This window comes from Mustela erminea, chromosome X (genome assembly GCF_009829155.1).
Source record: "Mustela erminea isolate mMusErm1 chromosome X, mMusErm1.Pri, whole genome shotgun sequence".
In the NCBI taxonomy this organism is placed as follows: Eukaryota; Metazoa; Chordata; class Mammalia; order Carnivora; family Mustelidae; genus Mustela; species Mustela erminea.
In genome coordinates, this window is record NC_045635.1 from 41,424,263 (window position 1) to 41,490,836 (window position 66,574).

Here is a 66,574-nt window from a genome sequence, read left to right on the forward strand (position 1 = left end):
TGGGATCATGACTTGAGCCCAAGGCAGACACTTAACTGACTGAGCCACCCAGGCGCCCTGTGATATTTGCACTTTTAAAGCATGATTAGATGATAAAATATGAGACAAAGGAGTAATTCACATTTCAGAGCTCAGTAATTTCCTCAAAAGGGTTTTTTTTTTTTTTAAATGATAGTCCTCATTCTCCAATGCCACAGGGTGCCTTCTTTGTCAGAAGTTAGCATTTTCCAGAGGTCTCCACCATGCCATCTTACACTATGTCTAGTTAGAAGGGTGCTCCTAATTCCCATTCCTGGCTTTGACCTCATTTTCTTTTTTTTTAAAGATTATTTATTTATTTATTTATTTGACACAGAGAGAGATCACAAGTAGGCAGAGATGCAGGCGGGGGGGGGGGGGGGAAGCAGGCTTCCCGCTGAGCAGAGAGCCCAATGAGAGGCTCGATCCCAGGACCCTGAGATCATGACCTGAGCCGAAGGCAGAGGCTTAACCCACTGAGCCACCCAGGCGCCCCAACCTCGTTTTCTACATCTGTAAACACTATACATTGGATGGTGCTCGGAACACAGAGCTCTCACTGCTCTGAGTTTTCATAGTTCCAAGAGCACAGATGAAAGAACAGTGTAACCTAAATTTTGGAGGAATGCGTCATTTGACTGTGCTCTGCGTCTGTGTGTGCGTGTGTGCACATATGCACGGGTGTGCGTGCATGCGTGTGTGTGTGTGTGTGTGTGTGTGTGTGTGTGTGTGTATTCTAGGAAGAATATGGTTATGGTGGATGCATTTCCGAGCAGCGATAAACAATAAAACTGGGAACGATATAGCTGACTGTCTCTATGGTAACCTCCACTGGCCATGTGCATGCATATTTTACTCATTTTGTAGTTCACATTTTAAAACATAAACGATTTTATGTTCATGATCATGCAATTGTAATAATCTGTTATTTGTGTTTTTTTTAAATTATTGTATTTATTTATTTGACAGGGAGACACGGTGAGAGAGGGAACACAAGCAGGGGAAGTGGGAGAGGGAGAAGCAGGCTCCCCTGCTGAGCAAGGAACCCAATGCGGGGCTCGATCCCAGGACCCCAGGATCATGACCTGAGCCGAAGGCAGACGCTTAATAGACTGAGCCACCCAGATGTCCCTGGGGCTACTTTTCAAGTGCTGCCTAGACTTGAGAACACTTTGCATTTAACTGAGTCTGGGGGAATCTTCAGCAGAGATGCTCAGTTGTCTTATGTGTGTTGGGGACAATTCTTTGAGGTCTTCACTCAGTAAAGTCTTCTCGGGAGAATTTAAGAACTGCTACAGGCCATATTCATCACCCTCATTAAACCAGATGGCTGAACAAACTGTCACATTGAGAAGCTGAGCTCATAAGTAAGACGGCCAGCTATGTATTAAGGCCACAACTTAATCAAGACACATGTAGTTGGTAAGCCATTTCTCTCAATGGCATTCCAGTAGCTTTCACGGTGCTCTTAGAAACAGAGCAAGGGTTCCTGATGAATTTACCAGTTTCATTGTCATCCCCCACGTAAGCTGTGAAAATACATACCATCAGAAGGACCCACAGAAAGCAGGAGTCCCTCTGCCATCCGGGTTGGCCTGAGGAAGCACGCTTTTATTTTGTTTGTGCATTGCTACGGACCAAGAGTTGAACTGACAGTTGAGCGGCCTGAATTGTCACAGAAGGTGGTGATTTCTGAAGCTTCTTTATTTATTTATTTATTTATTTTTTTAAAAGATTTTATTTATTTATTTGACAGAGAGAAATCACAAGTAGACGGAGAGGCAGGCAGAGAGAGAGAGAGAGGGAAGCAGGCTCCCTGCCGAGCAGAGAGCCCGATGCGGGACTCGATCCCAGGACCCTGAGATCATGACCTGAGCTGAAGGCAGTGGCTTAACCCACTGAGCCACCCAGGCGCCCCAGAAGCTTCTTTATTTTTAAGATTTTATTTATTTATTTGAGACAGAGAGAGAGAGCATGAGTTGGGGGGGAGGAGCAGAGGGAGAGAGAGAGACACAAAGCAGAATCCCTGCTGAACACAGAGCCTGATGATGCGGGGCTCAATCCCAGGACCCTGAGATCACAGCCTGGGTGGAACCAAGAGTCTGTTGCTCAACCAAGGGCACCACCGAGGCACCCCTGAAGCCTTTTTTCTTATAACACCTAAACAACCATGCAGAAATGCCAAGTAGCTTCTCTCTAAATATACTGTGGGGAAAAACATAATGCTTGGGACTTGAATGCCCCAGCACAAATTTCTTCTCATCCAGAAACCCTAAGCTTTTTGATTTTAAACCTCTCATGTTTCCCACCGCACGACAAGTCTTCATCAGTCTCAAAGGCTAGCAGACCTTTTCCTCGCAGAGAGCTATGGCTGCAAAAGCATTCTAAAGCAGTAACACATTCAGAACTCTTGCTTATGGCACAAAGTTCCCAGCAAATCCCTCTGCCATCTGCCTGCCTGCTTTTCCTGTCCCTCCTGATACTCCGATCTCACGCCCATGGTCAAAGCCACTCACTCCTATGGCCATTTACACTTGCTTCCTGCTTTTCTCATCCCTTTTCTAGCTTTCATGCTGCTGTCAGATTCAGTTTCTTGTTCACAGAAATTCTCTTTAGGAAAAAAAGCTTTCGCGACCCTGAGATCGTGACAGGAGCCAAAACCAAGAGTCCGGGGCTTAACTGACTGAGCCAGCCTGGCGCCCCTCACAGTAATTCTCTTAGTGAGAATCATAAGAGGTTTCGATTCTCAAGACATAGAACCCGATTTTGCTGCTTGTTCTGACATTTTTTCCTTGTCCTTGTTACTGTACTTAGACCCAGAGAAGCCTGCATTGGTAAAATTCTGCTTTTCCTCCCAAAGATCTTTCAGCAATGTTGGCTTCTTGCACCACGCGTTTCTTTCCTTAGCCCTTGAAAATAATTTTCCCGGTTTTGTTCTGCTATATTGTTATTCCCCATGACTTTTTTGGAAGGCCAGTTGCTACTCTTGTAAAGGCCACAGTGATTAAAAACCAAACAAGCCAAGCACTCATTTTATTACCCCCAAAGTCCTAATGCATCCAATAAAGACTGTGGAATAGCCAGGGTCTTATTCCTGCTACAGAAAAGATACTTTGTTTCTTTTTTTTTTTAAATTTTTTTAAAGATTTATTTATTGGACAGAGAGAGACCACAAATAGGCGGAGAGGCAGGCAGAGAGAGAGAGGGAAGCAGGCTCCCTGCCGAGCAGAGAGCCCGATGCGGGGCTCAATCATGACCTGAGCTGAAGGCAGAGGCTTAACCCACTGAGCCACCCAGGCGCCCCAAGATATCTTTGTTTCTTAGCAGAGGGGTAAAACGCAAGCACCAACAGCCCAACGGTATTATGACCCACGTTCTCCCTTATGGAATGAAGTTGAAATTATCTTCAGATTTAGTGGCAAATTTTTCGCATTCCAAGTCCTGGAAAAATTAATAATCCAAGCGTGGTATGGAGGGTAGCATTTCATTAATCAGATTAGCGAGCTGCTGAATCCCAGTAGTCTCTACTTTACCAAATAGAAGGGTTCTCTGTAGAATTCTGCTGGACCCAAGTGGGCTTTTCCTCTTGAGTCCTCGTGATAAAGCAGTCTTAATATGTGGATTGCAGAGTTCTTGTTTCCTTCTGGAAAAAAAAGGTGAAAGATGAGTTGGAGGATTTTGCGAACATACTATGTGTTTCTTTTGTTTTTCATTTTTTTTTTAAAGATTTTATTTATTTATTTTGAGAGAGAGAGAGAGAGAGAGAGAGAGCACGCGCAGGGGGAGGGGCAGAAGGAGAGGGAGAGGAAGACTCCCCACTGAGCAGAGAGCCCGACGGAGTGCTCCGTCCCAGGACCCCGAGATCATGACCTGAGCCCAGTGCAGACACTTAACCAACTGAGCCATCCAGGTGCCCCCTTATACTTCTTGTTCCTTCATGATTGTTTTGCCTTTTAGATGGACTAACTCACTTGTTGTGAGAGGTGGCCAGAGAAAGGAGGCAGAGGGTCAGCTGTTGGGTTACAGGCAATGAGCAAACAGTCAGTGAATATAATTTGTGGAATGGGTGTTAAGGAATAGTAGCATGCTTTTTATAAATTTAAGGATTGGCCCTTTGAACGTTTGGATCTCAGAGAGTACATTAAAATGGTTTGCTTTATAGGATTGATTTATTTTAAACTCTGTGGAATAAAGATTCACCCGATCCCCCCCCCCCCCACCACCCAATTTTTGACACTGCAGAGTAATGTTTTGAACTGGAAGTTCCCATAAGGCTGCCACCTCCTTTATTTGAGACAGAACAGGAGCGTGGAGGCAGGGGCAGAGGGATAGCGAGAGCCGGGAGCTCGCCTCAGGGCTGGAGGTCTCATGACTCTGAGATCACGAGCTGAGCTGAAACCAAGAGTCAGATGCTTAACAGACTGAGCCACCCAGGTGACCCTAATGCCCCTCGTTTTTTTGAAAAAAACAACAACAAAAAAAAAAAACCTCACCCATAACTGCATAATTATGCTCTAATGGAAATGTGTTCCCCATAAATCTTTCCTTTGACACATTTATGTTGTGTGAACACTGGAATATAACAATTTCCGTTCTCATTACCATATGTTTTTTCTATCATTTATGGTTTTTCCAGTTACCACGCACCTAGCATAGTAGAAACCACTTAAGCACTGGAGTCAAGAGAACTGGTTTGAGTCCAGCTTACTAATTAAGTCCATTCTCTGAAGTTGGCATATGATATACTAATTTATTGCCTAATTTTCCCAGTGACTTCTCCTCAGTCCACTCTGTTTTTTTTATTTTTTAAAGATTTTATTTATTTATTTGACAGACAGGGATCACAAGTAGGCAGAGAGGCAGGCAGAGAGAGAGGAAGGGAAGCAGGCTCCCCGATAAGCAGAGAGCCCGATGCGGGACTTGATCCCAGGACCCTGGGATCATGACCTGAGCCAAAGGCAGCGGCTTAACACACTGAGCCACCCAGGCGCCCCCACTCTGTTTTTTTTTTTTTAAACGATTTTATTTTTTCAAATAATTTCTATACCCAATGTAGGGCTCGAACTTATAACACTGAGATCAAGAGTCACACTCTCCACCAACTGAACCAGCCAGGTGCCCCTCCGTCCTAAAGATTTTAGCTGCAAATGGAAGAAAAAAAGAAATCCAGAGACTCGTAAGTTCTTCACAATGTCCAGAGCTTTAACATGTACAGTATATATACAAACTAGATATTTGGATTTCATATTCTATCTGTTATGTATGATACCAGTGACATACATCTGTGACACACATACATATAAAACATACACATATAAGACAGCACAGTGCCGATTTTAGTAATTCATGTGCAAACATCACAACTTTTGCTATATCCATATACTGCATGAACGTTATTTACTTCCCATGTTTCTTTAAACTGATGCACATTTTAGGGGGTACCTGGATGGCTCAGTCGGTTAAGCCTCTGTCTTCAGCTCAGGTCATGATCCCAGGGTCCTGGGACCGAGCCCCGCATTGGGCTCCCTGCTCAGTGGGCAGAGTCTGCTGCTCCCTCTGCCTCAGCCCCCCAGCTCATGCTCTCTCTCTCACACTCCCTAGCTCAAATAAATAAATAAAACCCTTTTTAGAAAAATCTGATGCACATTTTTAACATACTGTATATTTTTTCTTTAAGTAAGCTCTATGCCCAACGGGGAGCCTGAACTCATGTCTCCCCTCCCCCCAGATCAAGAGTCACATGTGTCACCAACTGAGCCAGCCAGATGTCCCTAAATTGATGCATATTTTGAAGGTTAAATAAAATGACACTCAGCACTAACTGCAGGGTGCTTTTATCCGTGGTGGTAACTACGGACATAGCACTGAGTATCAGTGAATCACAGGTGAGAGAGAGGCTTTCTTCCCCAGGCTCCATCAGTATCTGTGGCTATGGCAGGTAGAAAGTCTCATTTGGGGGGCGCCTGGGTGGCTCAGTGGGTTAAAGACCCTGCCTTCAGCTCAGGTCATGATCCCGGGGTCCTGGGATCGAGCCCCGCATCGGGCTCTCTGCTCAGTGGGGAGCCTGCTTCCCTTCCTCTCTCTCTGCCTGCCTCTCTGCCTACTTGCGGTCTCTGTCTGTCAAATAAATAATAAATAAAATCTTAAAAAAAAAAAAAAAGAAAGAAAGTCTCATTTGGGAGCTTGTGACAATGGAAGAGCACACCTTGGGCCCAGAGCCTCCACCAAATAGTAGGATTTAGCTACAATTCATTAAGACTATTTTGTTTTTAGGTTCTGACCCCCCCCCCCGCCCAGTGTATGAAGGGGTAAAAAGAAATAACTTAGAAACAAAAGTTTTGTGATCACATACACATTCTCCTCTAAGATCATAGACTGTCAAGGGGTGCCTGGGTGGCTCAGTCGGTTAAGCGTCTGCCTTCAGCTCAGGTCATGATCCTGGAGTCTTGGGATCAAGTCCCACATCCGGCTCCCTGCTCAGCGGGAAGCCTGCTTCTCCCTCTCTCACTGCCCCTGCTTGTGTTCCCTCTCCCGCTGTCTCTCTCTCTCTCTGTGTCAAATAAATAAATAAAATCTTAGAAAGAAAAAAGATCACAGATTGTCAAATAAAGTTCATCTTATTTAGGAAGATGTCAGTGAACATGTTAGAAGGGACGCGTTACTGCTATTTCATTGAATCAAAGCAATCCACAGTTATTGCAGAGGTTTCTCAAATAGCCACATGGAAACTCAGAAAAGAAAGAGGAATGCCAGAGGAAGAAACCAGATCTTTCTAGTATTTTGATTCTTTCTCAAATATTTGAACTATGTTCTATAACGAACTGTGAGTTGCTATGCAGATGACCTTGAACAACAGGGATATGAACCATGCAGGCCCACAATATACACAAATTTGTTTTTATAAATGCAGTACGGTGCTGGAAATGTATTTTTGCTTCCTTTTAACTTTTTTTTTTTCCTTATAACTTTCCAAATAAAGAATAACCTTTCTTTTCTCTAGCTTACTGGATCGTAATAATGTGGCATATCCAGGCGCCTGGGTGGCTCAGTCGGTTAAGCATCTGCCTTCGGCTCAGGTCATGATCCCAGGGTCCTGATATGGAGTCTGCCATCCGCCATCAGGCTCCTTGCTCAGCGGGGAGCCTGCCTCTCCCTCCCCCTGCCGCTTACCCTGCTTGTGTTCTCTGTCTCTGTCAAATAAATAAATAAAATCTTTTAAAAAAGAATGCACCATACAATTGATTGAACATAAAAAATATGTGTTCATTGACTGTTTTCAGTAAGACATCTGGTCAATAGTGGGCTATTTGTAGTTGAGTTTCTAGGGACCTGAAAGTTATATGCTGATTTTTGACTGCTCCAGGTGGGGGTCAGCTCCTCTAACGCCCGCTTTCTTCAAGGATCAACTGTATAGCTACCGTGCGATGCTAAGTTTGATTAGTGCATTTGATCGAAAACTGCAAATAAAGGAAGCTTTTGGTGCTGTTGCTAGTCACCCTCCCCCAAGCCCAAATATATACATGTCCAAATGCAACAGGCTGGGGTGAGGGTGGGGTGACAGCCTCAGAGCCGAGACTGGGAGCCAGAGGGCAGCCAGGCACAAAGAAGTCATTCAAACACAGGAATGCCAGCGCGCAGGCAACCGACCGGCGCCCTTCATGCGTGTGCACTGTGCAAAGACTGGCTTGCACACCAGACGTTGCACGATTTAGTGTTGATGATGTCACCAGAGCACGCCAAGTAGTCTCATTGGTAGGACAGGCATTTTCCTTAAGAGTGAAAGTGTTCGTCTCTGTGCCTGCTTTGCCTAATGTAACGCTATAACTTTTTTCTTTTTTAAGATTTTATGTATTTATTTGTCAGAGACAGAGACAGAGAGAGAGAGACAGAGAACACAAGCAGGGAGAGCAGCAGGCAGAGGGAGAGGAAGAAGCAGGCTCCCCGCTGAGCACGGAGCCTGAGGTGGGGCTCGATCCTAGGATCCTGGGATCATGACCTGAGCCCAAGGCAGATGCTTAAGCAACTGAGCCACCCACCCCACTTTAACTTTTCCAAAGAGGGGAAAGGAATCACAGACAGAAGAATGAACACATCCTGCTTGTTGTCATGGCTGCTGTTCGCTCCAGCAACCACAGCTTGTGCAAGCAGCCTGACCGTAGCTGCAAGAAAGGGACAGGGTCTATCCCAACTCTGCGCCCGGAGTTTCCGGACATGAGGCACCTTACAGGTCGGTGGCCCGGTTTCTGACCTGTAAGACGGGTACAGAAATCCGTGCCCGTGTGAGTAGGGCTGTTGTTACCCTAACTAATGTCCAAATCCCATTTTCACTGTCAATGCGTCTGTGATCGGTGTGTTCTTATATTTTATGGATGAACTAATTTCTTTCCATTGGGGTTTCCTTCTAGAAAAATGGCAGTTAGGGTTTCCTGTCTTGTGTTTGAGCATCTCTTAAGCAACATCGAAGCTTCCAGAGGGCTTGCAGTGGCTAACGTGCGGCTGAGTTGTCAGGGGGCACTGTGACTCCGGACACCGATGTGGGCAATTGTAAGTTAAGCTGACGCTGGGAAGATGTTCCATCAAAATGCCAAAGTGAGAGGAAGTGTATCCTCCCCTGTGTTTCAGCACAGTTGTGTCACTCAGGAAAAAAAAACAGTTCTTCAGCGACAGTGCGGTGGCAGCTGCTAGGCGAGCTTGTCACGTGTCCACAGATTCAGCCAAGAAAGAGACAACGAGCCTACATCCATTCGCTTTATTATGTACAGGGACAGTGAAATCAGACGAGTGTGGAGACAGCTGCCATGTTCTTAGTCCCACAGGATGACGCTGAACCACGCAGCCAGATGACAGGCAGCACAGGTGGTGAGTCTCTCTGTTAGTGAAGAGCCAACTCTAAACAGAAGGAGACTTACACAGAAGCCCGTGGCTGGACCCTCCACGTGGTCAAGGGGGGACATTCCGGCAGTGTCAGAGCCAGGGATGTGAGGGACAGTCCTCACCAGGCTCCTCACCAGGCTACCTGTCTTGCCATGTCCCAGAATAGATCACGGGACCTGCTGCCAAGGCTCCTGTCGGACTTCCATCAAGCCGTGTCCTTGTGGCCCATGTGCCAAGTCACCCTGGCGCCATGACAGCTGGAGCTCTCCCTTGCAACTGCCCCATACCACCTTTTGTGTGTTCATTTAATAATTTTTTTTAGAAGCACAAGCCACCCCATCAGATGGCCCCAAGGAATTGTACTGAGAGGGACTTGGAAGAAAGCCATTCTATTTGCCTTGAGTACAATTGGATGGGAGTGACCATGGCCATGACTCCCAGTAGAACGACCAGAGCTGGTCTGATCCCAGACAGACCCCAGCCTTGCTCCTGGTCCACAGCCAAGACCCCTAAGTATATCCCGACTCCAGGAGCAGCAAGAGGTGTTGGCAACCTCACATAGCCTGCCTTGCAATGGCCTGAAGGAAATCCGAGGCCATGGGCTCATTCGTCCCCAGTCACGCCAGAGAGTTGAGACTGTTTTGTGTGTGGCAGGGAAGTACAGGCCTGATGTCCCAGTTAGAAGTGATAACTTAGGGGCGCCTGGGTGCCTCAGGTGGTTAAGCATCTGCCTTTGGCTCAGGTCATAATCTCCAGGTGTTGGGATGGAGCCCCACATCGGGCTCTGGCTCAGTGGGGAGTCTGCTTCTCCCTCTCCCTCTGCCTCTCTCTCCACTCACCCCTGCTCGTGCTCTCTCTCTTGCTCTTGCAAATGAATAAATAAAAATCTTAAAAAAAAAAAGAAGAAGAAGTGGTACCCAATTGGGGCAGAGATTGTAGGAGGATGGAATTATTTATTACTCTTACGATAACTGGAATAAAGCAATTTTGTGTCCCATACACAGACCAACCCTTTGAGTGGGCTCGTTCTGAGGTGATGGGATGAGTCAGGTGTCCTGCAGACCAGAGCCAAGCAAGGGCTAATGGTTCCCGCCCCAAACCCTCGCTTCACCAAACCCTCTGGGCCTGATGGGTTCCTTCCCCACCAGCCCAAGAGGTCGCTGTCCTTTAGTGGCCACGTGACAGGTATGCTGGGTCTCTGAAGCACCTGGGCCTTGTCATGTCCCCGGTATCTGCCCCACCCATGTGTGTGGTTGCTCCAGGACCAACTTAGGAGTCTTCCCCTCACACCTACTGCCATTGTCATCAGTCTCTGACTTCCGGGATGGGAAGAGAAACATCAGGTTAACATCCCATCCCCGACCCCTCCCCCAATCTCCATTTGCCCATTCAAGACCTCCACTTGCGGGATCCCTGGGTGGCTCAGTGGGTTAAAGCCTCTGCCTTCAGCTCAGGTCATGATCCCAGGGTCCTGGGATCGAGTCCCGCATCGGGCTCTCTGCTCAGCAGGGAGACTGCTGTCTCCTCTCTCTCTCTGCCTGCCTCTCTGCCTACTTATAATCTCTGTCTGTCAAATAAATAAATAAAATCTTAAAAAAAAAAAAAAAGACCTCCACTTGTCTGGCTTCCGGCTGGTAGGTGTGGGAGAGGAAGAGATAAGGTGAAAAGGACTGCTTGAGTGATGAGAGTCTCTTACAGCCAGTCTGGGCCTCCTCCTCTTGCCCCCAACTTTATAATTAAACATTTTATTCAAATGGGAGGTTCTCTGGGGATGCCTGTGTGGCTCAGTCAGTTAAGAAACTTCCTTTGGCTCAGGTCATGATCTCAGGGTCCTGGGATCGAGCCCTGCGTTGGGCTCCCTGCTCAGAGGGGCGTGTGTTGGAGGATTGTCTCTCCCTCTCTCCCTCTGCCCCTACCCCTGCTCATGCTTTCTCTCTCTCTCTCTCTCTCTCAAATAAATAAATAAATATTTTTTTTAAAAAAGAGGAAATTGACATTGGTGCAACCCACCAACTTTATTTAGATTCCACCAGCTTTATGTGCACTTGTGTGTGTTTATGTGTGTTTATGTGTGTGTGTGTGTGTGTGTGTGTGTGGTGTTGTGCAAATCTATCAAACGTGTAGGTTCATAAAACAGCCACTGCAGTAAAGGCAGAGAACTGTTCCCTTAGCACAAAGAGCCCTGTGCTATGCCTTTACGGGCCCCCTCCCCCATCCCGGTCCCCTTGGCAACCACTAATCCTTTCTCCATCTCTATAACTGTGTTATTTCAAGAATGTTACATAAATGGAACCACACACTATGAAACCTTTGGAGATTGGCTTTTCCACTCAGCACGATTCCTTTGAGATCGGACTAAGTTGTTGCATGTTTTAATAGACCGTTGCTTTTTTATCCCTGAGAATATTCTGTCCATGGATGGGTCCCCTGCTTGTTAACCAATCACCCACTGAAGGACATCTGGACTAATTCCAGTTTTCGCCTCTTATGAACAAAGCTGCTAGGACCATTCATGCACATGTTTTTGTGTGAATGTAAGTTTTCATTTCTCCAGGATAAATGCCCAGGAATGCAATGTCGGACCATATGGTTGTTGCATGTTTGGTTGGATAAGAAAGTGCCAAACCATTTTCCAGAGTAACGGTATCATTTTGCATTCTCTCTAGCAGAGAACAGTTAACCCTTGAACAACACAGATTTCAACTGCATCAGTTTGCTTATAGGTGGATTTTTCCATAAATACGATACAGTGGTATAAATATATTTTCTCTTCTTTATGATTTTTTTAAAAGATTTTATTTATTTATTTATTTGCCAGAGAGAGAGAGGGAGAGAGAGAGAGCGCACAAGCAGACAGAGGCAGAGAGAGAAGCAGGCTCCCTGCCAAGCAAAGAGCTTGATGCAGGACTCAATCCCAGGACCCTGGGATCATGACCTGAGCCGAAGGCAGTGGCTTAACCGATTGAGCCACCCACGCGCCCCTCTTTATGATTTTCTTTCTTTTTTTTAAAGATTCCCCAACCTTTTTAAAAGATTTAATTTATTTATTTGACAGACAGGGATCACAAGTAGGCAGAGAGGCAGGCAGAGAGAGAGGGGGAAGCAGGCTCCCCGCTGAGCAGGGAGCCCGATGCGGGCCTCGATCCCAGGATCCTGAGATCATGACCTGAGCTGAAGGCAGAGGCTTAACCCACTGAGCCACCCAGGCGCCCCTCTTTATGATTTTCTTAATAACATTTCCCTTTCTCGGGAAATGAGATTTCCTGAGAAATATATTGCTTTCTTAGCTTACTTGATTGTTTTTTTCTTAAAGATTTTATTTGTTTGAGAGAGAGAGAGAGGGAAGCAGTGCTTCCCTCTCTCTCTCTCTCTGACTGCCTCTCCGTCTGCTTGTGATTTCTCTCTGTCAAATTAATAAATAAAAAAAAAATCTTTAAAAAAAAAAAAGATTTTATTTGTTTATTTGACAGAGAAAGAGAGAGCACAAGCAGGGGGAGTGGTAGGCAGAGAGAGAGGGAGAAGCAGACTCCCCACTGAGCAGAGAGCCCAATGTGGGGCTCGATCCCAGGACCCTGGGATCATGACCTGAGCTGAAGGCAGATGCTTACCCAACTGAGTCACCCAGACGCCCTAGCTAACTTGATTGTAAGAAAACAGCACTAGATACAGAATATGTGTTCCTCGATTGTTTATGTTATCAGGAAAACTTTGGGTCAACAGTAGGCTATTAGTAGTTAAGTTTTTGGAGAGTCACAAGTTATACATGATCGGGGGTGGGGGGTCATCACCCCTGACCTCTGCATTGTTCAAGAGTCAACTGTACAGGTGATCTAGTTTCTTTACATCCTCTCCAGCATTTAGTATTGTCACTATTTTTTATTTTAGCTATTTTGGTAGGTGTGTAGGGATATCTCATCGTGGTTTTCATTTGCATTTCCTTGGTGGCTAGTGATAGTGATATCATTATTTGCCATCTGTACATACTCAGGGGTGAAATGTTTCTTCCTGTCTTTTGCACCATTTGCTAATGACATTGTTTGGTTTTCTAATTGGGTTGTTTGGTTGAGTCTTGAGAATTTTTTAAAATATATTTAATATATTTAGATAGAAGTCCTTTGTTGGACATATGTTTTGCAACTTTTTTTTTTTTTAACAGTCTGTAGCTCATCTTTTCATCTCTTCCAGGGCAAAAATTTTTGGTTTGGATGAAGCCCGATTTGTCACACTTCCCTTTTATGGACTGTGCTTTTGTGTCATGTATAAGAACTCTTTGGCCTGATGTACTGAAGATTATCTCCTGTTTTCTTTTTAGAAGTTTTACATGTTATATATAAGTTTATGATCCATTTTGAATTAATTTTATATAAGCTGCAAGGTTTGGTCCAGGTTCAGACTTTTTCCCATTGATGCGCATTTGGCTCTAACACCTTTGTTGAATAGGCTGTCCTTCCCTTGACTTGTTTTTGCTCCCTTGATCAAAATCAGCTGGGCCTGTTTGTGTGGGTCTGTCTGGGTTCTATATTCTGTTCCATTCACCTATGGGTCTATCCCTCTGCCCAGTATCTACTCTCTTGATTCCTGGAGCTGTACAAGAAGCCTTAATGTCAGGTATACTGATTTCTTTTACTTTTTTTCTTCCTTTCTCAAAATTGTTTTAGTCATTGCTATTTTACTCTTTGCTTTTCCACATAAGTATTAGAAAAAGCGTGTTTCTCTCTATGGAAAATTTTACTGATATTTTCATTGTAATTGCATTAACTTTATAGATCAGTTTGGGGATAACTGACATTATTTTTTTTCTTTTTACTATGTTGACTCTTCCAATTCGTAACACAATATATCTCTCCATTTATTTAGATCTCCTCTTACTTTCTTCATCAGTGTTTTATAATTTTTAACATACAGATCCTGTACGTTTTTTGGTTAACTGTATACCTAAGTAGTTTATGTTCTTCTTTTTTTTCAAAGATTTTATTTATTTATTTGACAGAGAGACACAGCAAGAGAGGTAACATAAGCAGGCAGAGTGGGAGAGGGAGAAGAAGGCCTCCTGCTGAGTGGGGAGCCTGATGTGGGGCTTGATCCCAGGACCCTGGGATCATGAACTGAGCCAAAGGCAGACACTTAACCACTGAGCCACCCAGGTGCCCAGTATTTTATGTTCTTTGGAGCAATTATATTTGGTATTGTGTTTTCACCTTTCATTGTTAGTATATAAAAATGCTATTGTTTGTGTGTGTGTGTGTGTGTGTGTGTGTGTTTGTGGGTGCTGCAACAAAACTTTACTTACAAAAACAGATAGAGTCCATATTTGGTCCTGGGTCATGGTTTGCTGGTCCTTCTTCTAAAAGAACACAAAAATAAAGCAGAAAATATTCCAAGTTCCCTCTCAAAGCCAGATTTCCATTATTACTAAATAAACAACAAAAAAGACAATCGACTGTCTTATCCAGTTCAAAAATTTCTAAGGTATAATTCCCAGGAGTAATAATATAGTTACTTTAGGCCACAGGCGCATAACCTAATCACATATCTCCATGCCTAAGTCATATAAATTCCGAATCCCTTTCATAGTTCTCCTAATCAAATAAAAATAATCTCTTTGGGGTGCCTGGGTGGCTCAGATGGTTAAGCAACTGCCTTCGGCTCAGGTCATGATCCTAGAGTCCCAGGATCTAGTCCCACATGGGGCTTCCTGCTCAGTGGGGGGTCTGCTTCTCCCCTCTCATGCTCTCTCCTCTCATTCTATTTCTCAAATAAATAGATAAATATCTTTTAAAAAATCTCTTTGATGCTTTTTTCCTCTGGATGAAATATTTAGACAGAAGATCATGCATGGCTAAGAATATAAGTAGCTTGTCTCTCTGCGTTACTATGGTATTGTGAATTATAATAAGAAATACTATTTATTTGATCATTGCTCCAGGTTCCCTAATTAGTGCTAGAAACAGGGAGAGGTGTGTGCCTTCCGTCTTCTCCAGGAACCAAAAGTCTGGCCATTGGAGTTTGTTAAATGCTGAGAGAGAGAGAGAGTGTGTGTGTGTGTGTGTGTTTGCATCAATTGATATGACCATACGATTAGTCTTTTTTTGATATGGTCGATTACATTGACTGATTTTTGAATATTGAACCAGTCTTTCATACCTAGACTAAATCCCACTTGGTTGTGGTACACGGTATAATTCTTTTCTTTTTTTTTTTTGAGATTTTATTTATTTAATTGGCAGACAAAGATCACAAGCAGGCAGAGAGGCAGGCAAAGAGAGAGATGAGGAAGCAGGCTCACCAGCTGAGCAGACAGCCTGATGCGGGGCTCGATTCCAGGACCCCAGGATCGTGACCTGAGCCGAAGGCAGATGCTTTAACCCCCTGAGCCACCCAGGTGTCCCATGTATAATTATTTTTAAACACTGCCAGATTTGATTTGCTACTGTTTTGTTGAATTTCTCTGGCTGAGTTCATGAGATCTCTCAGTCTGTAGTTTTCCTTTTCTTTGTGTGATTTTTTCCCCCTGGTTTTGGGGGCAAAGTGAAACTGGCCCCATAAAATGAGGTGGAAAATGTTTTCTTATCTGGAAGAGGTCCTACAAAGCTAGTGCTAATTTCTCTTTCGGTGTTTGGTAGAATTCTCCACTAAAAACATCTGGATCTCGGGGGCCCTGGGTGGCTCAGTGGGTTAAAGCCTCTGTCTTCGGCTCAGGTCATGATCTCAGGGTCCTGGGATCGAGCTCCGCATTGGGATCTCTGCTCAGCGGGGAGCCTGCTTCCTCCTCTCTCTCTCTGCCTGCCTCTCTGCTTACTTGTAATCTCTGTCAAATAAAATAAATAAATTCTTAAAAAAAATAAAATCTTAAACAACAACAAAAAACACATCTGGATCTGAAGAGTCCTTTCTGGAGGGCAAATCTCTTCAATGGTTCTGAGACTATTTGGATGAGTTTGCTACTTTGTAGTCTTGGAGCACTTGGTCAATTTCTTCTCTAAGTTGTTGAATTTATGAGCATGGGGTTACCTTAATATCTTTTTTATTTTTTCAAAGATTTTTAAAAAGATTTTTTTTATGTATTTGACAGAGAGAGAGATCACAAGTAGGCAGAAAGGCAGGCAGAGAGAGAGGGGAGGAAGCAGGCACAGAGAGCCTGATGCAGGGCTCGATCCCAGGACCCTGGGATCATGACCTGAGGCAAAGGCAGAGGCTTTAACCCACTGAGCCTCCCAGGTGCCCCACCTTATTATCTTTTGAATAGCTGTGGGATCTGCAGAGACAGCCCGGGTTTCATTCCTGATGTTGGTGATTTGTATTTTCTCTTCTTATCTTTCTTGGTCTTGCCAGAGGTTTTTCATTTTATTGATCTTTTCAACGATCTAGTCTTTTGTTTCACTGATTTTATCTATTACTTTCTACCTTCCCTTTTTCTAGGTTTTGCTCTTATCTTTACAACTGCCCTCCTTCTGCTTGCTTTGAGTCTGTTTCACTCTTCTTTTTCTAGTTTCTTGGGGAGTAGGAGCCAGATAATTGGTTTGAGAACTTTCCTCCTTTATTTATTTTTCTTTTTAGTTATTTTTTTTAAATTGGAGTACAGTTGACACAATTTTACATTGGTTTCTTTTTTTATTAAGATTGGTCAAATTATTTTTTTTTTAAGATTTATTTATCTGGGGCACCTGTGTGGCTCAGTCAGTTAAGCATCTGCCTTCAGCCCAGATCATGATCCTGGGGTCCTTGGATCGAGTCCCACAGGGAGCCTGCTTCTCCCTCTCCCTCTGCCTGCTGCTCCTCCTGCTTGTGCTTTCTCTCTCTGTGTCAAATGAATAAATACAATCTTTATTTTTAGTATTCTATTTATTAATTTGTCAGAGAGAGAGAGCACAAGTAGGGGAACCAGCAGGCATAGGGGGAAGCAGGGTCCCTGCTGAGCAAGGAGCCAATGAGGGACTCGATCCCAGGACCCTGGGATCATGACCTGAGCTGAAGGTAGAAGCTTAGCCAACTGAGCCACCCGGCAGTCCCAATAAATAAAAATAAAATCTTTAAACAAAGATTTGAGAGAGAGAGGACGAGTGGGAGGGACAAAAGGAGAGGGAGAGAGAATTCCAAGCAGACTTCACACTGAGCGCAGAGCCCACATGGGGCTGGATTCCAAAACTCCGAGATCACAACCTGAGCAGAAACTGGGAGCCGGACGCTTAACTGACTGCACCACATGGGCAACACCGGGGCAGTATAGACATTTTAACCATATTTGCTCTTCCAATACATGAGCATAGAATGTTCTCCCACTTCTTTGTGTCATCTTCAATTTCTTTTGTAAATGTTATGTAGTTTTTAGAGTACACATCTTTTACCTCTTCAGTTAGGTTTATTCCTACGTATCTTAGGGTATTAGGTGCAATTGTAAGTGGGATTGATTCTTTGATTTGTTTTTCTGCTGCTTCATTATTAGTGTATAGAAATGCAACAGCTCTCTGTACATTGATTTTGCCTCCTGTGACCTTACGGAATTTCTGTATCAGTTTCATCAATTTTTTGGTGGAGTCTTTCAGGTTTTTTACTAAGAGTATCATGTCTTTGAAAGTATGACTTCTTCTTCCTTTCTGATTTGGTTGCCTTTTATTTCTTTTTGTTGTCTATTGCTGAGGCTAGGACTTCTAGTTCTATGTTAAATAACACCAGTGAGAGTGGACATCCCTGTCTTGTTCTTGACTGTAGAGGAAAAGCTGTCAGTGTTTCCCCATTGAGGATGATACTAGCTGTGGGTCTTCCTTTATGATGTTGAGGTATGTCCTCTCTATTCCTGCTTTATTGAGGGTTTTATCAGGAATGGATGCTGGGGCACCTGGGTGGCTCAGTCCTTAAGCATCTGCCTTAGGCTCAGGTCATGATCCCAGGGTCCTGGGATCGAGCCCCACATTGGGCTTCCTGCTCAGCAGGAAGCCTGCTTCTCCCTCTCCCTCTCCCACTCCCCCTGCTTGTGTTCCCTTTCTCTCTATGTCTTTCTCTGTCAAATAAATAATAACATTTTTTTTAGAAAAGATTTTATTTATTTATTTGTCAGAGAGTGAGAGTGTGAGCACAAGCAGAGGGAGAAGCAGGCTCCCCAATAAGCAAGGAGTCTGATGTGGGACTTGATCCCAGGACTCTGGGATCATGACCTCAGCCGAAGGCAGATGCTTAACTGACTGAGCCACTCAGGCGTCCCCAAGCATCCAACTCCTGATTTTGGCTCAGGTCTTAATCTTGAGGTTGTGAGATCAAGCCCCGAATCGGGCAGGCTCCATGCTCAGTGCGGAGTCTGTTTGTCCCTATCTCTCTTCTTCCTCTGCTTGGGCTCATTCAAGTGCACATGCTCTCTCTCTCTCAAATAAAGAAATAAAATCTTAAAAAAAAAAGAATGGATGTTGTACTCTGTCAAATGTTTTTTTGCATCTGTGAGAGGATCATATGGTTCTTATGCTTTCTTTTATTAATGTGGTGTATCACATTGATTGATTTGTGAATATTGAACCCCCCTTGCAACCCAGGAATAAATCCCACTTGATCATGGTGAATGATTCTCCTAATGTGCTGTTGGATTGAATTTGCTAGTATTTCATTGAGAATTTTTGCATCTGTGTTCATCAGAGGTATTGGCCTATAGTTACCTTTTTTAGTGGGGTCTTTGTCTGGTTTTGGGATCAACGTAATGCTGGCCTCATAGAATGAGTCTGGAAGTTTCCCTTCCATTTCTGTTTTTTGGAACAGTTTCAGAAGACTAGGTATTAACTCTTTCTTAAATGTTTAGTAGAGTTCCCCTGGGAAGCCATCTGGCCCTGGACTTTTGTTTGTTGGGAGATTTTTGATGACTGATGCAATTTCTTTGCTGGTTATGGGTTGGTTCGAATTTTCTGTCTCTTCCTCTTTCAGTTTTGGTAGTTTATATGTTTCTAGGAATATATCCATTTCTTCCAGATTGTTGAATTTGTTGGTGTAGAGTTGCTCATAGTATGTTCTTATAATTGTTTGTATTTCTGTGGTGTTGGTAGTGATCTTCTCTCACATTCGTGATTTTATTTCTTTGGGTCCATTCTATTTTCATTTTGGTAAGTCTGGCTAGGGATTTATCAATTTTATTAATTCTTTCAAAGAACCAGCTCCTAGTTTCATTGATCTGTTCTACCGAGGTTTTTTGGTTTGTTTGTTTCTATATCGAGTATTTCTGCTCGAATTTTTATTATTTCACTTCCTCTGCTGGCTCTAGGCTTCATTTGCCATTCTTTTTCTAGCTCCTTTAGTTTTTGTTTTTTTTTAAGATTTTATTTATTTATTTGACAGGGAGAGATCACAAGTAGGCAGAGAGGCAGGCAGAGAGAGAGGAGGAAGCAGGCTCCCTGCTGAGCAGAGAGCCCGATGTGGGACTCGATCCCAGGACCCTGAGATCATGACCTGAGCCAAAGGCAGCGGCTTAACCCACTGAGCCACCTAGGCGCCCCTCTAGCTCCTTTAGTTTTAATGTTAGGTTGTATATTTGACAATTTTCTTACTTCTTGAGGAAGGCCTGTGTTACTACTTACTTCCCTCTTATAACCACTTTTACTGCATTCCAAAAGTTTTGGACCATCGTGTTTTCATTTTCATTTGTTTTCATATATTATTTTTAAAAATTTCTTCTTTAATTTCCTGGTAGACCCATTCTTTATTTAGTAGGATGTTCTTTAACCTCCATATATTTGTGGTCTTTACAAATATTTCTCTTGTCTTTGACTTCAAGTTTTATAGTGTTGTGGTCAGAAAAAAATGCATGGCCCGATCTCAATCTCTTTGTACTTGTTGAGACCTGATTTATGACCCTGTTTGTTATCTATTCTGGAGAATGTCCCGTGTGCCACTAGAGAAGAATGTGTATTCTGTTGCTTTAGGATGAAATGTTCTGAATATATCTGTTAGGTCCATCTGGTCCAGTGTGTCATTCAAAGCCATTATTTTCTTGTTGATCTTCTGCTTAAATGATCTGTCCCTTGCTGTAAGTGACGTGTTAAAGTCCCCTACTGTTATTGTATTATTAGCAATGAGGTACTTTATGTTTGTTATTAATTATTTTATATATTTGTGTGCTCCCAAGTTGGGGGCATAAATATTTACAATTGTTAGATCTTCTTGTTGTAGTTCCTTCCTTCATCTCTTGTTACAGTCTTCCATTTAAAATCTAGTTTTTCTTGGGTACCTGGGTGTCTCAGTTAGTTAAGCACCCAAATCTTGATCTTAGCTTAGGTCTTGATCTCAGAATCATGAGTTCAAGCTTTGCACTGGGCTCCACATTGGGAGCGGAGTCTACTTTAAAAAAAAAAAAATATGGGGCGCCTGGGTGGCTCAGTGGGTTAAAGCCTCTGCCTTTGGCTCAGGTCATAATCCCAGCGCCTTGGGATCAAGCCCCACATCGGGCTCTCTGCTCAGCAGGGAGCCTGCATCCTCCTCTCTCTCTGCCTGCCTCTCTGCCTGCTTGTGATCTCTGTCTGTCAAATAAATAAATAAAATCTTTAAAAAAAATCTTGTTTCTCCGATATACGTATTACTACTTCAGCTTTCTTTTGACATCCATTTGCATGATAAATATTTCTCCATCCCCTCACTTTCAATCTACAGGTGTCTTAAAGTCTAAAATAAATCTCTTGTAGATAGCATATAGGTGGGTCTTATAATTTTATCCTTTCTGACACCCTGTGCTTTTGACTGGAGCAGGTAGTCCACTTACATTCAGAATGATTTTTTTTAGATTTTATTTTTAAGTAATCTCTACATGCAACGTAGGGCTCAGGTTTACAACCCCAAGACTAAGTGTCACATGATTCACTCACTGAGCAAGCCGAGTAATTATTGTGATTATTTTTGGAGTAATTATTGATATGAACTTAGTGTCATTTTATTGCTTTTGTTGTTGTTGTTTCTGGAGACTTTCTCCTTTCCTTTCTAGTCTTGTCTTGGTTTTTCTTTCCCACTCACAGAGTCTCCTTTACTATTTCTTGTAGGACAGGTTTAGTGATCACAAATGCTTCTAGTTTTTGTTTTTCCGGGAAACTCTTTTTCTCTCTTTCTGTTCTGAATGACAGCCTTGCTGGACAAAGTATTCTTGGCTGCATATTTTCCCCATTCAGCATGTTGACTATACCATAGCACTCTCTTCTGACCTGCCACGGTTTTGTGGATAGATCTGCTGCTGACCTTATTTCTCTTCCCTTGGGAGTTAGGGACTTCTTTTTTGTCTTGCTGCTTTTAGGAATGTATCTTTAGCTTTATATTTTACAAATTTAACTTTAATATGTTATGGTGTTGGCCTGCTTTTATTGATTTTGGTGGGAGTTCTCTGTGCCTCCTGGATTTGGATGTCTGTTTCCTTTCCCAGATTAGGAAAGTTTTCAGCTATAATTTCCTCAAAATCAACTTTGTGCCCCTTTTCCCATTCTTCTTCTGGGACTCCTGGGACACAAATGTTATTATGCTTTATGGAGTCTGTATTTGTGATCCAGTATTTTTCTTTCCCTCTTCTTTTCACCTTCATAATTTCCCTAATTTTATTTTTGTCACTCATTTGTTCCTCTGCTTCTTCCATCCTTTTGGTCATTACATCCAGTCAGTTTTGAGTCTCAGTTACAGGATTTTTCATTTTGGGCTGACTAGCTTTTAGATGTTTTATCTCTGTGGTAAGAGACTCCCTGGCATCTTCTATGCTTTTCAAGGCCAGCTAGTCTCCTTATGATTCTTGTTCTAAATTCTGGATCAGGCATATTACTTAACCTGTTTTGATTAGATCCCTGGCTGTGACCTTTCCTTGTTCTTTCTTTTGGGATGAATGCCACTGTCAAGTCCTAGGTTGGGCCCTGTATTCAGTGTTGAGCCTCCTTTAAAAAAAAAAAAAAGGAAAATCTGTTATGTTTCCTGCTTCTGAGTATAATTCCTTTATGGATAAAGGGTCATATACTGTCCGGGGCCTGGTACTTTAAGAAGTGTCTCTAGTGTATGCTGTGTCCCTTCTGCTGCTGTGTTTTCGCTGCTCTTTCCATCCGGTCAGTCCCCTGCAGAGTTTCTTCTTGCCTGGAGTGGGAAGCATTTGGACCTTGGCCAGAATGTGGAGAGTTTTAACCAGGTGTGCTCTGGTCTGCTTGCCAAAAGAGACCTGATGCTATTTCCACTAGTGCTGAAACTTTGCAGAGCGCTATGGTCAGTAGACATGGTGTGCTGCAGGATGGGGTGGCAGTGGTCTTCTGGGGAAGGACCACTGCTGTGATTCTCAGACACACTTGCCTGGTAATGAAGCACCTGCAGAGGGCAGGGGGGTGGGGCTTGGTATAAGCAGTTTAGAACACTGCTGCTTACTTAAGTTAGTTTATGCTGAGGGGCATAAAGTAACTAAGTTAGTTTATGATAGTGGCACCCACCATCTCTTTTGTCTCCTTTTTTAAAAAAAGATTTTATTTATTTATTTGACAGACAGAGATCACAAGTAGGCAGAGAGGCAGGCAGAGAGTGAGAAGAGAAAGCAGGCTCCCTGCTGAGCAGAGAGCCTGATGTGGGGCTGGATTTCAGGCTCGAATCATGACCTGAGCTGAAGGCAGAGATTTTAACCCACTGAGCCACCAAGGTGCCCCTCTTTTGTCTCCTAAGAGGCAATGTTATCTCTCCCAGATGTTCTCTAAGAAGGGGGAACCAGCTCTCCCAGGGGGAGCCTCAGATTACGCTGTCTGCCCCTGGTCTACCGGCCCTCCTTCTCCACAGGAGCACTGCAGTGCCCTCAGGGCTCTGTACCAGTCACAATGCGGACCTCTCAAACTCCAGTCTTTGAGCCCCACAGCTTATACAACCTCACAAAAATCAGCCCCATTGGTTTTCCCAGTCAATAGTCTTGAGGAAGTGTTTTTCTTTGTGTGATCCCCTCTGCACTACTCTTTTTTGCCTCTCTCAGTGACCAGGGCTCCCTCCTCCCTGCGGCACATCTCGTCTCCACACCTCCTACCTTCACCTACCAGGGACCTCCTCTCTGCCTCGTCTGCAGTTTGTTCTGTCAGCCCTCAGATCAATTTCTTGGGTATTCAGAATGATTTGACATTTATCTGACATAGTATTATCAAGGAAGTATAGGGTCTTCCTACCACTCAGTCATCTTAGCTCCTCCTCCCTTAAAAATTTTTTTTTTTGTGTGTAATCTCTACACCCAGTGTGGGGTTTGAACTCATGACCCCATGATCAAGAGTCATATGCTGCACCAATTGAGCCAGCCAGGTGCCCCCAGTCCCACATATTTGTGAAATTTCCTTTTGGTTTCCATCTTCCATCATCCCCCAAGGATTACTGAGAAGCATGTTTTTTAATAAGTGTCTTAGGGATCTTACTGTCGTCTTCCTGTTATTGATTTCTAGTTTGATTCCATATGGTCAGAGAACATACACTGTATGATTTCAATTCTTCTGACTTTCTGGAGGTATTTTTTATGGCCCAGAAATTGTCCATCTTGGTGAATGTTCAGTAGGCACTTGAAAACAATGTGTTGTTGTTGGGTTGAATGTTCCATAAATATCAGTTAGATCCGGGGCCCCTGAGTGGCTCAGTGGGTTGGGCCTCTGCCTTCGGCTTGGGTCATAGTCTCAGGGTCCTGGGATGGAGCCCCATATCAAGCTCTCTGCTCAGTGAGGAGCCTGCTCCCCCACCCCCGCCTGCCTCTCTGCCTACTTGTGATCTCTGTCTGTAAATAAATAAATACAATCTTTAAAAAAATATATCAGTTAGATCCTGTTTAATCAATGGTGTTGTTCAGTTTTTCTTTATCATTGCTGAAATTCTCTACAGTAGTTCTATTAATTGCTGATGTGGGGTGTTGATGTCCTTAATTATAATTGTGGATTTGTCTATTTCTCCTTTCAGCCCAATCACTGTTGCTTTGCATTTTTTGAAGCTGTTTTGTTGATGCATACCCATTTAGGATTGCTGTATTTTCTTGGTGAATCAATTCTTCTATCATTATGTAATGTTCCTCCATTATGTAATGTTCCTTATTGTTTATTTGCTCTGAGATCTACTTTTTAAAAATTTATGTTAACATTGCATATCTTTTCCTTCCCTTTACTTTCAACCTACCTTTGTCATCATATTTGAAGTGAATTTCTTGTAGATGGCATATAGTTGGGTTGTGTTTTGCCTCTACTCTGCTAATCTCTGTCTTTTGACTGTCATATTTGGACCATTTACACTAAATAATTAATAAGATATGTTTGGACTTCTGTCTGCCATTTTATTACTTGTTTTTTTATTTGTTCCCTTTGATTCTCATTCTTCTGCTTCTCCTCTCCTTTTGCCTTCCTTTGGTTGCAAAAACATTTCTTAGAATTCCATTTTTACATATTTTTTAAAAAATATTTTATTTATTTATTTGACAGAGAGAGACCACAAGCAGGCAGAGAGGCAGGCAGAGAGAGAGGAGGAAGCAGGCTCCCTGCTGAGCAGAGAGCCCGATGAAGGACTCGATCCCAGGACCCTGAGATCATGACCCGAGCCGAAGGCAGAGGCTTTAACCCACTGAGCCACCCAGGTGCCCCCATTTTTACATATTTATATAATTTCTTACTACATCTCATTGTGTCATTTTCTTAGTGGTTGCTGTGGTGTTACAATGTGCAGATGTAGCTTAACACAGTTTACTGATAGCAGTGTTTCACCACTTTGATTGAAGTGTAGAAAACTTAATTTCCTTTTGGTCCCTTTACCTTTCTGACTTTTAAATATAACTGCTCCCTGCCACGAGACTCTATCCCAGGACTCTAGGATCATGACCTGAGCTGAAGGCAGATGCTTAACCAACTGAGCCACCCAGGTGCTCCACTTTAGTTTATTTTAGTGATCTTTACATCCAACCTAGGGCTTGAACTCACAAGCTCAAGATCAAGAGTCACATGCCCTTCTGACTAAGGCAGCCAGGTGTCCCCAGTTTTCAGAAATTTAATTATTATATATTGGCTCGGATTTCTTTTGGTTTATCCTACTGGGGTTTTCTCAGCTTCTTGACTCTGTAGGTTTATGTCTTTTGCCAAACTTGAGAAGGTTTCAATAATTCTTTCTTTTAATACTTCTTTAACACCACTGTCTCCTCTACTTCTGATAGTCCAATGGTATGAATCTTAGATCTTTGTTATTGTCCTATATGTCCTTGAGACTATTTATCTTTTTTTTTCCTAGTGTATTTATCTGTTATTCAGATTGGGCAAGTTCTATTGTCCTATCTCTAAGATCACTTCTTCTCTGTCAAACTTATTCTGCCATTTGATCCTTTTGCATAAGTTTTAGATTTCACTTATATTTTTCAGTTCTTTTGTCTCTATTCGGTTCTTTTTAGTATCTTACATGGTAAGAATTTCTGCCTCTTCATTTGTTTCAAGTTTATTTGCAATTCCTTATTGAATCATTGTTATAATTACTTTGAAATCCTTGTCAGATAACTCCAACATCCAACTAATCTTGTTATTGGTTTTTGTTGATATCTTTTCACTCATATTGTGATTTTATTCTTTTTTTTTTTTAAAGATTTTACCCATTCATTTGACAGGGAGAGAGAGAGAGCAAAAGCAGGGGGAGTGGCAGACAGAGGGAGAGGGAGAAGCAGGTTCCCTGCTGAGCAGGGGGAGCCCCATATGGGTCTCGATCCCAGGACCCTGGGATCATGACCTGAGCTGAAGGCAGCCTCTTAACCAACTGAGCCACCCAGGTGCCCCAATTTTTTGGTTTTTGTTGCAAGATCTGATATGTATAGCATCGCAGATATTCTGTCTATTATGTTACAATACTTTGAATCCTATTTAAGTCTTCTGTTTTAGGAATCAATTATCTTGTTTAAGTTTAGCATACAAGTCTTGACTGTTTGGGGGCCATGGTTCCAATGACAGCTTGGTTTTCAGAGTCCTTGCAATGTTATTCTGGTCTGCTTCATTTACCTGGTGCCCCCCAGAGCACCATCTCAGTCTTTATTACTGTCAGGGGTAGATGTTGTTTTCCTGGTCCGTGGGTGTGGGGTGAAAGATGTGGGATTAGAAGGTAGGAACACTTTTTTTTTGGTTTCTCAGTGCCCCCTGCTCCATCTGTGCTGGTGTTATCTCAGGTGTATAACCCCTTCCTGGGTCTGTATGCTCCATGCAAAGCTTTAAATAGTTTTGTTTTGATTTTTGGTGGTTGCACTGCTATAAGTGGCCCATCAGAGTGCCCCATCAGACTTTAACTTAGTTGATCTGTCTGTGCATCAGATCCAGTTATCCTCAGAAATCTTGACATACCAAAGCAAATGCCATGGGGCACCTGGGTGGCTAAGTCGGTTGAGCATCTGCCTTCAGCTCAGGTCATGATCCTGGGGTCCTGGGATTGAGCCCCATGACCGGTTCCATGCTCAGCAGGGAGAGCCTTCTTCTCCTTCTCCCTCTGTCCCACCTCCGCACTCGTACTCTCTCTCTTTCTCAAATAAATAAAATCTTAAACACATACACACACACAGCAAATGTCATGTGCAAAACCATAGCAGAGAGTATGGCCTTAGTGGTAATTTATTTTTCTACAGACCCTAGTCTGCCTAATTATCAGTCACTGACCCTTGTAGTTCAAAAAGCTTATTAGGCCTGACTGGCCTAAGTGGGAGAGCAATCTGTTGGATATTTTTATTATTTTATTTTACTTTATTATTATTTTTTTATTATTTTATTTTCAAAAGATTTTATTTATTTATTTGACAGACAGAGATCACAAGTAGGCAGAGAGGCAGGCAGAGAGAGAGAGGAGGAAGCAGGCTCCCTGCTGAGCAGAGAGCCCGATGCGGGGCTCGATTCCAGGACCCTGGGATCATGACCTGAGCCGAAGGCAGAGGCTTTAACCCACTGAGCCACCCAGGCGCCCCTACTTTATTATTATTTTTAAAGAAAGGCAGACTGTCACATGCAGCAGTTCATTTGGGTGTGTCTGGAGTCTTGGAACTTGACTACCCTACGTTCTCCTACAAATGGACCTTAAGAGCTTGTTTGGAGGTTCTAGCAGGGGAGCACAGCTACTCGTATACCTTTGACCGAAGAACTGTCCTCCTCAACCGAGGAAGGTCATCCTCTTTGAACAAGCACACAGCTCCAGGAGGGATGCACATGGAGCAGTGAGGGAGGAAGGGGACACCCACCTAGCCAGCCAGATCAGCCGAATCGGCCTGCACGGCTCTTATGTCTTTTCTCCAATTTGTCAAGGGGACACCCACCTAGCCTGCCAGATCTGGCAATCATTGGGGTGACAGATGTCCCAGCCAAATCACCCTCACATCCTGGATATTTTTTTTTTTTAAAGATTTTATTTATTTATTTGACAGAAAGAGATCACAAGTAGGCAGAGAGGCAGGCAGAGAGAAGGAGGAAGCAGGCTCCCTGCTGAGCAGAGAGCCCGATGCGGGACTCGATCCCAGGGCCCTGAGATCATGACCTGAGCCGAAGGCAGCGGCTTAACCCACTGAGCCACCCAGGCGCCCCGATCCTGGATATTTTTTAAAGCACTTCCATCTCCTTTAGTTTTTTGTTTAATACAATGATCAGCACACTCTCCCCCATCTTGTGTTGTTTTAGTGACACCATATGGCTGGACTGGGGTAGCCAAATGCAGTCTTGACTATATCTTATCCTACTGCTACTGCTTTAACTGTGGCGTTTCTCCCCTGGAAATGTCCTACACAATCAAAAGAAGTATTACCCCTACTTAAAATGTCTGTTACTCCAGTACTTTCAGCAGCATCGGTTACAACCATCTGAAGGTATGTTCCTCAAGTAAAATGTGGCACAGTTTGAACAAATATCAACCGTGATGAGGTTCCGGTGATAACCTGAAAGGGCGTCACAGAGCTGATGTTGATCTATTAGGAGTGGGTGGGGCTAATGCCCAGTGTAATGGGAACTTTTTGGTAACAAGACTTTGCCAAAAGATAGAAGTCTGACATGCCCTAGTGGTTTCTTATCAGAAACATAAAGTCCTCTGCTTTGTAAGAGACAGTAGGTTGTGTTCTTTGGCTTCCAGAGGGTCGGAGTGTTGTAAATTCACCCATGTGGATCCAAAAGACTTAAACTTGGTAAGCAAAGCTTTGGATTTTGTTGGGGTTGATCAGCTACCCCTACTGGTGAAGGTGAGATGACACCATAGACAAGGTTGCTGAGATTAAGGCTTCTGACTTGCCAAGCAACAGGACATCATCTAGACGGTGAAAGCTTTGGACATCAGAAGGTAAAGGTACTTGTGCTACATCCCGACTCACACACTGGTGACAAATTGTGGAGGGAGGTTCCCTCATGAGTGCATTCTAATGTGGCAGTACCCTGAAATCATGCCGTACCAGATCCCAGGGAGGTCTCCTAACTTGGCCTGCACGGCTCTTATGTCTTTTCTCCAAGAAGGTGTTGTGACTTTACTGGCCCCACGCTGGGGGCCAATTTGTCAAGTGGTCAAGCAACCCCTAATCAACAGTACAGTTAAGTTGGATTGTCTGATTCCCATAGATTCAGTGGTAAGGAGACAAGGAACCATAAGGATTTATTATTTACACAGACAATAAAACCAAGGTCAGTATTTTTTTTTAAGATTTTTAAATTTATTTGTCAGAGAGAGTGCATGCACAAGTAGGGAGAGTGGCAGGCAGAGGGAGAAACAGGGTCCCCACTGAGCAGGGAGCACGATGTGGGACTTGATCCCAGGCCCCTGGGATCATGACCTGAGCCAACTGCAGACGCTTAACCGACTGAGCCACCAGGTGTCTGAAAGTAAGGTCAGTATTGTGTCACTGCCCCTTTGCCCAGTCTCATAGGATGACACTGAACCAGAGGGGCCGGAGGACAGAAAGCATGCATGGTCGGTCACTCTGTCATTGAGAACTGTCCTATAAACTACAACCAGACAGTTTTACAGATTTCCACAGAGGTTTGTGGCTTACCCTAAGGGGGAGTATCAGAGCAGAAAGTCCCATGCTTCACCTGAACCAGAGAGGCAGATGAGAAAATGCTTTGTGGGAGCCTCTGGCAAGATAGCAAGGTTTCTGGGACATAGGGAAGCAGATGAGAAATGGCTGTGTGACAGCTCTTCACAAGACCATGATGTTCCAGGGGAGGATCACAGGGCGTCCTGCCAGGACTTGGGTGACTACAGTTAAAACTTGACTATGTGACCTATGTGGAGAGAGGCAAGATGGCCACAGTGCCATTTTGGATCTGTTCACCTACAATTTATAAATGAACATGCAAGTTTAGTAGCTTAGAATCTTATTAGGATTTCATAGAAAATGACGGTCTAGCTGTGACTAATTAGTGAATAGAGAATTTTAAGTACTACCATTAGCCAGAAGTTTGTCTTTTTTTTTCTTAAGATTTTATTTATTTATTTGACAGACAGAGATCACAAGTAGGCAGAGAGGCAGGCAGAGAGAGAGGAAGGAAGCAGGCTCCCCGCTGAGCAGAGAGCCCGATGCGGGGCTCGATCCCAGAACCCTGGAATCATGACCTGAACTGAAGGCAGAGGCTTTAACCCACTGAGCCACCCAGGCGCCCCAGAAGTTTGTCTTATTAAATTTTGGTTACATAGTTTAAGTAGAAAATACTGGGGTTAAAATATTAGAACACAAAGATAAATGTTTTCTTCTTATTCATGTGCCATTTTTATGACTTTGTAATTCACCTAATAAAAATGTAGAAGCAAGTACATAAAATCAGAATTAGAAGCCAAATAAGGGTTCCACAATTAGCTCCAGTTTTATTGTAAGAAGATAACTCTAAGACAAAATCGTTATGCTTTGGGGCAGAATAATCATACACATTTAAATTTAAAGGTCCTTTGCCTTCTGACCTTTGTTCTTGTACAATTGCCTTGTATTCACAGTCAATTTTTGTAAACCCTCAAATAGTCTAAGTAAAACAGCTTTCTGTTGCTACAGGCTTATATTGAAATCAACATTACTGACTAAACATTTGGATTTCTTTTAACACATGGTTACCCATTTATTTCTTTTATATTCTTCCAGGCAGAGTAAACTGAGACTCATCTCAGGTTTTAAATTAAACTAGATTAAAAAATACTTTGTATTGCTGAAAATAGTTTCATCAAGTGAAATTTCTTGTAAGGCTACAATCAGAAAGCAGAGGAAAGATAAAGTTATGGGAGTAAATGGGAAGAATGAGAGAAGAAAATGAAGGTAAAAGAGAAAAAGGACCAAGAAAGGTGTTTCAATTCTTTACAATTTGGGGAGGAACGTGCCAGTTTTTTAGACTTTTTCTTTTTTTAAAGATCTTATTTTGGGGCGCCTGGGTGTCTCAGTGGGTTAAGCCTCTGCCTTCGGCTCAGGTCATGATCTCAGGGTCTTGGGATCGAGCCCCACGTTCGGCTCCTTGCTCAGCAGGGGAGCCTGCTCCCCCCCCACACTGTGTCAAATAAATAAATAAATAAAATCTTTTTAAAAAGTTTTTTTTTACGAGTTTATTTATTTATTGACAGAGAGAGATCACAAATAGGGAGAGAGGCAGGCAGAGAGAGAGGGGGAAACAGCCTCCCCACAGAGCAGAGACCCCGACGCAGGGCTCGATCCAGGACCCTGGGACCATGACCTGAGCTGAAGGCAGAGGCTTAACCCACTGAGACACCCAGGTGCCCCAAGATTTTACTTTTAAGTAATCTCTACACTCAACATGGGACTCAAACTTACAACCCCAAGATCAAGACTTGCAGGCTCTGGGAAAGCCTGGATGGCTCAGTTGGTTAAGCATTTGCTTTTAGCTTGGGTCATGATCTTGGGATCCTGGGATTGAGTCCCATGTTGGGCTCCCTGCTCAGCTCGGAGCCTGTTTCTCCCTCTGCCTGTTGCTCCCCCTGCTTGTGCTTTCTCCTTCTCAAACTCCCTTTCTCTCTGCCAAATAAATAAATAGAAATCTTGGGGGGGAAAAAAGAGTTTCCTGCTCTGTTGACGGAGCCAGACAGGTTCCCCTAGACTTTTCGACTTCTGAAAAATGTTAGGACAGTTAATCTCTAAGAATCTTAAACTTTGTGATTTCCAGTAATGAAAATCACTACTGGAAAAATTACAAGCTTCAGGAAGGAAAAAATCATAGTTTAATTTGAAATTTTTATTCCTAGCTAATAGAGTTTCCTATAAAAATTCTTGTCAAATGCTAGAGACCTTTCTCGAGATGATATCATGCTTGGTGTGCATTCATTATAAACATTTTTCTTGTGGCTTTGAGAGGCTATTAATCCTTCTAAACCTCTTTTTAAAAGAACACCTTGTACAGGCAATGTAGTTATGAGAATTACCTAAAAAAGCAGTAAAAATACTTTATTCAACTTGGGTTTAAACCTGACATATAAAACTATAAGGGACATAAAATGTTATGTGTCAAATATATTTCTACTTAAAAATTGAAAAATTTTTAAAAATTTCCCTACCATCCGGGGAATAGTGAGAGGTTGGGAGTCGGCATTTGTTTGGAGTCTGGTCCAACTTGGAAACAACAGGAGGTTAACTGGACTTCACCAGTCCTGGCTCTCACTGAGGCTCCTGGAGAAACTGTAATCCTCTTAGCACTGAGCCCTGGAACTCTTCTCCTGGTGCCCCAGGAAGATGGTTGTTTGTTTTTGTTTTTGTTTTTTAAGATTTTATTTATTTATTTGACAGAGAGAGAAAGAGATCACAAGTAGGCAGAGAGGCAGGCAGAAAGAGAAGGGGAAACAGGCTCCCTGCTGGGCAGAGAGCCCGATCTGGGGTTCTATCCCAGGACCCCGGGATCATGACCTGAGCCGAAGGCAGAGGCTTAACCCATTGGGCCACCCAGGCGCCCCAGGAAGATGGTTGTTTAAAGCTCTGCCTATCAGTGTAAGCCTGGACACTGTGTTCGAAAGATCATGAGATAGACTAACTCTGATGTTTGGGATCAAAGTGGAAGTCTGTTAAAAAACAAAATTCAAGTGAGTAAAAAAACCTTGAAGATCTTATTGGCTTTATTTGGCAATTTGTGAATCAGGCAGCATTCCACCTAGGAGACAGAAAGGAGATCTGAAGAGCTGAACAAAATTGGAGACTTTTCTAGGCAGAAGGAAGCAGGGACAAGGAAAAAGTCCATTAACCTCATCTTCCTTTGGGGGACAAGGGGAGTTGATCAGGCTGAATACCTCATTAATGCTGCAGGAAATCCTGATTTATTGGTTGAAGATTACACTCCTGCAGAAGGTTGAAACTGCAATTAGTTTGCATCTTAAGTCTTGGTTTGGTGACATGGGCTTAGCATAAGTGATTCCAATTTGGGCCTGTTGTCTCTTTTATAACAGTTGTCAAATATTTATGAGTAAGATATGATTTCATCCAAACAGTGCTTTGGAAAACCATGTATAGAAAAGTTTCAATTAATGGGGGTAGGTGGGTAGATGGGGAATCACACCCTTTGTATCCAGGTTAACGCATGTGGATTTCCCATACGGTGGCCCAAAATAGAAGTCCAGCATCCTGATGCCTGAGACCTGCCTTAGTCACGGGAGTTTATGACAGTTACAAGGATAATAAAGACTAATACTAAGGAAATCTGGTAATGAAAAACTCAGCCCATACAAACCAGCAACACAACATCATTCAAGTGCCATCTCTAGCCGTGACCTCCCCTGACGTTTCAGAAAGCGTTGCCTATTGTCAATACTTAGAGAAATGTAAAACAAACAAAAAAAAATGCCTTTCCAAATAAATTTACAAAAATATTTAACAATGCCAAATGTTGATGAGACTCTGGAACAATGGGAACTCTCATACACTGCTGGTGACATTATGAACTGGTAGAGGGACTCTAGAAAATTGTTTGGCACTAATGAACTACTGAATTTTAACATACACATGCACTACGATCCAGCTAGTGCCCAGAACCCAGCAGAAACACATCCGTACACATACCAAAAGTCATGTAGATGAATGTTTATGTCACTGTTCCTTTTTAAAGTAAGAACTTGGAAACAACACACGTGTTTATCAGTAATAAAATGGATAGGGGCGCCTGGGTGGCTCAGTCAGTTAAGCATCTGCTTTTGGCTCAGGTCATGATCCTGGAGTAGAGGGATTGAGCCCCGTATTGGGTTCCCTGCTCAGCAGGGGGGGTCTGCTTCTCCCTTTGACGGTCCCCTTTGCACATTCTCTCTCTCTCATTCACCCTCTCACATAAATAAAATCCTTAAAAAATAATAATAGAATGTAGAGATTATGGTATATTCCACACTATGCTACAGAAATATTATGCCACAACTAAAAGAACGAACTCCAGGATGCCTGACAGACTAAGTTGGTAAAGCGTGTGACTCTGAAGTATTTTTATCTTATTTTATTTTTAAGTAGGCTCTACACCCAATGTGGGACTCAAACTCGTGACCCCAAGATCAAGAGTCACATGCTGGGCGCCTGGGTGGCTCAGTGGGTTAAGCCACTGCCTTCGGCTCAGGTCATGATCTCAGGGTCCTGGGATCGAGTCCCGCATCGGGCTCTCTGCTCAGCAGGGAGTCTGCTTCCTCCTTTCTCTCTCTCTGCCTGCCTCTCTGCCTACTTGTGATCTCTCTCTGTCAAATAAATAAAATCTTAAAAAAAAAAAAAACAAAAAACAAGAGTCACATGCTTTACCGACCGAGCCAGCCAGACGCCCCCTAGAGCATGTGACTCTTGATCTGGGGGTCATGACTTTGAGCCCCATGTCAGGGATAGAGATTACTTAAAAAAAAAAAATAGAAGAACAAATTGCAAGTACATGCAACAACATAGATGAATCCCATAACAAGATGTTGCGTGAAAGAAACCAGACACCAGTGTGATTCCATTTTTTTTTTTAAGATTATTTATTGATTTGTCAGAGAGAGGCAGAGTGCAAGCACAGGCAGGGGGAGCGGCAGGCCAAGGGAGAAGCAGACTCCCTGCTGAGCAAGGAGCCCAACATGGGACTCGATCCCAGGACCCTGGCATCATGATCTGAGCTAAGGCCGCAGCTTAACCGACTGAGCCACCCAGGCATCCCAGTGTGACTCCACTTTTGAAGAAAATTCAAACCCAGACAAAACCAATGTATGGTGTAACAAGTCATGATAATGGTTACTTACTTTGAGGAAGTGGGAAGAGATACTTGGGAGGGGTCCAAGGGGAGTCTCTGGGGTCCTTGACCTTGGCATCATTATCAGGGTGTCTGTGTTTACTTTGGAATGTCTAGTCAGCTGTATACTTAGGATTTGTGCATTTTTTTTTAAGATTTTATTTTTTGACAGACAGAGATCACAAGTAGGCAGAGGCAGGCAGAGAGAGAAGCAGGGCGGGAGGAAGCAGGCTCCCTGCTAAGCAGAGAGCCCGATGTGGAGCTTGATCTCAGGACCCTGAAATCATGACCCGAGCCAAAGGCAGAGGCTTTAACCCTCTGAGCCAGGTGCCCCAGGATTTGTGCATTTTCTAATAAAAGCATCAATGAAAGGTTTAAAAAATCAACTGAAAGAATAGAATATCAAGAGGAAAATGTCACGGAAAACTATGCTTTATTATAGATAAACCAAACCTGATACAAGCTATGACTAGTTCGAGGTGTCCTTTCGAAAGCTCTTCTTTTGCCTTCAAGCTTTGTCCTCAGTCATATGCTCTGTAGTGATCTTACCGTTCCCATGCCCTCTGTCGCCATGTTAACAGAAAGCTCCCGCATTGCTATTCCTTACTTTTCTCCCTCGAGCTCAAAACAAGCCTTTTTGGAAGTGTTCTCTGGAACAAGTCCCCCAAGACACTCTGTGGGAAGGAAAACAGGTCTATGGTCAAATAATTTGGGGAAATGCCTTTACTCTTGGAAATTCACGATGTACATTGACATATTGAAGTCTCCACACGGGTTTAACTTCATGTGACCATACTTTTCCCCTGACTTCTTTTGCATGGAGCTTTTACTCCTTCTTTTATCCTTTTACATTTGTTAATGCCCTAGAGAACAGTCACTTTTTGGCAACTGTTTTAGGATAATGCTGCCTGTCCTTAACCGTTTATCCAACTATCTGATGGCTATCTGTAGCTACCTGGATGTCATGCAGGTACATCAAATACATTTTGCTTGAAACAGATCCCATACTGTCACTAGACCCTTCAGTTCCTATGTGTAATCGGTCATCAAATACCAGGGCAGATTCTTCAAATCTCTCTCAACTCACAATCTTCACTATTTTTTTCCAATTTTTAATGGATTTTTATTTATTTATTTGACAGAGAGAGAGAGAGATCACAAGGAGGCAGAGAGGCAGGCAGAGAGAGAGGGGGAAGCAGACTCCCCACTGAGCAGAGAGCCCCACGCGGGGTTCCATCCCAGGACCCTGAGATCATGACCTGAGCCGAAGGCAGAGGCTTAACCCACTGAGGCTTAACCTACTGGGGAGCCACCCAGGCGTCCCAATCCTCACTATTATTGCTGGACTATTGCAGCCATGTCGTAAATATCTCTTGTATCCCATTCTTCCCTCTTTCCTTAAAGTCACACCCCACACTGCTGCCAGACGGATTGCCTAAAAATATAGAGTGATTGCTATTGCCGCCACTTAAAACTAAGGATTACTTCTCCATATGCTTCAACGAAAAGCCTGAATTCCTTCGTAGGGTGTACAGGGTGTCCGGTGACCAGTTCTTGCCCAGCTGTAAGACTCTCGTACCCACCTTCTCTTCTGCTGCACCATCAACAAATTGCAGAAGACAACAAACCACTTCCTACCCTCCACTCCTTCTGCCTAGATTTTCTTTATCTTTCTTTCTTTTTTTTTTAAGATTTTATTTATTTATTTGAGAGAGAGAGAGAGTGAGAAATCATGAGAGGCAGGAGGGTCAGAGGGAGAAGCAGACTCCCTACTGAGAAGGAAGCCGGATGCGGGACTCGATCCTGGGATTCTGGGACCATGACCGGAGCCGAAGGCAGTGGCTTAACCACCTGAGCCACCCAGGTGCCCTAGAATTTCTTTCTCATGCTGGCTGATTCAGAACTAGGTTCAAATTCCAGCTTTCCTCCTTACTAGCTATGTTATACAAGGTAGTTTAGCACTATGGGCTTGATTTTCCTCATCTGTAAATTGGGGGGGCCTCATAATCTCAGGGATTAGGAGGAAAAAAAATCTATGTGTCACACATTTTTTGACAACTTCCTATTTTAAGACCCAATTTTTAGAAGTAATTTTGAAGAATCTCTCTCTTCAGGTTTATGTAGGAAACCATTATCATTTTACCTTTCCTAGCTGCTCTCCCCTCCCCCCCCCAGGTTTCCTGAGATATAATTGCCATCTAAAATGGTGTGAGTTTAAGGAGTACAAGTCGATACTTTTATTTACTGCATTACGATTACCACCAAAGCATTAGCTAACGCCTCCATCTTGTCACATACCTACCTTTTCTTTTTTGTGGTGAGAACCTTTAAGATCTACTCTCTTTGCAACCTTCCAGTACACGACATAGTATCATAGTTAGAATTCTTCTGCTTGGTACACTCTTCCTCCAAGGGCCCGTGTGGCTTGCTGCTTCTCCCTGCTCTGCTCAAAGGTCACGTTTGCAGAGAGGCCTTCCTTGACCTTCTTTCCCCAAGTCAGAAAACCACCATCCTGAATTTTTTTTCTATTTAAAAAAATTTTTTTAATAAACATATAATGTATTTTTATCCCCAGGAGTACAGGGCTGTGAATCACCAGGTGTACACACTTCACAGTACTCACCATAGCACATACCCTCCCCAATGTCCATAACCCCACCACACTCTCCCGACCCCCCTACCCCCAGCAACCCTCAGCTTGTTTTGTGAGATTAAGAGTCTCTTATGGTTTGTCTTGCTCCTGATCCCATCTTGTTTCATTTATTCTTTTCCTACCCCTCAAACCCCCCACGTTACATCTCCACTTCCTCATATCAGGGAGATCATATGATAGTTGTCTTTCTCCAATCGACTTATTTCGCTAAGCATGATACGCTCTAGTTCCATCCATGTCATCGCAAATGGCAAGATTTCATTTCTTTTGATGGCTGCATAGTATTTCATCATATATATATATACCACATCTTCTATATCCATTCATCTGTTGATGGACATCTAAGTTCTTTTCATAGTTTGGCTCTTGTGGACATTGCTGCTATAAACATTCGGGGGCATGTGCACCTTCGGATAACTACGTTTGTACCTTTAGGGTGAATATCCAGTAGTGCAATTGCTGGGTCATAGGGTAGCTCTAGTTTCAACTTTTTGAGGAACCTCTATACTGTTTTCCAGAGTGGCTGCACCAGCTTGCATTCCCACCAAGAGTGTAAGAGGGTTCCTCTTTCTCCACATCCTCGCCAGCATCTGTCATTTCCTGACTCGTTAATTTTAGCCATTCTAACTGGTGTGAGGTGGTATCTCATTGTGGTTTTGATTTGTATTTCCCTGACGCCGATTGATATGGAGCACTTTTTCATGTGTCTGTTGGCCATCTGGATGTCTTCTTTGCAGAAATGTCTGTTCCTGTCCTCTGCCCATTTCTTGATTGGATTATTTGTTCTTTGGGTGTTGAGTTTGCTAAGCTCTTTATAGATTTTGGATACTAGCCCTTTATCTGATACATCATCCTGAATTTAAATGGAAGGAACTCTCTCTTTCTCTCAATTACTTCCTATCTACTTATTTGTTTATCTTTTTTGTCTTCCCCACTAAAATATAATGTTTATGTGGGCAAGGATTTTTGTGTGTTCTTTTTCACTATAATATCACCAGTGCCTAGTATACAACTGACACCAAAATATTATATTCATTTATTTATCTAGCAAATGAAAACAAATATTACAAATACTGTAAGTATTTGATAAGGGCATGGAGTGTGTCTTCTCTGGACATCATTAGTAGAATTTCTGGGATTCAAGACGGGTCACTAGTCCAGAATTAACTTCTTGCTGCTGCAGACAGTCTCAAGTCCTCTCACTGTGACCACAGTGGGTGTCCACAGTCTCACGGATGACCAAGATCAATGGGCAGGAGTCGAGGACTCCAAAGTCATGACCCTCACCTTCTGAGACTCTGGTTCCTGCCTCAAGGTGTTTGTGAAGGTCCTGGGTGATGGTGGTGAATGCTGGCCACTCAGGCAGAGGCCCACTCATTCTTTCCTGGACCAGCCATGGGAAGTGTGTGCTCCTGTCTAAGAGCTAGAACTCACAACCGCCAGGGCCCAGCATGTGAACCACAGCCAGAAAAGGTTGGTTAGGTCATGGCGTGCTGGTCCTGCAGGAGCAAGGAGGGATGCCTGGGAGGCTGTGGAGGAGGGAGGAGAAGGGAAGGATAACTTCTAATCATGAAGGGGACAGCCTGAGGGAAAGGCCCTAATGATATCTGTGTCCTGACCCCTATGTCTTTCATATTGTTTTTCTCCTTCCCCTCAGCTGGCCCTCAACCACCTCCCCCATAGCCCGCTCTCTGTCCCCAGGATACCATCCCTCTTTCCTCAGTGTGTACTATCTGGACAGACTGGAGAAGGAGATCACTACCTACCTGTCCTACACCAACACTGCCTACCACAGGGTCTTGCTGCACCTGACATGTAGAAATGCAGACAGTGGACATAGGGGGTCCTGGGAAGCCTCAAGACAAAGCTACTGAGCAGTGGGCAAGGGACCAGAACAAACTCTTCTGTGTCATGTCGCCCTACTATTCACTTCAGAATGGGGCCAGATGGCCAACAGAGAGTCAGACCTGGCCCAGAGTACCATGCTGAGACTAACTTTTACCATTCAAGGCAAGGGCGGGTCTGAGAGTGGTCGGGTGGAGATTCCAGTTGGTGTGTGGACTCCTAGTTGGTTGAGGTGCACACATTTCGGCATGGTGATCCGTTTGGGGACTGACACTGCACCTAGGTCTGGTATTTAAGGTCTTGTTTGGCATAAAGTCTCCAGGCTGGAATTTAGCTGTAGTGAAACTCCTAGCAACAAGCCAGCATTCTTAGCTACAAGGAGGGCACCAGCACTGCAGGCCTGGGACCTCCCCTTGGAACATTTGGTGAGTCACACTGAGGCCTGGACATCATGTTCAGAGACTGGAGTGTTTGGCAGAGAATGGGTATCATGGAGACTGGGGCTGGCACCAAAGGTGGGGTGAAGAAGACCGGATTTAGACACAGAGGGGGAGGAGGAGTTAGTTCAAGTTGAGGTGGTTGTAGCTGATACATGATCCAAGATGGCTGCACCCAAGGATAGGCTGCTGTGTGGGTGCTGCCTGCTTGCTTGAAGTTTAGGGATGAAGGATGCTCAAAGGTGCATGGCAGAGCTACGGGGACCGCTACCTTGGTTCAAAGCACTCATCTAACAACCTTTAATTTAATTTCACAACCTTAAATCCTCAGGGGGCCCTCTAGAAGACTGTCAGCTTCCCAGATGGAGCCTAAAGGGAATGAGATTTTTGTATTGTGTCTAAAAACGTGGTGAACTTGATAAAATCTTAACGGCAGACCATACTTCTATTTGTTTAAGATTAAAGCTGTACACTTATTTATTTATTTATCTTAAAATATTTATTTATTTATTTATTTGACAGAGATCACAAGTAGGCAGAAAGGCAGGCAGAGAGAGAGGGAGAAGCAGGCTCCCCTGCTTAGCAGAGAGCCCAAAGCGGGACTCTATCCCAGAATGCTGATATTGTGATCTGAGCTGAAGGTAGAAGCTTTAACCCACTGAGCCACCCAGGGGCCCCCACTTATTTATTTTTTTAAGTCAACTCTACCCCCAGTGTGGGACTCAAACTCATGACTCCACAATCAAGAGTCCAACCCTCTGCGGACTGAATCCACTAAGTTTCTCAATGTCGCCCTCGGCCCGCAAGGACGACAATGAGCCTGGTATGGTGTTAATGCTTCATTTACGTTTATTTAATCAACTTCCTTAGCTTATATACAGCAGGGTGACCAATAAGGGGTCAAGCAATGGGGAGAGCCAATGAGAGTCCTGTTACTATGCTGATTAAATTTGAAACAGCCAATAACTATGTCCTCCTTTAGGCGGGCTTCACCAGAAAGTTCATTGTATACTTGCAGCATATTTTGCTAGCAGTGAGCCAAGCACCTTCTTGTAATGGCGGGGACTTTCCCGGCCGGAGGCAGTCCCCGACATCTCAAGACCATACTTTTAGAGGGAAGAACTTTTATGCTAATAAGGGAAACCAAGAAGCTATAAATTTAGAATGTGCATGTTTTACTATATAATAATGTCAATATCGGTAAAGCAAAAAGATATAATAAATGAAGTAATTAAGGAAAACTTATATTGAAAATAGTGTCTTTTGGGGACACCGGGGTGGCTCAGTCGGTTAAGCGTCTGCCTTCGGCTCAGGCTATGATCCCAGGGACCTGGGATGGAGTCCCACATCGGGCTCCCTCGTTGGTGGGGAGTCTGCTTCTTGCTCTTCCTCTCCCTCTGTCCCCCTTCTGCCGCTCATGTTCTCTCTCTCTGTCTCTCTGTCTCAAATAAATAAAATATTTTAAAATTTTTTTCAACTTTAAAAAAAAATTTTTTTAACTAGTCTCCACACTGGCATGGAGCCCAAGGTGGGGCTCAGGTAGCAGGAGACCTCAAGGGTGTTGGCTCTATTATTGAACCAGGGCCTCAGGATCAGTTTCCCTACCAATTTACATATGTCAGCCCATGCAGGTTAAGATAAAGATGATGTGGGACGCCTGGGTGGCTCAGTCTGCTAAGCATCTGCCTTCAACTCAGGTCATGATCCCAGAGTCCTAGAATCGAGCCCTGCATTGGGCTCCTTGCTCAATGGACAGCTTGCTTCTTCCTCTCCACCACTTAGGCTCTCTTGCATGCTCTCTCTTTCAAATAAATAAATAAAATCTTTCCCCCCCCAAAAGAGAAAAATGATGTGATATTTATTTTAGTGTTTAAAATATGAACAAGGTTAAAAATTAAATGTGGCTCACTTTTAGAATGAACTCTATTGGTAACTCCTCTATATTACTGGTCAACATTTACATGGCTATTTCTCCTTATTTCTTCTTTTACTTTAATTTAAATTAATTTAATTTTCTCTTTTACAAAGAGATTTTGTTTTTAAGTCATCTCCACACCCAGCATGGGGCTCGAACTCACAATCTCAAGACAAGAGTCCGTGGGGAGCCTGGGTGGCTCAGTGGGTTAAATCCTCTGCCTTTGGCTCAGGTTGTGGTACCAGGGTCCTAGGATCGAGCTCCGCATCGGGCTCTCTGCTCAGCAGGGAGCCTGCTTCCCCCTCTCTCTCTCCGCCTGGTTCTCTGCCTACTTGTGATCTGTCTCCCAAATAAATAAATAAATAAAATCTTAAAAAAAAATAAAAAGTTCATGAGTCGCACACTCTACCGATGGAGCGAGCCAGGGGCACCCTCCTTTTACTTTTCAATGGAAGTGTAACATACAGTGAAGTTCACAAATCTTAAGTATACAGTTCAGTCATATTTCGTACATTTACATTTACACCTGTGTCGCTACCACCAAGATCAAGACGGAAAACATCACCAGAACCTCCAAACCCTCCCTCATGGGTGAATCTCGCAAATATTTTGGTGAGCCAGACACAGAAGACTACAAACTGTATGATTCAACATATATGAGGTGCTAAGACAGGCAAACCTAATCTGTGATAATAGAGGTCTGAACAGTGGTTATGACTGAGGGGATGCATATTGACGCTTCAGGACAGAGCTGCCCGGGCAAGCCTGAGAAATTCTAGGGTGAATGATATGGATTCTTCAGTGAATAAATTTCAAGGGGGTGGGAAAAAAGGAGACAAAAGAAGATAGGGATTAAGAGTCCAAAGAGACATAATTGAGCAAATACAATCTGTGGATCTTGTTTGGAACTCAATTTGTAAACTCAAATATAAAAAGAAAACTATGAGACTTGGAGGAAACCTGAAAACTGAGCAGCTATTTGATGATATGAAGTAATGATTGCTAATTTTTCAAGTGTGCGATGTTCTTTTGTTTTTATTTAAATCCTTATTTTTATTTTTATTTTTAATATTTATTGGTCAGAGAGAACACACAGGGGAGTGTCAGGCAAAGGGAGAAGCAGGCAGAGAGAGAAGCAGGCTCCCCACTGAGCAAGGAGCCCCATGTGGGACTCGATCCCAGGACCCAGAAATCATGATCCAAGTCAAAGTCAGATGCTTAACTGACTGAGCCACAAGGGCGTCCCTTAATTTCTTCTTTTTAAAACATCTGAAAATTTGAAGATCACATCTGAAACACAACTTTCCTTATATAAGTTTTTAAATGATTTTATTAAGTAATCTCTACACCCAACGTGGGGCTCCAACTCACAACTCCCAGATCCAGAATCACACTCACTCACACTGAGTCACTGAGTGAGCCAGCCTGGTGTCCCCTTATACGAATAGATCTTAAAAATACAAATGTTTCCCTAAATTCCTTGAACTGGTGATTTCTCTCGAGAGGGAATTCTCTGATGCTTAATAAGTGTGGAGCCAGGACTGAAGCCATTCCCACAGCTGGAACATAGAGAGGGCTTCTCCCCAGTATGAGATCTGTGATGTATGCTGAGATATGACTTCGTGCTAAAAACTTCTTCACATTCAGTACATTTGTAAGGTTTCTTCCCTGTGTGAGTTCAGGAGTGTACAATTAATTCTGACTTCCAGAAGAAGGCTTACCCACATTTGGTACATTCATAGCATTGCTGCCCAGCATGACTGCTGCTGCTGCTGCTGCTTCTTTTAAGATTTTTATTTATTTAACATGCAGAGAGAGATCACAAGCAGGCAGATAGGCAGGCAGAGAGGGGAAAGCAGACTCCCCGCTGAGCAGGAAGCCCGATGTGGGGCTCGATCCCAGGACCCTGAGACCATGACCTGAGCTGAAGGCAGAGGCTTAACCCTCTGAGCCACGCAGGCGCCCCAGCATGAATTTTCTGGTGGTCAGTAAAGGATGTGTTATAGGAGAAGGCTTCCTTGCATTCATTACATACATAGAGCTTCTCAGAAATATGAATCCTATGATGAAGGGTGAGATCCGATTTCCTGCTGAAGGCTTTCTTGCTTTCAGAGAAGGATAAAGGAGCTTCCTGGGGTGGCTAAAAGTGTCCTAGATCTTGTTGCTGCTGGTCACCTACGTGAATACGTTTGTCAGATCTCACAGGGATTAGGATTTGTGCCCTTCACCGTATGTTTTCTTAATATAAAGTTTGCTTTGAAAATGTCACTTAAATATGTCCTGCCACTTGCCATACATCTTTCTTCATCCCTAAAAAAAAAAAAAATGAAACTTGGGGGGACCTCTTTTAGAGCCCCTACCCCATGTGATCAGAGCAAGTTGATGGTTAGGGGTGGTAATAAGAGAAATCCCTTGTCCTGGGTAGTTTGGGGACATAGAGAAATAGGCCTCTAAATTAAGAATTAGCCGGGGGGAGGGGTACCTGGGTGGCTCAGTCGGTTAAACATCTGACTTCAGCTCAGGTCATGATCCCAAAGTCCTGGGATTGAGTCCCACATCGGGGAGTCTGCTTCTTCCTCTCTCTCTCTGCCTCTGCCCCCTCCTTATGCTCTCTCTCTCTTTCTCAAATAAAAAAATAAAATCTAAAAAAAAAAAAAAAGAAGAAGAAGAATTAGCCCAGGGATTGAACGGCAGAGCGTGTGAGAGGAAGACAATACTCCTGCTTAGGAAAATCAAGTAGAGAGCGCTGGGTGTGGCTCAGGTGGTTGGGCGACTGCCTTCTGCTCAGGTCATGATCCCAGAATCCCGGGAATCAAGACTCTCATCGGGCTCTCAGCTCCTTGGGGAGTCTGCTTCTCCCTCTGACCGTCTCCCCTCTCATGCTCTCTCTCACTCACTCTCTCTCTCAAATAAATAAAAGATTTCTTTAAGAAAAGGAAAATCAAGTAGAGTACATGGGAGAGGTATGGGCCAGGCTAAGAGGGGCACAATAGGTGGTCATAGGACACGACAGGGATGGTGTTCACAAAGGTAGAAGCCGGGTCCTGGGACACAGAAAGGCTCAGTGGGCTCCAGGGCTGCAGATATCTCTGTGGGGCTAATGAGGACAAGAGATTTTGTGTGTATGTGTGTGTGTATGTTGGAAAATATTTAACAATCACCTCTCCAGGGAAAATGTATTATATATTGGAGTTTATTATAAGATTTACCCATATGAATGATGTGTAGCACTCATTTTATAGTGGGGAATTAAACATACAATACTCTCTTTTTAAAGACTTACTTATTAGAGAGCACAAGCAGAGGGGGCAGCAGGCAACGGGAAAAGCAGGCTCCCTGCCGAGCAAGGAGCCCGATGTGGGGCTTGATCCCTGAAATCATGACCTGAGCTGAAGGCAGACACTTAACCCAGTGAGCCACCCAGGCAACCCAGAATAGTTTTTTAAAAAGATTTATTTACTTATTTTTAGAGGGAGCACGAGTGTGAGTTGGAGGGTTGGGGGCACAGAGAGAGAAGCAGAGGGAGAGAAACTTCAGACTCCATTCTGAGTGCAGAGCCCAACGTGGGGCTCTATCTCATGACTCTGAGAACACAAACTGAGCCAAAATCAAGAATGGGACACTTAACCCACTAAGCCACCCAGGCGCCCCAATATACAGTACTGTATTGTAAATATTGTATAGCCAATTCATTATCACAGAATTCTTCCATTGTCTTTAGCCAGATTCTTGTATCTGTTGCCTACCTATCTGTTTCAGTTGCATCCCAATCTCATTACTCATTTCCACATAAGTTTATTGTCATTAAATCTGATATGTGATCTATTAACCTATTTCTCATGTGTCGCTCTCGCCAGCAAGAACGACCAGGAGACACGGAGTGACAAGCTTGCGAATCTTTATTGTTCTCCCCTTACCCGGATCTTTACCCCTATTTGTATCCCCTCTCCTCCCATCAGCAGACTGTACATGTGAAAGGAAGCCTGATAGCATGATAAAAAGCACGCAGTGTCCTCGGGCTACCCGTTCTGGGCATAGCCAATCATCTTTCAGGTGGTGCGCAAGTCCTCTGTGTGGCCGCAGGCGCAAGCGCCATGTTGTCTGCTATGTACATAGCTGGCCCCGACACTCATGGTAATACACATTATTTTTGTGACACAAAAATTGCTTTTTTCTATTTTTTTTTTTTTTTTTTTTAGTTTCAGGAGTAGAATTTAGTGATTCAGCACTTACATCCAACACCCAGTACTTAGCACAAGTGCCCTCCTTCATGCCCATTACCTATTTAGCCCAGGCTTTGCCCACTATCTTCCATCAACCATGTTTGTTCTCTATAGTTCAGAGTCTCTTTTATGGTTTGCCTCCCTCCTTTTTTTCTCTTTGCCCATATTCATCTGTTTTGTTTCTTAAGTTCCACATAAGAGTGAAATCAAATGGTATTTATCTTTCTCTGACTTATTTCATTTAGCATAATACACTCTAGCTCCATACACATCTCTGCAAATGGTAAGATTTCATTTTGTTTATGGCTGCATAATATTCCTGTGTGTGTGTGTGTGTGTGTGTGTGTGTGTGTGTGTGTATGCCACACCTTCTTTATTTATCAGTTTTTGACATCTGGGCTTTTTCCATAGTTTGGCTATTGTGGACATTGTTGCTATAAACATTGACATGAATGTGTTCCTTCAAATCAGTATTTTTGTATCCTTTTGGTAAATACCTAGTAGTACAATTGGTGATTTGTAGGGTAGCTCTATTTTTAACTTCTGGAGGAAACTCCATACTGTTTTCCAGAGGGGCTGTGCCAACTTGCATTCCCACCAGCAATGTAAGAAGTTCCTCTTTCTCCACATCCTCGCCAATATCTGTTGTTTCCTGAATTGTTAATTTTAGCCATTCTAAAAGGTGTGAGGTGGTATCTCATTGTAGCTTTGATTTGTATTTCCCTGATGATGAGTGTTGCTGAGTACATTTCATGTATCTATTAGCGATCTGGATGTCTTTTTTGGAAAAATGTCTATTCATGCCCTCTGGCATTTCTTTTTTTTCTTTATTTCTTTTTTTTAGATTTTATTTATTTATTGGAGAGAGAGAGAGAGGGAGAGCACAAGCAGGGGAGAGGGACAGAGGGATAAACTGGCTCCCTGCTGAGCAGGGGACCCCATGTGGGGCTTGATCCCAGGACCCTGGGATCATGACCTGAGCTGAAGGAGATGCTTCACCAGTGGAGCCACCCAGGCGCCCTTCCTTCTGGCATTTCTTTTTATTTTATTTATTTTTTAAAAAATATAATGCCTTCTGGCATTTCTTAACTGGATTATTTGGTTTTTGAGTTTGATAAGTTCTTCTTTTTTAAGATTTACTCATTTATTTGAGAGAGAGAGAGAGAGAGAGAGAGTGAGTACAAGAGGGATGGGGGAAGTAGCAAAGGGAGAAAGAACCCAAGCAGACTCCCTGCTGAGAGCAGAGCCCAACTTAGGACTTGATCTCACAATCCTGACACCACAATGTAAGCCAAAGCCAAGAGCTGGATGCCCACTTGACGATGCCACCCAGGTGCCCCAAGTTTGATAAGATAGAGCCTGCTCAGAAGTGGAAGTTTTCCTTCCATTTCCATTTTTTGGAACAGTTCCAAAATCGGTATTAACTCTTCCTTAAATGTTTAGTAGAGTTCCCCTAGGAAGCATCTGGCTCTGGACTTTTGATTGTTGGGAGATTTTTGATGACTGATGCAATTTCTTTCCTGGTTATGGGTCGGTTTGATTTTTCTGTCTCTTCCTCTTTCAGTTTTGGTAGTTTATATGTTTCTAGGAATGTATCCATTTCTTCCAGATTGCCCATTTGGTGGCATAAAGTTTTCATAATATTCTCTTACTTGTTTGTATTTCTTGGTTGTGATCTCCTCTCTTATTTGTGATTTGATTTCTTTGGGTCCTTTTTATTTTCATTTTGGTAAGTCTGACTAGGGATTTTTAAATTTTATAAATTCTTTCAAAGAACCAGCTCCTAGTTTCATTGATCTGTTCTATTGGGTGTTTTTTATTTGTTTGTTTCTATATCATGTATTTCTGCTCGTTTCTTTATTATTTCATTCTTCTGTAGGCTTTAGGCTTCATTTGCCATTCTTTTTCTAACTTCTTTAGTTTTAATGTTAGGTTGTATATTTGACATTTTTCTTGCTTCTTGAGGAAGGCCTGTGTTACCATATACTTCCCTCTTATAAACACTTTCAATGCATCCCAAAGGTTTTGGACCATTGTATTTTCATTTTCATTTGACTGCATGTGTTCTTAAAATTTTTTCTTCTTTATGGGGTGCCTGGGTGGCTCAGTGGGTTAAGCTTCTACCTTCTGCTCAGGTCATGATCTCAGGGTCCTGGGATTGAGCCCCACATGGCGGGGGTGGGGGTAGTCTCTGCTCAGCAGGGAGCCTGCTTCCCACCCCCTCTCTCTCTGCCTGATGCTCTGCCTACTTGTGATCTTTCTCTCTCTCTGTGAAATAAATAAATAAAATCTTTTTAAAAATTTCTTCTTTAACTTCCTGGTAGACTCATTCATTCTTTAGTAGGATGTTCTTTAACCTCCATGTATTTGTGGTCTTTCCAAATAATTTTCTTGTGGTTGACTTCAAGTTTTATAGTGTTGTGGTCAGAAAATATGCACGGTCCGATCTTAATCTCTTTGTACTTGTTGAGGCTTGATTTGTGACCCAATATGTTATCTATTCTGCAGAATGTCCTCTGTGCACTGGAAAAGAATGTGTATTCTGTTGTTTTAGGACGAAATGTTCTGATATCTGTTAAGTCCATCTGGTCCAGTGTGTCATTCAAAGCCATTGTTTCCTTATTGATTTTCTGCTTAGATGATCTGTCCCTTGCTGTCACTGGTGTGTTAAAGTCCCCTACTATTCTTGTATTATTAACAATGAGGTCCTTTATGTTTGTTATTAATCTTATACATTTGTGCTCCCATGTTGGGGGCATAAATATTTACAATTGTTAGATCTTCTTGTTGGATAGACCACTTTATTATGATATAATTCCCTTCTTCATCTCTTGTTACAGTCATTGGTTTAAAACCTAGTTTGTCTGATACAGGTAAGGCTACTCCAGCTTTCTTTTGATGGCCACTAGCATGATAAATGGTCCTCACTCTTAATCTGCAAGTGTCTTTAGGTCTAAAATGAGTCTCTTGTAGGCAGCATATAGAAGGGTCTTATTTATTTCTTATTCATTTTGAGACCCTATGTCTTTTGATTGAAGCACTTAGTCAATTTACATTCCAAGTGATTATTTTTTTTTAAAGATTTTATTTATTTATTTGACAGACAAGAGATCACAAATAGGCAGAGAGGCAGGCAGAGAGAGAGGAAGGGAAGCAGGCTCCCCACTGAGCAGGGAGCCCGATGCGGGGCTCTATCCCAGGACCCTGGGATCATGACCTGAGCCAAAGGCAGAGGCTTAACCCACTGAGCCACCCAGGCGCCCCCCAAGTGATTATTGATAGATATGCATTTAATGCCATTGTATTACCTGTTAAGTCATTGTTTCTGGAGACTCTGTTCCTTTCTAGTCTTTGTTGCTTTTTGTCTTTCCCACTCAAAATGTCCCCTTTAATATTACTTGCAAGGCTGGTTTAGTGATCAGGAACTCCCTTAGTTTTTGTTTGGGAGACTCTTTATCTCTCCTCTTCTGAATGACAGCCTCCCTGGATGAAGTACTCTTGGCTGCATATTTTTCCCATTCAGCATGTTGATATATCATGATATATCAACATGATATGTTGATATATCATGATATATCAACATGATATATCATGATATATCAACATGATATGTTGATATATCATGATATATCAACATGATATATCTCTTCTGGTCTGCCAAGTTTCTGTGGCAAGCTCTACTGCTAGCCTTATTTGTCTTCTCTTGAGAGCTAGGGATTTCTTTTGTCTGGCTGCTTTGAGGATTATTTTTTCCTTAGCTCTATTTTGCAAATCTTACTACAACATGTCTTGGTGTGGCCTGCTTTTGTTGATTTAGGTGGGATTACTCTGTGCCTTCTGGATCTGAAAGTCTGTTTCCTTCCCCAGATTAGGGAAGTTTTCATCTATAATTTCCTCAAATAAATCTTCTCCCCCTTTTCCCTCTCTTCTTCTGGTACTCCTATGAGACAAATATTTTGCTTTATGGAGTCGCTGAGTTCCTTAGATCTATATCGTGATCGAATATTTTCTTTCCCTCTTCTTTTTACATTCATTATTTTCCATAATATTATCTACTGTATCACCTATTCATTCTGTCCTTGTGGTCATTACATCCAGTTGATTTCACATATGTGAATTTTTTATAGGATTTTTAATTTCAGCCTAATTTTTAAGTCTTTTATCTCTGTGGTAAGGGACTCCCTGGTGTAAGGGACTCCCTGGTGTCTTCTACGCTTTACTCAAGCCCAGCTAGTCTCCTTATAATTGTTGCCTTAAATTCTGGATCAGGCATATTCTCTATATCTGTTTTTTTTTTTAAGATTTTATTTATTTATTTGACAGAGAGAAATCACAAGTAGAAATCACAAGTAGATGGAGAGGCAGGCAGAGAGAGAGAGAGGGAGGCAGGCTCCCTGCTGAATAGAGAGCCCGATGCGGGGCTCGATCCCAAGACCCTGAGATCATGACCTGAGCCGAAGGCAGCGGCTTAACCCACTGAGCCACTCAGGCGCCCCTCTATATTTGTTTTGATTAGACTCCTGGCTGTGACCTTTTCTTATTCTTACTTTTGGGATGAATTCCTCCATCTTGGCATTTTGTATCAGTTTCTACCTTCTTTCTGTTAGGAAAGCATATTATGTTTCCTGCTTCTGAGAGTAATGCCTTTATGAAGAAGTCATATACTGTCTGGGACTGGCACTTTAAGAAGTGTCTCTGGTGTGTCCTGTGTGCCTTCTGCTGCTGTGTTTTTGCTGCTCTTTCCATCTGGCCAGTCCCCTGCCGAGTTTCTCCTTGCCTGCAGTGGGGAGCGTTTGGACCCTGGCCAGAGTGTGGCGAGTTTAAACTAGGTGCACTCTGGTCTGCTTGCTAAAAGAGACCTGAGGCTATTTCCACTAGAACTGAAGCTTTGCAGAACTCTATGGTCTGTAGACTGGCACACGGGGGACCAGGGGTTTGTGCTGGTCCTCTGGAGGAGGAGCCCATTGCTGTGGTTCTCAGACACTTGCCCTAGTAAGAAAGCGCCTGCAGAGAAAGCAGGAGTGGGGCTTGGTGTAAGCAACTCAGGCCTCCACTTTTGGAGCTGTGCTGGTCCCTGGTGTCAGTCCATGCTGATAGGCAGGGGAGAAAATGATGCCAGTCCTCTCCTTCATTCTTGTAGAGAGGGGTTCGCACCTGTCACTGTCCAGGAAATTCTTCCAGAAGAGCAAACAATCTTCCCTCATCTGTCCCAGCCATTCCTCATATCCCGACCTTCATTCTATTTGGGTCCCAGCCGTCTGCCTAACTGGCAGTGTGGCACACCTGTGTTATATCCCAGGCACGCAGCTAAGCTTCTAAACTCCAAAATTTAGGGACCCAGCAAAGTGCAGACCTACACAGGGGGAGGGTCTTATTGTGCTAGGGCTGGTGGCAGTTTGCCCCAATAGGGTAGTCACACCGGCATCCAGGAGCTTGGAGTTTAGAGTAAAGGGCAGCAAAAAGCCTGAGTCCCGATTAACCGCCCTCAACAGGTGTCTCTGCTCCTATGCTTAAGGGACAGCGAAATGCAATGGTAACTGTCAGCTCTTTTGTTCCCTGAGAAGCCAATGCTACTTTTCCAAGATGCCCTCCAGGAAGGGGGAATCCATCTTTCTCAGTGAGCCCCAGGGAATCCTTAGATCACGCCCCACTCCTGGGCCTCTGCCCTCCTCTGCAGGAACACTGCAGCACCCACCAGGTTCGACACCAGCTAAGGTGCAGATTTCTAAAATGCTAGGCTTTGAGCTCTGCTGGTTGTAAAAACTCAGGATAATCAGCCCCTCTTGTTTTCTTAGTCAGTGGCTTTGGGGAAGTGTTTTCCTTTGTGCAATCCCCTATGTGATCTTCTCTGTCTCTCTCTCTCTTTCTTTTTCTCTCTCTCTCCATGAACAGGGTGCCCTCCCCTCCACAGCACCTGCAAACCTTTCCTCCCCCAAATCACGTCTCTGCACCCCCTACCTTCCATCATGTGGCCTCTTCTCTCTCTCTAGTTGTGCAGTTTGTTTTGTCAGTCCTCGGATCAATGTCTTGGGTGTTCAGAAGGATTTGACATTTATCCAGCCGTGTTCAAGACTGAGGCAAACGTAGGGTCCTCCTAGCACCTCACCATCTTAAGTCCAATCTTGTTACATAAACATTTCTTTTGGCTTCAGCACTGGGCTGCGACTTCACTCATTGGTCAGTGATATGAGCGATTTCTTTGATGAGTTGGGTAATAGCCATAGACAATATGTTGCAAATGTGCATAGCTGTGTTCCAGTGAAACTTGACTTAAAACACTTAAAACACAGACAGGCCTGTGAGCTATAGTTTTGACCCATGGTTGAAACAATCAACACTAGGATGAATTGGCTCTGATTTATGGTATTGGCTGATTTTCACTGGGTAAATATTGTCACTGTGACTGATTTCAAAGCTGCTGACATCATTAAACATCATTAAACACAGAGTTGGGGGGCGCCTGGGTGGCTCAGTGGGTTAAGCCGCTGCCTTCGGCTCAGGTCATGATCTCAGGGTCCTGGGATCGAGTCCCGCATCGGGTTCTCTGCTCCGTGGGGAGCCTGCTTCCTCCTCTCTCTCTCTCTGCCTGCCTCTCTGCCTACTTGTGATCTCTCTGTGTCAAATGAATAAATAAAATCTTTAAAAAAAAAAAACACAGAGTTGGGAAGAAATGCAGAATGGCACTCCACTATATAACATTTCCACTATGCACATATGTGTAAGCAATGTGAACTGTAAAAAATAATGAGGAATGCTGAATTCTGAGTATATATTATCTTTTTAAAAAAAGATTTTATTTATTTATTTATTTTAGAGGGGTCCCTGAGTGACAGATCCATGCTCAGCAGGGAGTCTGTTTCCTTCTCTCTCTGCCTCTGCCCCACAACCCCATCACGTGCTCTCTCTCTCTCTCTCTCTCTCTCTCTTGCTCTCCCTCTATCTTGAGTGGACCCTGAGGCAGGGGTCTCAATCCTAGGACTCTGTGATCATGACCTGAGCCGAAATCAAGAGTCAGACGCTTAACAGACCGAGCCACACAGGCACCTACTTTTGCTTTTAATATAATTCATTTAATTGTAAGTTTATATCATTAAATATTTAATAATGGTTGTGCTTGACAACCAACTTGATTTAACAATGAAAATTTAACAATCAGCTCTTACAAATGCGTACAAGCCAACTCCAACACACCACTGTATATCTTCTTTTGTCCACTGAGATGGCTTGGGAACAGTCACACCCCCATTGCAATGAGCATGCCTGGTGCCCAGAACTCAGTCTCCCAGTAATATTTTCCACCCACCAGAGCTCCCTGGAGACATGGCTGATCACAGGACTGGAACAGGGAAAATACACTATGAACCTAGAACATCTTGTTATGTCAAAAATAAGGAGATGCTAAGAAAAGTGATGGAAACTGTTGAAGACCCTAAGGGGATATGATAATTAAATGTAATGTAATAGGAGTGTCTGGGTGGCTCAGTTGGTTGAGCATCTGCCTTTGGCTCAAATCATGACCCTGGAGTCCCAGGATCGAGCCCCACATTGGCCTCCATGCTTGGCCGGGAGACTGCTTCCCTTTCTGTCCCTTACCCGGCTCATGTTCACTCTTTCTGTCTCTCTCAAATAAATAAATAAATAAATAAATAAATATCTTTAAAAATAAATAAATATGTAATGTGATATTCTAAAACATGAAAAGAATGTTGTGTAAAAACTAAAGAAAGAAAAGGGAAAATTTTTCAATTTTTTTTAATTGAATACAACACTGATATCAACCTTATCAAAAGGAGAAAAAAACATATTATAAGTACAGCCATATTTCAGTTATGTCTATCAATATGCAAATCATATATGAAAAACTGCGAAACACACTACCCATCAAAAGAATAATACATCATGAACAAGTGGATTATTTTTTTCTTCCATTTGACTCTCCTGGCTTTCCCAGAAAAAAAAAATGTGTCCTATTATATTGATTGATGTTAGAAGAAAACCCAGATTATCTCCAGGATGTCAAAAACATACATGATAAAAACCATTGATCATTCTGAATAAAACTTAATATACTAGGAATAGTTGGAAAGTTCTTTAATGTGATAAAATATATTTTTTAAAGATTCTATTTATTTGACACAGAGAGAAAGTGAGAGAGGGAACACAAGCAAGGGGAGTGGAAGAGGGAGAAGCAGGCCTCCTGCTGAGCAGAGAGCTTGATGCAGGGGTTGATCCCAGGACCCGGAGATCATGACCTGAGCCGAAAGCAGACACTTAACAGACTGAGCCATCCAGGTGCCCCTGTGATAAAATATTTTTATATCAAAACAATACCCAGCATCATAGTAACTGTGGAACTACAAAAGCCATTTTATTCAAGTCAGGAAAAAGATGAGATTGGTCTCTGTCAGGACTTGACATGTCCTAGAGGAACTAGCCAATGTTAGTTTAAAAATCAGAGGCAGAGAGGGGCACCTGGGTGGCTCAGTTGGTTGAGCATCTGCCTTCGGCTCAGGTCATGATCCCAGGGTCCTGGGATCGAGCCCCGCACTGCAGGGCTCCCTGCTCAGCAGGAGTCTGCTTCTCCCTCTCCCTCTCCCTCTTCTTCTGTGCTCGCTCTCTCTCTCAAATAAATAAATAAATTCTTAAAAAAAGGAAACTAGAGACAGAAACTAGAGGAGCAAATATCGGACAAAAATTAATATAACTTTTTCAAAAATGTAAGTGTTGTAGCACATATCAAAATGCCGAATAAACTGCAGCTGTCATAAAGATGGAAAATGTAAAAAGCAATAAATGTCAAGCATTAAAAGAAAATTTAGAATGTTAGTTATATAAAGTTCGGGGTAAGCCATCTTGCCACGCCATTCTCTATAAAACGAAAGACAGCTGTATCACAACCAGAAGTACTTTGTACTATAATATGGTAAAGGAAGCCAAGAAAATAATAAAACTTCATAACTGACTTGACAGACATCCAGTCCTTCCACAGACCTCTCATCACTCACCCCACGGACTCTTTATTACTGACCCCACAGATCTTCATAACTTGTCTTATCCACCCCTGCCCCTTGGTCACTAACTGAAGTCATTCTTGACAAAAGCCAGTGTGTAGATGAGTTGCTGTAACAAAGACTCCTTCTGTTTTTTTTTTTAATCTGTCCTCTTTTCTCGATCGTCGTCTATTTGTTTTTATTTTTTAAAGATCTATTTATTTATTTGACAGAGAGAGATCACAAGTAAGCAGAGGGAGGGGGAGCAGGCTCACTGCTGAGCAGAAAGCCTGACACGGGGCTCAATTCCAGGACCCCCGGATCATGACGTGAGCCAAAGGCAGAGGCTTAACCCACTGAGCCACCCAGGCACCCGTATTCTCATCTATTTGCCACCAGTATGCATCCTTGTTACCATCTGCAAAGTGACAGTTTGCCTAGGCCACCTGCCCTCTGGGATTTTGCTCCTGGAGTTGGTTCTTCAGGGTTGTGGTCCTAGCGATCTGGGACGGGGCAGCAGGAAAGGGACCAGTTTTTAGGGGTTTGGAAACAGCACCACAAAGTATAAATTTGGAGAATTCTCTCTTCCTGCTTATATAGGTAAATATAGATATCTAATGTATATAGAAATATATAAATCATATATAGACATATTTTATATATTATAAATATATACTGTATAAAGTATGTATAAATATGTATGTTTATTATATAAATAATATTACATAAAGTATATATTATACATAAAAACATAAAACTACACAGATTAAACTAATCACATAGATGTAAAGATGTTATATTTTTAACTGTGAAGATGTTATGTCTATGTGATTTATTTAGGATTGAGAAATGATTTTATGGGGGTGCTGGGTGACTCGGTTGAGCATGGGTTTCTTGATTTTAGCTCAGGTTGTGATCTTGGGGTCTTGGGATTGAGCCCTGTGTTGGGCTCTGCACTCATTGGGGAGTTGGCCTCTCTCTCCCTCTGCCCCTCTTTCCACTATTGCACTCTCTCTCTCTCTCTCTAAAATAGATGAATAGATCTTTTTTTTTTTTAAATTTGACGGACAGAGATCACAAGTAGGCAGAGAGGCACGCAGAGAGAGAAGAGGAAGCAGGCTCCCTGCTGTGCAGAGAAACCGATATGAGGCTCGATCCCAGGACCCTGAGATACTGACCTGAGCTGAAGGCACAGGCTTAACCCACTGAGCCACCAGGTGCCCCGAATAGATCTTTTCTAAAAAAGATTTTCGGGGGCACCTGGCTGGCTCAGTTGGTAGAGTGTATGACTCTTGGACTTGGGTTGTGAGTTAAACCCCATGTTGGGTGTAGAGATTACTTAAAATCTTTAAAAAAAAAAAAAGGAAAGAAATTTGTGATGGTTATATGCCAAGTCATTATACTTTTTTTAGTATTCTTTGTCCATATGCTTAAGTTTCCATAATAAAAACATTTAAAGGAGGGTCTGGAGGGCTCAGTTAAGTGTCTGCCTTCAGCTCAGATCATGATCCCAGGGTCCTGGGATCGAGCCCTCTATTGGGCTCCCTGCTCAGTGGGGAGCTGCCTTCTTCCTCTGCCCCTCTCCCTGCTTGTGCTCACTCTCACTCTCTCTCTCTCAACTAAATAAAATCTTTAAAAAATAAAAACAAAAACACTTTTAAAAATCATGATTTTGAAAACTGTAACGATAATAAACATGCTTCTTCTTACTTTTTAAATTATATATATATATATATTTTTTTTTTAAGATTTTATTTATTTATCAGAGAGAGAGAGGGAGAGAGAGCGAGCACAGGCAGACAGAATGGCAGGCAGAGGCAGAGGAAGAAGCAGGCTCCCTGCTGAGCAAGGAGCCCCATGTGGGACTCGATCCCAGGACGCTGGGATCATGACCTGAGCTGAAGGCAGCTGCTTAACCAACTGAGCCACCCAGGCATCCCTAAATTATATTTTTTATGTGTATTATTTTCCCTTTACAATTTACCTTTACTTCATATTCAGGCGCACTCCTTTTTTTTTTTTTAAGATTTTATTTATTTATTTGACAGAGAAAGACACAGCAACAGAGGGAACACGAGCACCAGCACAAGCAGGGGGAGCATTAGGTGGAGAAGCAGACTTCCTGCTGAGCAGGGAGCCCAATGCAGGGCTGGAGCCCGATGCAGGGCTCCATCCCAGGAGCCCAGGATCATGACCTGAGCCGAAGGCAGATGCTTAACCAATGAACAACCCAGGTGCCCCTCCAGGCACATTCCTTAAAGCTTCAAGTCCATTACGTCTAGAGAGTACAGAAGGCTATGTATCTCCACCAGTTAACATTTGTACGAATCAGCCACTATATTTCACCGTTATGCAACTAATCCTTTTATGACCACTAAATGTCTTCATTGTAAGACTTAGAAAGATGTCTATATATCTTAATATAAAATACTGGCTCTAAAAATTTTGATATGTACATATACATATCTATCTAATTTGTAAGAAATATAATTTTGTTACACATACACATATACTTATAGACATTATCATGGTAGACAATACAAGGTTTACAACGGACTATGTGGTAACCTCAATCCATGTGTATGAACACCATGAAAAAAAAAAAAGGAAATAGCAGTGTGGAGACCCATCCCGTGATTACTGTGAAGACTGGCCAGAGTCCCAGAGGAACTTGGTGTCACTCCTGTGTAGCAGGTCTTAATGAAATTCTGGTAGATTTTGATCACCATCTGGATGACATTCAGAATGACTGGACATATCCAGAAATCAATAAAGCTGTTCTGTACCTGCGCTAGGGATTTCTGTTCCTAGTTTCTGGGCATTTCTACTACACTGATGAAGAAAAGCTACTCTGAACTGCAAATAAAATATCTCAGAAGCGCCTGGGTGGCTCAGTGGGTTAAGCCTCTGCCTTCGGCTCAGGTCATGATCCCAGGATCCTGGGATCGAGCCCCGCATTGGGCTCTCTGCTCATCAGGGAGCCTGCTTCCCACTCTCTCTGCCTACTTGTGATCTCTGTCTCTGTCAAATAAATAAATAAAATATTTTTAAAAATATCTCATAGCCTGTGTAAAAAGTTGAGAATTTTCAGAAGTGGCATGTGTCATGAAAGAAAGACAGAATGTCCCATCAAGTGTCTTTTTATTTTATTTTATTTTATTTTTAAAAGATTTTATTTATTTATTTGACAGAGAGAAATCACAAGTAGACGGAGAGGCAGGCAGAGAGAGAGAGGGAAGCAGGCTCCCTGCTGAGCAGAGAGCCCGATGCGGGACTCGATTCCAGGACCCTGAGATCATGACCTGAGCCGAAGGCAGTGGCTTAACCCACTGAGCCACCCAGGCGCCCTCAAGTGTCTTTTTAATGTACTTTCTGGAAGAGGTACCAACTGTGTAATCTGACTCTCTTTGAGGATCCCTCCCAGTTCTATGTTGCTATTATCCTCCAAAGCAAAGCTATCTCTGTTTGTGCAAGATTGTTCCTATTAATCAGTTTTAACTAATCTTTTATAATCTGGTGGCAATACTTCTTTTCTTTAAGATTTTATTTATTTATTTGTCAGAGAAAGAGAGAGAGAGAAAGAGAGCGCACAAGCAGGCAGAAGGAGAAGCAGGCTCCCTGCTTAACAAGGAGCCCAGTGCAGGACTCGATCTCAGGACCCTGGGATCACGACCCGAGCCGAAGGCAGACGCCCAACTGACTGAGCCACCCCGGCATCCCCAGTGGCAATACTTTTTGAGGCTTATGAGTCAACTCTTTTTTTTTAAAACCCGCATCGTATTAAAAAATCATATTACATATTACATATATGTAATTCTCTGGGATAAATGCCCAAGAATGCAATTTATGAGAAACTGCCAAACTGTTTTCCAAAGTAGCTGTACCTTTCTACAGTACCACCAGGATATAAGAATGAACAATTTCTCTGTATCCTACTAGTATTGGTGTTGTCACAGTATTTTATATTAGCCATTCTGATGTGTGTATCCTGATTTTCTCTGTGGCCTACATTTGTGTTTCCCTGATGGCTAAAGATGTCAAACATCATTCCATGTACTTATTTACCATCTGTACCTCTTCTTTGGTGAAATGTCTGTTCATGTTTTCTTCTTATTTTGTAATTGGATTGTTTGTTTTATACTCCTGAGTTGTGAGACTTCTTTGTATTTTCTAGGAATGAGTCTTTTGTTGGATATGTAGTATGCCAAAATTTTCTCCCAGTCTCTAACTTATCTTTTTATCTTCCATTTTCACAAATGATTTTGCACAATAAATGTTTTTAGTTTTGATGAGGTGCAATTGATAAACCTTTCCTTTTATGAACTATGCTTTGGGTGTCCAGTTTTCGAGCTCTTTGCCTATCCCTAGATCTTAATGATTTTCTCCTATGCTTTTTTTCCTAGAAGTTTTTACATTTCACATTTTTTTAAAAGATTTTATTTATTTATTTGACAGAGAGAGATCACAAGTAGGCAGAGAGGCAGGCAGAGAGAGAGAGGAGGAAGCAGACTCCCTGCTGAGCAGAGAGCCCGATGTGGGACTCGATCCCAGGACCCGGAGATCATGACCTGAGCCGAAGGCAGCGGCTTAACCCACTGAACCACCCAGGCACCCTACATTTCACATTTTGCATTAATTTTTATGTAAGGTTTGAGGATTAATTTTTTTTTAAAGATTTCATTTATCCATTTGACAGACAGAGATCACAAGTAGGCAGAGAGGCAGGCAGAGAGAGAGAGAGAGAGAGAGGAGTTAGCAGGCTCCCTGCAGAGCAGAGAGCCCGACGTGGGGCTCGATCCCAGGACCCTGGGATCATGACCTGAGCTGAAGGCAGAGGCCTTAACCCACTGAGCCACCCAGGTGCCCCAAGGCTTAATTTTTTTTATGATGTCTACGTCCTCGAACACCATTGTCAAAAAGCCTCTCCTTCTCCATTGAATTTTTTTTTGCAACTTTGTCAAAAATAATTTGGCCATACTCGTGTGGGTTTTTTTCCTGGGTTCTCTGTTCAGTTCTACTCTTTTATGGGTCTGTACCTCTTCCAATACCACACTGTCTCATTTTTTTTTCTAGATTTTATTCATTCATCTGAGAGAGAGACAGAAAGCAAGAGCAAGGGGAGAGAGAGGGAGAGGGAAAGGCAGACTCCCCACTGAGCAGGGAGCCTGATGTGGGACTCCATTCCATCATGGCATGAGCAAAAGCAGATGCTTAACGGACTGAGCCACCAAGATGCCCCACACCCTGTCTTACTAATGTAGCTAGATAAACATTAATATTGAGTGGCATGATTCCTCCCACTTTCTTATTCTTTCTCAAAATTGTTTTAGCTATTCTAGTTCCTTTGTCTTTCCATATAAATTTCACAAAATTATTGTCTGTCTACAAAAACTCTGTTGGGATACTGATGAGAATTACATGAGACCTATATATTGACATGGGGAAAGTTGACATCTTTACTCTGTTGAGACTTCCTATCCATGAACACAGCATGCCTTTTCATTTATTAAAGTCTTCCCTTGGGTGCCTGGGTGGCTCAGTTGGTTAAGTGGCTGCCTTTAGCTCAGGTCAGGATCCCAGGGTCCTGGGATTGAGTCCTGCATTGGGCTCCCTGCTCAGTGGAGAGTCTGCTTCTCCCTCTTGCTCTGCCTACTTGTGCTCTCTCTGTCAAATAAATACATAAATTCCTTAAAAAAATAAATAAAGGGGCGCCTGGGTGGCTCAGTGGGTTAAAGCCTCTGCCTTTGGCTTTAACTGAAGCCGCATTGAGCACCCCCATGGAGTCTTTGCTCAGCGGGGAGCCTGTTTCCTGCCTCCCCCCTCCACCGCCCCTCCTGTCTGCCTCTCTGCCTACTTGTGATCTCTGTCAAATAAATAAATAAAATCTTTAAAATAAGTAAATAAATAAATAAAGTCTTCTCTTATTTCATCAGCATTTTGTAATCTCTAGATCGTGAAGACCTTTTATATATTGTGCTAAGTGCATACCCAAGTGTTTCATTTTCTCAGGACTGTTTGTAAATCATATCGTATTTAAAACTTCAGTTTCTGTGTGTTCATTGTTAGTATATAGAAATGTGATTGTTTTTCATGTTAATCTTTTATCTAGCAAGCTTGCTGCATTCCCTGATTAATTCTAGAAGGTTTGGGGGGTAAATTTCTTTCCTTTTTTTTTTTTAAGATTGATTTTACTTATTTGTTTGTTTATTTATTTATTTATTTATGAGAGAGAAAACATGAGTGAGGAGAGAGACAGAAGGGGAGGGAGAGAGATTCTGAAGCAGACTCTGCAGGGAGTACAGAGCCCAGCATGGGGCTCAATCTCATGACCATGAGATCATGACCTGAGCTGAATGCAAGAGTCAGATGCTTAATGGACTAAGCCACCCAGGCACCCCCACAGGTAGAATCCTTGGGATACTTTACATAGACAATCATGTCACTTGCATATAAGGACAGTTTTTACTTTCTTCGTTATAATATGGTTGCTTGTATTCTTTCTCTTGTGTTATTGGAGTGATTAGAAGTTCTCATACTCTGTTGAATAAGAATGGTAAGATCAGTTATTCCTGCCCTGTTCCCTGTTTTATTTTATTTTTTTTCTCAGACCACACTGTCCACTCCTGAGCATCCTGTTCCCTATTTTAGGGGGAAATGATTCAACCCAAAATATGAAACCAAAAATACTGTGTCAGCTGTAGGATTTTTGTAGATGGTCTTTATCAAGTTGAGGTAATTCTCTTGTATTCCTAACTTGCTGAGAGTTCTTTTTTTTTTTTTAATCAAGAGTGAGTGTTGGATCTTGTCCAATACTTTTTATGCATCAATTAATATGGTTGCATGATTTGTCTGCTTCAGGTTGTATAGGATAATATATATATTTGGTCACTGTCCCCATTTTCTGGCACAGAGTTCCTAAAATCCTTGGGATTTCCTGAGCTACAGGAATGTGTTTTGATATCGATAATGAGTACCATGACCAAACCAACCAATCCAGAGACCACACACACACCCTTTTAAAAAAATATCTTATTTATTTATTTATTTATTTATTTATTTATTTATTTGACACACAGAGAGAGAGACAACGAAAGAAGGAACAGAAGCAGGGCGGGTGATAGAGGGAGAAGCAGACTCCCCACAGAGCAGGAAGCCCGGTGCGGGGCTTGATCCCAGGATCCTTGGATCATGACCTGAGCCAAAGGCAGACACTTAACAACTGAGCCACCCAGGCACCCCCAAAGCCCATAACCTTCACCACTGCTTTCTCAGGCTGTCACACTCCAGGCCATTATCTGTCTGCCCTACTCACCCCAAGGCCAGGTACCAGACAACTAGAGGCAGCCTCTTGTACCCAGAGGCCCCTGTAAGTATTCAAACTAAACAATTGTAAACCTTCTTACCCTGTCTTGCCTGTTTCTTTCTGCAGAAACCACATCAAATTTCTTACCAGTGTATTATTCTGCTAGAGCCACTATAACAAAATGCAATGGGCTGGGTGGCTTAAACAACAGAAGGGTATTTTATCACAGTTCTGGAAACTAGAACTGTGCCAGCAGTTGGTGTCTGGTGAGGGCCCTCCTCTTGGGCTGCAGATGGCTGCCTTCTCTCTGTGAATTCACACATGTGACCTCTTCTTTGTACAGAAACACGGGGAGAGAGAGAGAGAGAGAACCTGAGAACTCTGGTGTCTATTTAATATGGAAAAATAAAGGCTCTTGATTCTTTTTTTTTTTTTTGCTTTTAATGTTTTATTGAAATATATGTGACATACAGCAATTTGTAAATTTAAGGTATATAATACGTTGATTTGATACCTTTTTATATTATAATATGATGTCCATTGTGATAAAATGGCACCTCTCTCATGTCAGGTAATTGTCATTTCTTCTCTGCTGTGGAAGTACAGATCTAGTCTGCACTTATGTATGTATTATGATGATAATACAATTTTGTTGTCTACAGGCGTCTCTTTTTATAAGGTGACTAATCCCATCAGATCAGGGCCCCACCCTTATGACCTCATTTAACCTCACTTACTTCCTTGGAGGCCCCATCTCCAAACCCAGCCACATGGAGAGTTAGGGTTTCAACATAGGAATTCTGGGGCGACACAACCATTCAGTCTGTAACGTCTGTTTTCTCTCCTTGCTCTTCTTCTCCTTCTTGACACGGGTGATTCCTTATGTGCCCTCACCATGGCGTGGCGTGCCCCCTCCTCTTGGTATCTATGAGTATAATCAACTCTCTTCTTTGTAAAGATGTGATTTATTTATTTGAGAGAGAGAGAGAAAGCATGAGAGAGAGCACAAGTGGGAGGAGTGGCAGAGGGAGAGGGAAAAGCAGACTTCCTGTTAAGCAGGAAGCCCCATGGGGGCTTGATCCCAGGACCCCGGGATCCCAATCCGAGCCAAAGGCAGACTCTTTTTTGTCGGAGCCACCCAGGCACTGTTTCCCACTTCTGTTTTAACCATCAAGTATGATACAGTATGTAAAACTAATGAAGAAAAGGATAGTCTATTGTATGCATCTATATTTCTGCTCTTCTTGCATCTTTTCCCTTCCTGATGCTCCAAGAGTTTTTTTTTATTTTTTTTTAAAAAGATTTTATTTATTTACTTGAGAGAGACAGTGAGAGAGAGCATGAGCGAGGAGAAGGTCAGAGAGCGAAGCAGACTCCCCATGGAGCTGGGAGCCTGATGCGGGACTCGATCCCGGGACTCCGGGATCATGACCTGAGCCGAAGGCAGTCGTCCAACCAACTGAGCCACCCAGGCGTCCCCAAGAGTCTTTTTTTAAAAAAAGATTTTATTTTTTTATTTGACACAGAGAGAGAGCGAGAGAGAGCGAGCGCGCACAAGCAGGGGGAGCAGCAGACAGAGGAGAGGGAGAAGCAGGCTCCCCACTGAGCAAGGAGCCTGACTGGGGCCTTGATCCCAGGACCCTGGGATCATGATCTGAGCCGAAGGCAGACGACCAGCTGACTGACACATCCAGGCACTCCCCCAGGATTCTTTCTTTTCTCATTTTCTGTTTTTTGAAGAGCTTCCTTAGCCAGTTGTTAAGGGTACATCTGCTAGCAACAGATTCTTTCAGTTTCCTTTGTCTGAGTATGTCTTTAACTCCCTGTCTTTTTAAAATTGTATTTATTTTTCCTTCCTAGATCATCAGTTTACTAAAAATGGATATAACTCAGGAGCAGCCTAATGAAAGAGATGAATAAAACAATGAGTCGGAGGGGTACAGAGCTTCCATGCCCTCTCTTGGCCTTCCCCTCTCCCCTTATCTCCATGTGTTTACTAATCTGGAAGTTTTCCAAATCCATCCTTTTGGGGTTTTATGGAAGCTTCATTGCATAAGCACAGTTGATTAAATCATTAGCCACTGGTGACTGAACTCAATCTCTAGTCCCTGTACCCTCCAGAGATGTTGGGGAGGGAGGACAAAAAATTCCAACCCTGTAATCATGGTTGGTTCCCCTGGCAACCAACTCTTTTTCTCTCTCTCTCTTTAGAGTGTTTCCGAAAAACCATCTTATTAACATAACAGAAGACTTTACTGCTCTCCTCACTTAGGAAATTCCAGGGGTTTTAGGAGGGCTGTGCCAGAAATGGAAAAGAAGACTAAATATATATTTCCTATTATAAATCACAACATTGCCTGGGTAGCTCAGTTGGTTAGGTGTCATGGTCTCAGGGTCCTGGGATCAAGCCCCATGTTGTGTCAGGATCCCTACTCAGCAAGGAGTCTGCTTCTCCCTTTCTATCTGCCCCTTTTCCCCCTGACCTCTCTAAAATAAATAAATAAGGGGTGCCTTGGTGCCTTGGATGGTTAAGTGTCTGCCTTTGGCTCAGGTCATGATCCCAGGGTCTTGGGATTGAGCACGCATCAGGCTCCCAGCTCGGCAGGGAGCCTGCTTCTCCCTCTCCCTCTATAGTTCCCCCTGCTTGTGCTCTCTCATTCTCTCTGTCAAATGAGTGAGTAAAATCTTAATAAATAAATAAATAAAATATTTATAAATAAATAAGTAAATTGCATTATTGCTCTCCACCCCCTGGTCTTTGAACATGGACCCTTTATAGCAAAATCATCATAAATGTCAAAAGATAATGCAACATTATTAGAACCTCATTCAGTCATTAGTAACTATCCAGTCTATCATCATATCACATGAAAATGTCTCCCAGGGTGAAACCACTCAGATATGCAGGTGAAGGGGAGCAGAATATGTGACACCAAAACACACCACATTGACACATGGATTATTTTGAACTTTTTAAAGATTTTTTTAAAGATTTTATTTATTTTTATTTTTTTAAAGATTTTAAAGATTTTATTTTATTTTTTTAAAGATTTTATTTTTTTAAAGATTTTAAAGATTTTTTAAAGATTTTGTTTATTTATTTGACAGAGAGAGAGATCACAAGTAGGCAGAGAGGCAGGCAGAGAGAGAGGGGGAATCAGGCTCCCTGCTGAGCAGACAGCCTGATGCAGAACTCGATCCCAGGACCCTGAGATCATGACCTGAGCCGAAGGCAGAGGCTTCAATCCACTGAGCCACCCAGGTGCCCCTGTCTTATGTCAGTTTATCTATGAAACCAGCCAAAGAAACTAGAAGGGTAGGAATAAAATTTTTCCTCCCCTACACAGGCTTCCCTTTCATCTGGTCAGTTTCCAAAAGCAGGAGTGGTGTCAGCAAAGTTATGGCTTCATCCTTTCAGGCACTTGGTATAATCACGTTTAGAGAGTATCATTTCTTGCTCTGAGCCTCTTTAAAGGTGTTAATGTATCTTAGCTTTCTCTCCTTATATAACATAACCCATTCACTCATCCCCTTACTCTCAGCTACTATTTTTCCTTCTTTTCAATTATACCCGAGCTTTTCCACCTTTGGAGGGGACATTAGGCTTTACCCCTCCAGTGCTCTAGATTGGAGGCAGCAATACTAGTCTAGTGAATGCCTCCCTTCAGTGACTCCTGTTCACACAGGGTAAGGTTACCTAGGCACATAGCCTGGTGGGCTAGCTCTACCCCTCAGCAATAGAGCCACATCCATTGTTAATCCATTTTTGCCAGACGGGGTGAAGTCAAATTCTGCTTCACTAGGCCCTTAGGAATCCTGACATAAAAGTTAAAAACACAGCTACATTTCTTGCTTAGGAATCATCCCTGCTTCCAGCCCTTCTACTTGCAGCCCTTGTCCTCCTACCACTGCATCAAGTAGGGGGCGGGGGCAAGTTGAGGCCACACCCCCTTCCCCAGACCCACCAGAAAAACAGAGGAATCTATCCAGTGGGGGGGACACTCCTGTAGCCTCCTCGTGTTCGCGCTGAGTGCGAGCACACGCTTGTGAAGGACTGTAAGCCAGCCCACTTCATGCGTGTCTCCCCCTTGCCCCTCCCCACTTTTCGACAACCATTGTTTAATCGCCCCCTCCACTCTCTGTCTTACTAGTACTCTGAGGAGGCTATCCCTGCCCAGTGCTGGCCATTATCAGCTCGAAATTCCTCGGTCTGAAGAAGTGTCGGTGGGCTGTCCAAAGAAGCACCCTGTCCTCAGTTCTGGTTCTTTCCCAGCGCTGGAGTGCCCGCCCCTCCCGCGGGAGAAGCAAAGCAGGTCTAGAGTCAGTGGCTCCTGCTGTCAGGACCCACTCGTAGCCCTTCGGGCTGCCAGCATCAGGCTCCCTCACCAGCTCTTCCCACCAGGGAATCTGCCACAAAGACACCTGTACTCTGTCTCCTTTGCTAACAGAACAGTTCTTGTTGACATTTTGTGCCTCTGAAGGTGCCAGAGGAACAGGTCTGGAACCAGCCCATCTCTGCATGGCTGCAGACCCCCAATGTCCACTCATCTCATGGATCCAGGTGGCCACCTCAGGGGAGCACATGGAGATGTCTGCTTGTTTATTCCAACCACCTTCCAAACCTGGAACGGAGTTCTGATGGGCGTTGACATGTCCTACTCTGACACACCCCTCATATTTCCACAGGGCCGCGGTACCTGGTTGGCTCAGTCAGCAAAGCACGGGACCCTTGATCTCAGGGTCATGAGTTTGAGATCCACTTCGGGTGTAGAGATTACTTAAAAAAATTTCTAGAGGGCTATGTCCTACATGGGCATCCCTTTAATAGGCCACATTCCCATTGCCTGTTTGCCGATCTTGTGGCCGGGCAATTGGCCAGAGCCCATGAGTCCGTCAAAAGTCAAACATACAGGCTTTCACCATGGTTCAATTCTTCCATCACTGCTAACAAAAGAACATGCAATTCAGACCACTGAGCTGATCAGTATTTAACCTTATTCAATCAGAGTGGTGGCCTTCCAAACAGGATGCTTTCCACTCATGCTGGGACTACTATCCACCAACCAAGAAGCTCGTTGTTGGTCAGTTGAGAGCTGTGGATAAGGCATTGTCCAAGTGACAATAGAATCCAGCAATTCCTCACACAGTTCCAGAATCAATCCAGGCAAAAGGGGCTCCCTGCTCTCCCTGTTTTCTCCCATGCCTAG

At 43.1% G+C, this 66,574-nt stretch overlaps 1 long non-coding RNA gene across 1 annotated transcript; it reads right to left on the bottom strand.

The window, feature by feature from the left end:
- Window positions 1–12,080: 12,080 nt before the first annotated feature.
- Window positions 12,081–21,720, bottom strand: LOC116583703. Its single transcript, XR_004282845.1, has 3 exons — window positions 21,661–21,720; window positions 17,262–17,265; window positions 12,081–12,106 (listed from the first exon to the last, which is right to left on the bottom strand). It is a non-coding gene; the product is annotated as an uncharacterized LOC116583703 (long non-coding RNA).
- Window positions 21,721–66,574: the final 44,854 nt, after the last annotated feature.